Here is a 71,683-nt window from a genome sequence, read left to right as displayed (position 1 = left end):
TATTTAGTCTTCTTTGTTTTGTAGGTTGCGGGAACAAGTCGGAACACTGCAACTCTTTTTGCGTATTTTGTGACTTAAGTTTTCGAGAGAGGAATTTGTGCTACGAATGGTTGATTAATCAAATGTGCTTTGAGCCTTTCAATAAGAGTATGTCTACTTTGAACCCCAAAGAGTTCTGCCAGTGGAATAGCATAAAGAGGTTAGTAGCCACTTGTGTATCGTACAATACAGACCACTGATGTTACAGGTAATTTCATGGATTTTCATTGTGCGCAGTTTTCATTCTATTGCAAGTATGAGTGAATGATCGAATTACTTGTATTGAATTACAATGTTCATTACCCACTTGTATTGGATAGGGAAACAATTTAATTTACCGAGCAGGTCATAGCTTTAGTAGAAATTTTAGTAGAAGACATAAAAAGTGCATGCAAAGGAAACAGCTGTAATGTCATATCAGACCAAGTTATTGACCATACTGAAATGTGAATGTCTCTCTGACACATACATGCATGCACACACACACATACACACACACACACACACTCTCTCTCTCTCTCTCTCTGTCTCTCTCTCACACACACACACACACACACACGTCACTGAAGAAAGTTGGGAGCTTAACAACTTTCACACCAAGCCTTTTCCTGAGTGGCAGGACATTATAAAAATACCATGACATACATTAGCAGTTCTACTGTGATCCTTTGCTGTTGTGACAAGTAACCTTGCTGTCTGTTTCTCTGTCCCCTACAGCCCTTATGATAAATTCACCATATGCACAGAGGAGAGAGCTGACTGCCTATTAATCCCCTGGCCCAACAAGCTGGTGGAGAGAATGTTTGTGGAGATCCACTCAAACTATTTCAAGTCCTGTCCTACGCAAGAATTGGATGACCCTCCTCCTAGCATTGTATTCGCCCTGGTTATGACCCCCATCTGTCTCATCCCGGTCATGGTGGTGCTAGTGGTAATGAAGACCAAAAATGGAGATCGTCGCACATAACACCAGATAGCATCCAGTTTGGGCTGTCTTTCTGATTCAATTATGGATGCAACCGTGCCCAAAAATAATAACTTTTACACACCCAAAAAAATCTGCCACCAGCAAGTCAAATACGTTTATGTCATGTACTTTATGTCATATGCTTTTAAGTATCTGAGCCATTAATGGGGTGTGATATGACTTTGTGGTTAAGAAATTGGACTTGTAATTGGTTTTTGTTTATATGGATGTTGTGTGTGTGTGTGTGTGTGTGTGTTGGGTCTGGCAGAAATGTTGATGGTTCTGTTCTATGGCATCTTGTAAGGCTTAAAAGTAGCACAGTAGCACAAAACATGACTTGCTTTGCAGTGTAAAGTTAATGATATATGGAAATAGTGAGTATAATGTAGCCAGAAACATTGTGTTTGTGTTATGATTTCTCACCCATGGGAAACTCCCTTTACTTGACCCTACCTCAAATTTGGGGGTCTAATGAAAAAGCAACCATTTCCTATCTACAATACTTTTGCTATTTGTTAATTATTCTAATTATTAAGCTATAATCTTCATATTTATTGTATTTTTTCTATTTTATTCATTGTAAACATGAGACATTCATTTAAGTAATTCAGTTACCACTGTTTAGAGATTGCACAATTTGGTGTGAATGTTTGCCTAGTTAAACACACCTGTGAAATAGCTTCTGGAATCAGAGAGTAAAGCTAAGGTTGCCACACTCATTAAGGTATACCAGTAGCAACTGCACTGAATAAAAATGGCTACCATAGTTACTTCCATTGGGATTACTGTTGCGACATATAGGGCATAATCAATTATATGTCCCCTTTCTTAACCGCTGTCAGTTGCTATGTGACACTTTTCACATGGTGGTCATGTGGAGGAATCACAATACTTCAGAAACCACCCACAACACTGAAGGGGGCTCTAGTGGCACTTTGATAAGGCACTACAGGGAATAGTGTTTTAAACAAGGAATAGGTTGCCTCATGTATGGCAGTCATAAGGGAACAACATCAAACCGCTTCAGAATATAGCCTTTACCTTGCTGTCAGCTGGTAAACACAGAAAAATCCGCATGCGTTTATCAGGAATCAGCTGAGCTGATGAGGTTAAGCTTCATTAAAGACTAGAGCTGTGGGTCCATTTGCACTCTGTAGTTTTCACACTAGTAAGTATTCACTCCTGTACTTTGCTCTGGAGATAATGTTCATTCATGGCTTGAAATCTGAAGATTTTATGTGGGAATTACTTGGAAATTATTATATTTTTTACAGAAACGAGCGTGGATTGATATTCAGCCACAGAAAAGTAGTTATATTTTTTGACTGGCAGCTTTTGTCTTTGAATGTCTCACTCTTGATGGGAAGGCAGACATGAGGCAGTTGCTTGGATGAAACCGACTGGAAGCTTTGTGAATTACTTCTTCTTTTTTTAATAAGAAAGCAGTATGATGACACAGGGTTCAGAGAGGATCTGTCATAGTTTTGTTGTGGAAGACAATCAGGGTGAGATGCTGGGGACAATAGCAGGAATCATATTTGTCCAAATGACTTTCCTGGCATTGTCCGCACACTGGCTTCCTTCACAGCCAAAAGTGCTGACGTTCCTCTTTCCTTTTGTCAAAGTGCTGGTGGACGCATGCTTGAAAGTTGAATCAGGCATTAGATTTAAGCTTAATTTGGAATGAGACTCTAAGAGACTAAGTGGATATGGTGGACCTAGGACTGTATACAATTAATATTTGTTCTTAACACTGACTTCAAGATTCAAGAATTACATCTTTTCTTCAACACCTCAGCCGTAGCTGGTTAGTTTTAGTGATTGATGAATTCAGAAAACTGTGTTTGGGAAGAAAAAAAACAAAAACAAATCATGGATGTAATAATTATAAGTCAACGTTATGGCCAAATGTTGTTTGAATTCAAGCCCTTATCTTTTAATGACAATGAAGCAAAAACTGAAAATGTAAATCAATAGGCAGTATTATGACATGCTTAAATTTTAGTTATCTTTTAAGTGCTAATGTAACATTACAAAATAAATGAAGCAAAGTGTTTTTCTAAATGCTGTTCATGACATTAATGTTAAAAATACTCAAATGTTCAGTGCCTGGCTTTAATTAATGATGTATTAATATATCATGTATCTTACTGTATGTGAGAAAGTCCAAACTGTATTGAAGTGCCTGTGAAACAGCTTTTATACTTTAATGTATACATAGCTGCTGCTCACCTCCATTGTCAATCCATATGAACATATAAATAAATTCTTCCATTGCTGTACATAAGGAGCACATGTACTTATTTGTCCTGTTGCTTTAAAGGAATAGATGTTTATGCATTTTATGCTCATACATTTGCTTCAGCTAACTGGAAAACATATCTTGAATCTAAAAAAATAAAAGAAAAAATAATATTATCATGTAAACTACTATACCATTTGGTAACACTACTGTTCTGACACTTTGTTTTGTGGAACCATATGGTTGAATTAAGCTGTTAATCAGAAGGTATACCAATTTTACAGTGCTATAAAAACCTATGTTTTGGAAGCTGTGATTTCTGCCAAAGGAGGTGTTACTAAGTACTGACTGACATGATGCCCATGATTTGTTTGCACATGCCACATTTCCAGTTAAATTTCTATTGAGCATAGAAATGCACAGACATGTATTATATGTCAAGCTTGTTCCCTGCAGAGATTGGGTTAACTTCCTTTTGAAGTTTTTTTTTTTTTTAGAAAATCAATAAAACAGAGGGTGGCCAAACTTTTGCACACATGCACATATATACAGATGAAACTTATATATAATGACCACTAAGTTGACAAACTACAAACTACAGCTGTAATGTTGAATTTTTCTTATCATTGATCTAATGGTTTTTTAAAAGATCCCCTTAAACCGAACAAAACTTTTGAGTTTCCATGTTGTTACGGTGTTGTTGTAGTTATAGGATTTATCCTGCAAAAGAAAGTCCTGGGCCCCCTCCCTGTTGGGTTATCTGGAAGCCAGTTGTGGCAAGGCGTTCTCACAGTGTATGTGCATGAGTGCACGTGCGCGTATGTGCGTATCGCACTGGGTGTGGTGATCAAGATGTGGAATGACTTTCCCTCCAGTCCTCGTCTTCGCCAGTCACAGGTCATCTGTTCTGCGTCACCCATTCGTCACGTACACTGGACACACCTCACGGTGCTCGGCCAACCAGCCGAGCACGAGTGTCAACATTCTGCCAAAGCTCAGTCTCAGAATGGGGCTGTACCTACTGCGTGAAGGAAACCTAGACACACCCTTCCTTAAGGCTGCTACCCCTCACCCCTGGGAACAATAATTCAAACTCTTGCCCTACAGCCAGTGTATTCTGCTTAGTCAGTGTCCTTTTTAGTGGGGTTATGTAATTGTGAGCTTCCATAAAATGGCTGAACCTTCAGTTAGAATTCAATGTGATTATTATTATTCGCTATTGGAAGCATACACCTTTATATCCTGAACATCTTTTCCAGAGAAGAGAATATTAGACCAGTATCATGATCAGTAACAAAATCAACAACAACAGCAACCCAAAAAAGGGAGAGGGGGTTGGGGGGAGGGTGGCAACACTAAAGGCATTAGACAGGGATTTACTTTCCCAAACTGAATGTCATTACTATTCTGTAATCTTTGTAAGCTACCCAAGGACAAAAACATCTGCTGGACTGTATGAAAAATAATACAAGAAAATAAGAAATTGACATTACAGACAAGAAGAAAGGAATTCTTTTTTTACATATTATAAATGAACTATTGAAAAATGATGAGAGAGAATCTGTATCACTCAGACTATTACGCAGATGGTGAAATGTATATATGTCTACTTTCTATGTACAGGGCCCTATTTTTATGGTCAAGGTGCATTTTCCAATTGGTAGGCCTAACACGAGATGCTGGCAAATCAATTTTGGTAATTTTGTGTCGCCAGGCTTTAGTGCAAAAGAGTAAAAGAATGTAAAAGAGGATGGTTTAACAGAAATAAATTAACTGTGGGTGCTATGGAGGTTTGGCTTCATTATTGCTAAACATATCCCAGAGCAAGATCAATTCCCCAGCTTTGCTCGCTGCAATGAGAGCCTTTTGGAACTGTTCAGCACTGAATACCAGCTCATGTTCCAAGAGGACATGCGTGACACTAATGAGGAGCTCTGGTGTGACTGGCAGTCAGTCATAAGGTCTGTGTCTACTCTATTCGTCTGTGAACTATTCTCTATTGTCTATTGCCAGCATTCAGTTAGATTTGGATTGGCAGATAGGGGCTGGAGTTACTGATCAGTTTTCAGTACGTTTCCCTACCCATTTCCCTTATAATTTACCCTGTTACGGTCTGACCCTAGACCAGGTCATAACAGAATAAATAAGGAGTAGGCCTGATTTTGAATAATAAAGGTGGCATATGAAATTATGGGATGTGTTTTACATTGATGGAGGTGAGGTATTTGACAAAAAACAATGGATCACAATCAATGGATTAGTAAGCTAGCCAATATAGTAACTTTTATGGCCCATAATATCGTCTGGTTACCATGTGTCCTTTCGGAGTCTCCAAATTACGTTTTGGAAACCAGCCTACACATACAGTAGCTCAGAAAAAACAATACAAAATACCAATTTTTGGTTGTATTGTCATCAAATTAGACCCAGGACTTTTCCAGTGTTGCGGCTGTGACATTGTGTTTCAAGCTAACCAGGCACAGCAACAAGCATATGTATCCACTCGCTTAGGTGAGAAAAATCTTCCACTGTGTTTGAGCTTCTGTTATTTTGTTTCAGTAATATTTAGAGAAATTCTTACTCATGAAAAAATCCAGAGGGTCACCTTTCAGAAAAGACCAGGATTATGCCTGTAGTCATAAGGATTCCAAATTAGTAACCATTTCATTTTGGATATGCCAAATCACAGCTTTCTCACAAAATAGTCCCAGACCAAGATCCAAGATCAAAGTCCAAAAACCAAACGACAGCTGAATCTTCCAAAAAGCCAGGTATGAACATATAAAAATACCAGTTGAACTGTAAGACAGAAGTGTCAGATCCTGTGTGCAAACAGCTGATATCCACTGAAGAATGTACACCATAACAGATGTTACTGGCTGATGTTAAGTCCCAAGAACTACTTCCTTCCTCCTGACTTTGACTCTTACTCTCACTTCTCTAGATGTTCTACGGGGGAGAGGGTGGGGGGTTGGTGGGGGGGGGGGGGGGGGGGGGGGGGGAGCATGTCTGTGCTGATTCAGTGAGGTGTGAACTGTGAGGGTGTGGTTGCAGACGGTGACTGTCTTAAGCCTTTTCTAGGGCCAGGATTGTGAGGAAAGGTCTAACCTTAGAAATGACCCAAAGCTGATAGAAACAAGATTTAACTACTGCTCCTGAAAAGTAAAAGCTTTCATCAAAAGTAATGCCGAGGTTTCTGGCAAATGGTTTAATCAGAGGCAAAGCAACCAAGGCGCTCACGAGACTCATCACCACCTAACGTTAATGGAACCATACAGGAGCCCAGACCTCAGGGACTGTTGAAACTTCACTGAAAGTTGGTTAGGGGCCAAGAGAATGCACTTCGGCTTAGTCTGAGTTGAGCTGAAGGAAAGTTTTGAGCCATCCAGTTCTTGATATCAGTCAAACTGTCAAATAAAACACCCTATTAAAAGCACTGGGATTTATAGCCAGATGTGTGTGTCATCAGCATTACAGTGAAAAGAAATTTCATGTCGACGAATGATGTTTCCCAAAAGTAACATAAAAAATAGAGAACAAAATTGGCACCAGAATAGAGCCTTGAGACAGTCCAGAAGTCTTTTTAAGAGCCTTTGAAGAAAAATCTCTGATAGACACTCTTTTATTTCTATTTTAATGGTCTAAGTGCAATCTCTGAGACACCTATCCATTGTTTAAGTTTTACTATACTACTATATTTTAGTTTTACCATATTTACTAATGTGGCATAACCAATGGTGTTGAAAGCAGCACTGAGGTCAAGCAACACCCACACCAAACATTCACCCACATCAGCACTCAACAGGATATCATTTGAGATATAAAGCAGTGCAATGATGCTGACAAAATCCTGACTGAAACTTCTCAACGAGAATTCTGAAAGGTAGGAAATAGTTCTATAATTACTAGTGCTGAGCCATTAGTGTTTCTGAGTTCGGTTTGATTTCGATTTGGTTTCTGGAAATTAATCACAGTTTTCAAATTCAATTATGGTTATTTCTGTGCAAACTGCATTGAGCAGCAGCTTTTTAAATTGCAACTTAAAAACAACTACCACACCATGCTTGGAGAAAAACACCATTTATCCACCAAGTTAAGACAATTCAAATAATCGAACCAACGTTGATCGATTAATTATTCAAACATCGAAAAAGCATTGAAATGTTGGTTAATCACTCAACACAAACAATTATTTAAGATAGAGGGATCAAGGTTAGTCTGTTTAAGAAGGGGTTAATTGCAGGCATGCTTAAAGTAGTCCGGAACACAACCAATGAAAAGTGAGCTATTAATTACAGAGAGCAACACAGGGCTAATAGTGTTCATATCCACAGGGCTAAATTAATGTTTCTATGTGACACCATGTTTATAGGATCTTGCAGAGAAATAGGCCTGAACTGATATAAATTAATTCAAGACAAGTATGATGAGAGGAGAAATGAAACTAGGATAATAAATTGATTATCTACTGATATCAATCTTATTCACAAAAAAAAACCCCAAGAATTTCCCACAGTCCTCAGAAGATGATGCAGAAGCACCTGTCTGTGCAGGAATAGCAAGGCAATGAAAAGTCCATCCATCAATACATCCATCCATTATCTATACCCGCTTAACCTGGGCAGGTTAGGAATTAACAGTATTAATTAAAACGATTAAGCCGGTTGGCAGTATTAAGCTTTGAAAGATGTAGCTCTAGCTTCTTTGACACTTTGGTTGAATAAAGATAAAAGACTTTTCATTCCTGAGTAATGTAGGGGAGAGTGGAGAAATAACAGTTTGGCTGAAAATATTACCAGAGATAGATTAATAATTTTTAATACAAACAGCCTACATCCTCTGGCTGATTACACACCACAATGAAATTTCTTGCGCAACAACTGAGAGTGAAAAGTTACATTTAACTCTATGGATGGGGTAAAAACCAACACAGCGCGAGGTACACTTAATAGTCTTAATAGCTTTAAAAATTAACACAAAGTAAGGCAATTCAATACAATTTGATGTTATATGATACAACCAATTTTTAATCTATTTTTTGATTACATTTCTATGTTTTTCGTGGCCTACCTATATCGGTGAAAATCTATTCTCTGGTTCTCGTCTAATATATTTTCGATCCAAACAGCTGTAGCAGTCAATATTACATGTCAAATGCCACCATGTAGTATATAAGTTAAAGTTCAGTTAAATATATTTACGAATATCAGGTCTGAGTTGAATAAATCCAATCAATTGATTAATCAATAGTTTATTGACAACAGGCTAAGAACCCTGTTAGGTGTAACCCTGCAGGGGTTGGGTGGGTGTGGGGTTTCTGCACTTCTGCTTAGCTAGCAATCCCAGGAACCTAGCGTGCTATATCAAAACTATGCGATCTGTTAGTCACTATAAGACTGTTTACGATTACATACATTTGGATTCCTTGACATACACACACACACACAATACAGTACCCATAAAACACTCCCGCTGTTTGTTGGGGACAAAGAGACGGTAATTATGCATGTTTAAACTGAAATACGTTGTTCAAGCTTGATGCATCTACCTAAAGTCCATGTTACATTTTACCGTGTGTTAGATTTGGCCCTGCTCTCCCCAACTTGATGTTTAGAGGACCTCCATTTTTGTTCAGCCCTTCCCTGTATTGTAATGCTGTGATTTGATTGAGCTGTTACCTGAGAAACAGCCCACACACATGGCCTAGCGCTAGCCTGATGACCAGCTGGGGCAGTTTGCCTGGACTCGGCCGGGGGTGAGGACAATGACGTGGAGCTATCTCAATCACGGTTGATGGCACCACAGTGACTGCCTCGCACTTTGCCAAGAGCTTGGGGTGGTCCTGGATGACCAACTGGACATCAAGGAGCACATCAAGGCAACATCACGGTCCTGCAGATTCCTTATGTACAACATCAGAAGGATTCAACCATACCTTACTCTACCCAGCTGCTCGTCCAGGCTACGGTGACCTCTCGCCTTGATTACAGCAACTCTCTCCTTGCAAGCCTACCAGCTTGTGCCATTCAACCACTACAGATGATTCAGAATGCCGCTGCCCGACTCATCTACAACCTTCCCAAATTCTCCCACGTCACTCCTCTGCTGCAATCGCTCCACTGACTACCGGTCACTGCCAGGATCTGGTTCAAAGCCCTGACCCTTGCCTACACTGCAGCCAACAGGACAGCCTCTATCTACTTGCAGGACATGATTCGATCCTATGTGCCTGCTCGACCACTCCGCTCTGCAGCAGCAGGGCGCCTTGTACCCCCTCCCACCCGACCAAAGAGATCACAGAGCTTCTCCACCCGAGCTCCCCAGTGGTGGAACTAACTCCCCGTTCCTCTTCGAACCTCCCCCTCACTACCCATCTTCCGCCGTGGCCTGAAGACTCATCTCTTCAGACTATACCTGGACTAATTACCACCACACTGTATATTTCACTCTAATCACTCTAAACCGCCCCCCTTCCCCTTTTCATGACACTTGTTACATGTTGCCCCATCCCAGCACTTTTTTTGTATTTGTCCTAATACTGTAGCTTATTTTTCTGCCTAGTTGGCCCTGCAGAGGTTAGGTCTGAATAGTGTTTACTGTGTGAACTAAACTGTGTTCTTGGCTAGAAATAGCTGTACAAAATAAGTATCGTATCTTATTGAACCTGTGTTTAGTAGTTGCCTATGAACATGAAATGCACTTTTTGTACATCGCTTTGGATAAAAGCGTCTGCCAAATAAATGTAATGTAATGTAATGAGCTGTGTTGAGGCCTTTGGGTCGTAGAGAAGCAAGCAGGATTGTCTGAATGACCAGCCGTAGGGGAGACCCGGTCATCCAAGATGTTAAATCTGTTTATCAACTGGAGGTTCTTAGGTGGAGGTGGAGATTGAGGTGGGGGGAAAGAGAGGGGCATTTCTGACCCTGTTTCTCCTTTACAGCTACAGTCCAAGGCTACAATTACGGAGTGGAGCTGACCAGTAATTTACATCCAGAGATAATTTTGGGTCGGTACAAGAAATGTGCATGGAACATTAGAGTCCAGTTCTGCATCAGTCCAAAGAGTCCAAGTGTTCCTGATCTTCCTTTATCTTACAAAGGACAGATATTCTCCTTTCAACTTCAATAATGAAAAGATATCTCATAAGGATGCCTCTTTCTCCCCCATTCGAAAAGCTATTCTTTTCACAAGCCCATAAATGCCTGAAGTGGCCAATCAGAATCAAGCTTTCACAAAGTCATGTAATGATGCAGAAAATTATACTTGGAAAAACGGTCACAATGTTGTAGACAAATGTTTAAAATGTTTTAAAAAGCATCATTTGGAAATTGTAGTGCATTTGTTTTAGTTTTACATTTGATGATGCTAAATGTGCAAAAATTGAGCAGGCCTACAGAATGTGCGACATTTTACAAACAGCACCCCATATGTTTGAGTCTAAACCTGGTCTGGGTTGGTTTAAAATGTAAATGCATTATTGTCCACCAAACTGGCACAGCACCAAATGTTTCTATTGTCATGACCCCTATTGTGGTACCAACGTAGAGTTGGGAAGTTTTGTTCTTTAGAATGAATCAATACGTTCAATTCAGTACATAAAAATGAATCCAACTTTGGAGTTTTCAAGTTATTTTATGGAGGTATTTTTGTAGCCAGTCACAAATCTATAAGTAGTTCCTCGATCTGTAGAATGGATTAACAAATGCACTTATAAATCTAAATTAATGTCAGAATACATGGAAGAACAGTTCCAATCTTTTACAATTGCAGCAAAGACAACTCAGTAATTACAACCTGTCAAATCTGCCATTGCAGACTCTCAAATGCTATGCTATCATTTGGTGCAAAAGTGATTTGTATACTTGTGCCAACTCATTGCAATCAGAGCCTAAGGGCAGGGGTAACAGACATATAGCTGTCGGTCTGCCAGTGTCATTAGCTTTATTTTAGCATATCGTAATCAGTACTTTAACTTTAAAAAATGGTGCGTGAATATGAGAAATGGGTCTATTAGTTTCTATAAGACATAAGACATTTTTTTGGGGAGGGCCCAAAAAAAGAAAAAACTCACAAAGAGTCCATCTTTCTCCAGTTCCAGCCTTAAGGCAATTTCCCACACTGCTGTTGCGCAAGATGAAGGAGTCATGGGTTGACCCCTGCCATCTGGCTACCACATTGGTGCGTGACATCACAAATCAACTGCACATTAATTGAGTGGAAGTTCTTGCACTTCACATAAATGTACTCATTGATTGGCTGCTATGCTGGCATGTAGGAGAACTGGATGTAGCACAGGGACAAGCGTATGATGCTCTGCAGTACCGCAAGCATGATATGAGAGATGGATGAGATATACCCGACTGATCACTAGAATTCTGTAGCCAGGAACCCAAGGACTGACATTGTTGTAGCACGGTTTCACTTGGTTTGCCGCTCCAGATTTGGTCCTAACTGGACACAGAGGTCCATGAGAAATGATTTAAGGAAACCATAGCGACTCATGAGCCACTCTTCCTCTTTAAGTTTGTCAACCAGGGTACACTCGTTTTACAATGAACTTATAAAAGTCTACAGATTAGTGTAAATATTTCTTCAAGATTAACTAATGTGCCAATGATTTCTTATTGTTTGGAGCAAGTTATTCACATTTTGTATTTCCACATAATTCTGTTTGGCTATCACCACTGCTCCACCCAATGCTGCTGCCCCACCAGCTAGTTTTCCTGCTTGTATGAAACAATGAAATCTTGGAAACAGCCCTGCCTGAATCATCCCCATTGTCAACACTTGGAATAAACTGATGCCTCTCCAGCTGTTGAATAAATTGAATAAATTCTCCAGCTATTGAATAAATTCCCATTAATCCCATCAATATGACCATGTTAACTAGAACAGATACATATATTTTTATACATTGATCCATTTTAAAGTTCAATGAGAGCATTTGATGTAGAGCACAGGACAATATTGTGGCTCTTGCACACACTGCTAGACATGTATCCTTCATGGCTATTAAAATATGAAAAAAGAAATCCAATTATGCAACCTTTACTTCTGGTCAAGTACTTTGATTGGCATTCCATGAGTGCTGATATACAGTACAACAGCATGGGAACTCTTTACGGAAACGGATCGCTCTACTTTCTTTTGGCATTCCAATTGATGCACTGTTGGAGGGAAGAAAAAAAACTATTCTTAAAAATGGAATCCTGAAGTAGCTATATTTGTTGATAGAGCCAGTTAAGCAACAAAATCATGATCTGATCTCTCTATCATTAGTTGATATTTTACAGTTTAGCCGAACAGTTAAAAGCCAATAAAAGCAATATCATTACATTACATGAATTTAGCAGATGCTCTTATCCAGAGCGACTTACACAATTTTTTTTTACATAACATAGCATTGATACAGGTAAATATATACTGAAGTACTTTACTCAAGGGTACAACGGTATTGTCCTACCTGGGAACTGAACCCGCAATCTTTAGTATACAAGGTTCCTTATTCATTATACTACACTGCTGCCCCTAGCATGACCTCAATATCACACTTGTGGTCATGCTGTTATACTGTACATCAGCACGAGTGTGATTATTTTCAGCACTCTTGCCCATGGCTGAATCACAGCAGTGATGATATACAGTATAACAGCACTCCCTCTTGTGTAATATTGCTTAAATATCAAAAATTCCATTAAATCTCCTCTAGAAATTGTGCACCATCCTCTCATGCAGCTGCCACTCCTAGAAGTAATATCAACAAATATTTAGTTCAATAAAACTATTCCTCTACCACTATTTCTATTATTGCTAGTTGCCCAGTATTGTTTTCTCCTGCTGTCTGTTGGCTCAACTCTGTCCCCTCTGCTTCATTTACTGCCTGATGTTGTAGTGTCTGTGAGAGCTATCACAACACATCCTGCTTGTCCAAGACCTGGTCCCAGGGCTCCTGTTGCTAATGTTGATTTTCCTTCCATGAATCCCCATATAGCTCCCAACACTGCTGCTCTCAGCAGAGGCTGCCAAATCAAGGTCCCGCATAATTTTTATCGGTCCTGAGGGGTCAGCAGCAAAGTCAGAGTTTCAACTGATAAAGTCGTTTCTGAGGATTAAGTCAGTTATAATAATCAAAGGAAGGTACAGGAATGCCAAGCTATACTTTATAATGCTAGCTTGTCTACATAAGTTGTTTTTATTTAAAGAAATAAGTCCTTCATTGTCCATACAACCAGTTTGTTTCTGCTTTGTTTCTCACATGTACTGCTGCCTACAATAGGTCAATAGGTTTTTTCCAGCAATTATCCCTGTCTACTTTAATGAAGTACTTACCACTAATTAAGCACAGGCAATGCCTGACAGCAATATTTACAAGGGACATCAGTGTTAAATTTGGGACTGCGGACATGTGGCAGTATATTGAAATGTTGTACAGTGAATGTTAGTTTTAGTTTGAAGCAGTGAGAAATACATTAAAAATGAGCTGTTACGTAAGATTTAAATTACACTGAAAAATTGTAATCACAATACAACATAGAGGTTTGCAGTGTAGGTATAATTAAAATGATTTAATGGAGGAGGTGATTGTCATGTACACAGCTAAAATGAAAATTCAAGGGTTTAAATTCAGAGTTAATTTAATTAGGGTCAGATGTTTAAGTCTCTTCTGTCATAGATTAATGATATTCCTATGGAGAGATGTATTTTTTGCATTGGTAGAGTTGGTTGCAATAAACAAGTAGATTGTCTTGTGAGTAAAAATTGAAAATATTTCCTTTGCTTATCCCAAAATTAAACCAGTGAAACTGTCATGCTGTTTCTTGTGCAAATAATTTGTAATTGCCCAGCTACTCTTAAAAATTCAGAGTTAGGTGAATTGGGCAGGTTGTCAGTTTGAGTCTGAACACTTGCTTATGATCCTGAAAAAATACAGAAATTTGTGAACTTGACAGAAATGTGGCTTAGTTTTTATTCAGTCAGAATAGTTCAGTCAGGTAGTTCATGGAAGTAAGGTAGGCCTACAGTGTATCAATGATAACTTTCAAATCCTTTTAGGTGGGCTTTTCTTACAGGACACATAACATATTTAAAATAGAATCTGTCCCCTCTGTTGATTCCTGCCTACCCACAGATATGATGTCAGTTGTTTTGTTTAGTGGATCAGTTGTTAAATTTTAATTTTATGCAAAAAAGTGGTCTTTCGTACGTGCTGCTTAAGTTATCTGACTATCTGGTGAAACTGCCCCGCCATTTATTACATGCTTGTTTAAAAATGCATTTGGGATTATTCACTCTTTCCAGTGAAACGTCTGTACTTAAGAACGCATCTGTTAAATCTTAAATGGCATCCATCCAGCATCCAGCCTCAAAGCTATCTTTTCCCCTTCTCAAAGATTCCCTCTGTGTTGATCTCAGACTTCAATTGATGTTATTTTGTACAACGATCAATTTAACAAAAACTCATGCTAAGAAAATGGCGTGGGTTTTTGTTAAATTGAACGTTGTACAAGATAATTTACTTTTACTTAAAATAACTAAATTACTTTTACTTTTTATTCTGTTTTACAGGCAGTTTTTATGTTTTGATCTATTGAGAGGAAAATGGCTGCTACACTTCACCCAGGTAACTGCTAATCATTGGTGGTGGTTGAGTAAAGTTTCCCCAGTTCACTGTACATTGCAAAAAACCATTGTATGAACAGCACCATGGAGGCAATTTATTATTCATGATTATTATTTTCACATGGGAACTGCTTGTCTGTGTTGTCACACTTCAAACACAATTAATTAATCACAGCTGGTGTGTGGCAGCTGTTTTAACTGCCGTTTTATGGGAGGTGCAGTGAACTGAGAAGGTGGGGGTTGAGAGAGAGAGAGAGAGAGAGAAAAAAATGCTGCTGGTGCCAGAAGGAGGCTGAAAAGTTAAAAGGAAAAAAAAACAGTTTTTCAAAATGCTGCTGTCACAATTGCTTGTTTGTTCTGATATTTTATTCATTTGTTATGGAGGTATTTTTTGTAGTAAAAGTCACAAATATGTAAATGACTTCACAAATATCTAAACGGTTTCACTGATTAGCAAGATAGTACCTAGATAGTAGATAGTACCAGACTACATTGTAGAGCTTTTTGGTGAGGTTGAGTAATAGACACTGACACTTAGCATGTCTCCATACATTTCATTTCATTTTAAATTACATGAAGGTATGTTTAGCAAAAATATGTTTCTCAGTGTGTTTAGACCACCCAGTTCAGAAATGATTCTGGCATGCTCGCCTCAACAAATCTGTGAGCACATCCGTTCTTTTACTTCCTTCTCTCTTTCTCGTAATCTGTTTTCCTGCTTCTCTCTGCTGTAACTGTGGTGGGTGTGAAAGAGAGAAAGAAGATGACGGACTCAGTGATCTACACAGAAGTTAAGTTCAAAAAGTCTGCTGGTGAGGATACTGGGACAGGAGTGGGAAAGGTACACATTAACCGTGCTGACACGCAGACTCAATGTAAGTATGCTGGGATGCTGACAACATATTAGAGAAACTGTCACTTAAAATTAGCTTTGGATGTTTTTTTTTTTTTTTTTTCAAACAAGGGCCATTTGCATACACTGAAGCTTTAAGTGCAATTATTTCCTCATTAAGTTAGATTGAAGTGTTAAGTTAAGTTAATGTGACATTTCTTTGAAGGTGAATGAGTGAGAGAAATATTAAGTCATCATTGGTATACAGGTAATACAAAGTAACATTTACTGTGGAGTGCTTTCATGTTGGCACCGCCTCTTTGTGATATGCTACCCTCCCCAAAATCCATAGGTAACTCCAAACTCATCTGGGTCTTGTGTGGAGCCATCTTCATTCTTTTGACAGCTGTCATCGGAATGGCCATCAAAAGTAAGAACAGTCCCTGTGGGTTATTGGTTCCTGTCTTTTCCCTGGGTGTGGGGCTAACTGAAGGGCGTAACTTACTCATTATATGAAAATAATTTCATACCATAAAGATGGGGATTCCATGATGTGATTGGGATATACTGATGAGTAAGGCTGGGTGTCTGTCATGGAAGTCAATTTTTCGGTAGCTTTGGATGGTAACTGTCACCCATAATATAGCCTACAGTGTCATTGTATAGGCCTATACATTTTAGCAATAGCCTATTGCCAAATTCTTGGAGAAACAAAGTGTGACAATGTATACAGATTCTGGAATGGGCCGAGATGAAGAGTCTCATCCTTGTCAGTTGTTGCAATCAGATGTTACACGGCCCGTCAACAGTGTTGATGCCCAGCGCTCCTTCCCCCATTACAGTAACATCGGTCACAACGGGCGTGCATCAAGGACTCAAACCTTGGAATGTACAGCATATTGTACCAAAACAAACTTCAAAGAAATAAAAACAGGCACATTTGAGCATACTTTACTTCTAACAATGTTCTGTTAAAGACCAAAAAGCATGCCCTTTTTTTTCCATGATAGACCAAATTAAGCAAGTAAATGCATTAATGAAATGTATTTCACTCGTAGGGTGTTACTAGTAGTTTGATTTTTTAAAATAAACATTTCAAGCACTTGTTACTGTTGCTGCAATTTCCAATACAAATTTCAATAGTTTCCCACCGCTGCGCATGAGATCCATTAATTAATTTAATAAATGAACTTTGCCATGACTGCTCCACGCCGTCAGCCAAACCTTTCTGATTGGAACACATTGTGTAAACATACTGGGCCTCATTCAGATTTGATTGCTAACTGTACTTACAACTGTTTCCAAGAACATTTCGGCATTAATCCACTTTTTCATGTCCAAATTTATTCTTGGGTAAAAACAAAATCCATGTGTGTTTGGAACCATACACAAAATATGCAAAGTCATTTCATGTAGTTACAGACCGCATATCAACAACAAATGTTTATCAGTACTATTATTATATTAATATTAAAATATATGAAGATGAAATATGCTGATTTTAACTACATTAACTAATCTGAATAACCTAAAATTTTCATTAGTTTTTCATTTCAATTTCAGTTTAACTTTAGCTAGTTTTTGGTGCATGTTTGGTAGTTTTTGTTTAGCTTCCATTCTTCTTTTATTTCAGATCATACATTTTGTTTTGTTTGTTTGTTTCTTATGTACGATTCGTCTTATGTTTTGTTTTACGAGGATAACCTTTTTAGGAATGTGTGTAATTTGTTTTGTTTATTGATAAACATGATTATTATGATTGATAATGATATAATCCAATCCATGTTGAGTGACTGCTCATATGAGGCACTGAGAGGGACGAATGGCTGATGTTTGCACATGACCCTGAAGGCAGAAACCTTTCTATGGGATTGCTAAGGCAATTCATTTTGCTAATTATCATGAACAGACACGCTCAGCCAATTTATGAACAATTGGCAACATCAAAGGTCTACACGTTTCATGAATCCCACATTGGTTTTTTGCAGGAACTTTTATTCCGAACAAAAGTAAAAAGAATTTAAGAAAGGTTTTGTGAAGAAGGCCCATTGTATTGCTTCAGTCTTTATTGCTGTCTGAGAAAGGCCCTGCTGTGAGAATATAATGGTGAAATGCTTTGCTGTATGTACTTACTTCCAGCTCCAAAGCTCTGCCAAACTAAAAGATTGTTACACACCTAACATTAATCTTCTTCACTGTTTGTTACTTACAAATACACTAAAGTACCAGCATGTTCATTATTATATATGTGATAGCATGTTATCAAATAGCAGGGACCAATACATTATTAACTACTGTAAAATATAGTCTAAAGTCCTGCTGAATAGTTCTATTTTAGTTGTGCCAGAGTTCATCATCACTCCTGAAGGATTCACAGCAGCCATCATCTACTTCTGCTTTCCATTTCCTTTGCTGATCTGTGTGTCAACTGCCTAATGTCTAGTATGTAGATGGGGGGCACCACTCTGTCATGAGGTTCTTGGTTCAATGTTGAGAATGCACCGGAGAAAGCTGGCCACCCTGTATCCATACTGCTGTTCTTAATTAATGATAGTAACATGAAATGCTGAAATAAGCATGTCACATCTAATATGCTAACACACAAAAAAAAAAAAAAAAAAACCAAATGGACAGAACTCTCCTGACCCCTTAAAGGTACATTTGATGTTCAGAATTCTCTGAAGCAATCAATGTGGCATGCTGTAGAACTCTGACAACTGATTTCAGAAACAATAGTCCAGTTAAGAGGATTAGCAATACTGTTAATGCTGTTAATGCAGCTAAAGTCTGCATTTAAAGATGGCAACAGCTACACAGTTTCCTTTGTTTGGTTTATTTCAATTGTATCACCAGCTTCTGTTGAGTAGCTACACAGAGTTAAGCCAGGCTTAGTTAATTAGCCCACACAGTTTCTTCCTTGAGAATATAGAAGGAGTGTGTGGGGCGATGGCATAACTCGGCTCCCTGTTTCTTCCTCAGTGGTCAGACTCCATGGAGAATCGAGTAGATGTGGTCTCCAATTTCAGGGAGGACAACAGAGGCCTGACAGATCCAATACTGAAATCCCACCCACATGTGAGTATTAATATGAACACTGACTCCTCTCTACTTATTTTCTATAATTTTCTATTCTAGAAGAGAGAGTATCCAATGTTGTGTCAAACTTTGACTTGAATGCACCAAGGATCTCTGCCTCTGATAAATTTCTGAGCAAGCTGTTCCATGCATTGGCAACTCTGAGCAATAATCGTTTTTGCAGCCCATTTCTTTTTAGCAAATAATAATAATAATAATAATAATAATAATAATAATAATAAAAACCAGAACCAAAAAAATAGGGTTCCAGCTTCACTGCTTGGACCCTAATAAACGTATTATATTGTTTATTTTGCGTCTTACATACTAACAGCAGCCAAAAATGCTTCACAAGAGATAAACAGATAAGAATCATTATTACAACATGACAGTAGTTAATGAATTACTGTAAGCATAAATGCAAGCCATTTAAGGTAAGACAATAACACATTTCAAATACAGCCAATATGAAAAAAATTGAAGTTACTGCGCTCAGACTTAAATTGGGTATGTAAATGCCAAATAACATAATGAATAAAATAAACAAGAAGGCTCCACACACCGAAAGATGCCTCAAGTGTTATGTTTTAATAGAAGACTACTACAAACGTTTCAGCATTAGCTTTCTTCAGTGTAAAACACAAAGGACAAAAGGAGACCTTCTTGCTGATCGGAGGATTTTTTTTTAACATTAGCTGTAGTTTATTATAATCTGATTCTGGGTAAATTTAGGTTCTTCTTTGTTCTGATATAAATAATAGTACAGTCATTCAGTCATTGCTATTTAGTAAAAAGCTAGCTAAGTTAGTTGATTATATGTCGAGTGATTCCGCACAAGGTATTTCTTTTTTGTGTAATTTATTCAACGCTTTATGTTAGATAGTTAAAAGTGTCTTATTTCCTTCAACTTATGTTTCTGCTGCTAGTTGTCTGGAACCATGTGCACGTTTTTAAGTTGTGGTCTTGGTGTCTCCGTCTCGGCAATGTTACCTGCTAACATTAGCTGTAGTTTATTATAATTTTATTCCAGGCAAATTTTGGTTATATTTTGTTCTGAGATATAAATCAAATATTTCCTAGTACTAGGGTTCCTGCAGTCATTGCTATTTAATAAAAGCTACCTAAGTTAGTTAGTTAGTTGATTATAACCCGAGTGATCCAACATTGGGTAGTCTTCTTTTGTTATTTACTCAATGCTTAACATTAGATAGTTAAAAGTACCTTATTAGGAGTCCAGGCAGCGAAGCTGGTGGAACCCTATTGTATCTGTTAGGATTATTATTATTATTATTATTATTATTATTATTATTAGGGGTCCAAGCAGCGAAGCTGGTGGAACCATATTGTATCTGTTAGGATTATTATTATTATTCTTATTTTTCTCCGCTAAATGTGTCTGGGGCTCAGCAACCATAAGTCCTAGAGCAACCAAATTTGGTAGGTGGGTTCCTATGGTCCCCCACTACTCAGGCACTACAGATCACCTATGTCGTCCAGATGGTGGCGCTATAACAAAGGGTTATGCATAAAAGGCCATAACTCCCACACCATAAGTCAGATCAACACAAAACTGCATCGACCGATGCATCTGAATGTGCTCTACAACTTTGCTATTGGGACCACCTATGTCCACCATATTGTTTGCCTGCCATTTGGACTTTTTAGTTGCGGCGTGGAAGCTTTCGCCACTAAAATGTAGGAGGCTCAGCAACCATAAGTTGTAAACCAACCAAATTTGGTCGGTGATATCCTATGGCCCCCCACTACTTAGGCACTACAAATCACCTATATCGGCCAGATGGTGGCGCTATAACAAAGGTTCATACTTTAAAAGGCCATAACTCGCACACCATAAGTCAGATAAACACAAAACTTAATCGACTGATGCATCTGTATGTGCTCTACAACTTTGCTATTGGGACCACCTATGTCCGCCATATTGTTTGCCCGCCATTTGGACTTTTTTATTAGTTGCGGTGTGGAAGAGCTGTAGCTCCAAATCTAAAGTGTTACAACATCTAGTAAACTCCTTTACGGCAAGCGACTAGAAGACATCCACGGTGACGCAACTAAGTAGTTTTATCAGGGGTGGGTCTGAACTTCATAATGGACAATATTATCGATCTGGTTGTTCATAAAAATATTCTTTCACCACTCAAAAATCACATTCCATCATAGCAACAAGATAAACCCGACAATAGCCCTAAAATATGCCAATATGGCAGTGAAAACGCTGCTCACTGAGTAACGAAATAAACAAGACAACGTTTTAAAAAAATGATACCATGTCATTCTACAGTTTGTGAAATATACACGCATCTGTGATGGTACCTTCAAAAATAGCTGTGCGTAATACCACCCCTGTTGTTCACAATGTTACTATGCTTGATAATAAAAGGTGTGTTTCTTTTTTAATGAGCACTTAATATCAACATAAAGCCCTGCAAACACCAAAACATACTTTGTTTTCCATTTTAGGTCAATGAATGAGATTGTACAGTCATTTGCATATTTCGCAATAGTCATATAAAATCAATACTTGATGTATAAGGGGAGGATGGGGGGAGTCATTTTTTATTTACTGGGCTATTAAGATGGTCAGTAGAAGGTAGCTGAGAGAGAAACTTGGGTAACACTTTCAGTTACAATTCTTTTCTGCAGGTTTATATTGCTGGGGTCAAATTGACCCCAAACATAAAAAGTTGTTAGTTAATTTGAACATAATAGGAGGGTTAAAAATCGCTCCATAGGTGCGCAATTGGGCCAATGCTTGGACCCCTCCCAACGCCACTTGCGGCTTTAATTTATTAAATTTTGAAATTCTGATTTCTGCTGCTAGTTGTCCGGAACCACCTGCACTTTCTTAAGCTGTGGTCTTGGTGCCTTCGTCTCGGCAGTAACTTAGTCTAGACATAGGAAGAGGTGGGGTGATAGTTAGGGGGTAAATATGAGGCCAAAGCTGTGTGAGGGTTACAGGATGATCGCACTTACGATCACTCACCGTTGCTGACTGGTTGAGCACCTCGAGAGAAAGATTCTTGATCTTGAGGGCCAGCTTGCTGGACTCCACAGTTTGCAATTGGGAGTTCCCGGAACTGAGGAGTTTGTCCTTTAAGGAATTGGTGTGCACACCACAGCTGGGAAGAGGGGAGAATCCAGAGCAGGCAGGGAGAGATAGTTGGGTGACAATAGGGCGGACAATAGGGCGCAAGCGCAGAAAAGGGCGTGCACACCACACAGGTGTGGCATCTCCAGAGGTTGTGTCCAACTGATTCCTTGCAGGGATTGGATCTGGCTCTTGACCATAAGAGTGGGAGGACTGACGAGCCACTGGGAGCCCAGATCCTGGAGTTGGTGATAGTGGCAGACTGAATTATTAGTGGGGTAGAAATTATAGACTGTTCGCACAAAAAGGAATCCCGTACGATGTGTTGCCAGCCTGGTGCCCAAGTAGAAGGTGTCTTGGAGCATGCGGACAAGCTACTGGCCAGAGTGGGGAGGGATCCATTGGTCATGGTTCACATAGGAACTAACAACATAGGTAAGGGTACGTTTGAGGTTCTACAGGACAAATTTGTGGAGCTAGCAAAAAGCGATCAGGAGCTGAACCTCCACAGCAGTTCTTTTCTGGAATGCTAGTGGTACCATGTGTAAGCAAAGGGAAGCAAAGTTTTATTTGGAGGTTTAACATGTGGCTATAAACCTGGTGTAGGAGGGGTACAAGTTTATGGAGTACTGGGACTCCTGGGACAGGCGTGACCTGTACACGTGCGACAGGCTGCACCTGACCCCGGAGGGTACTATTGCACTGAGCCAGTATATGCTTAGGGTAGCACAGGATTATTTAAATTAGGGACTTGGCAGTATTAGGCATGATTACTTCATGGGAGGAATAAAAATGGTCAATTTGACCATTGACCAAACATGCTCGATTTGAAAAACACTTGGTAGTAATGGTTGATCAAAGGCTTTCAGGTTCTAGGCACTGTGCTGTAACTGCGCTAGTATAAATCTAAGTAAGTTATACTTATCTTATACAATACATACATTTTTTAGACCACACTTGGGAGTATTGTCTGCAGTTCTGGGGACCGTACTGCAAGATAGATAAACAGGCTCTGGTAAACGGTTCAAAGAAAAGCAATCAAATTGGTTCCTGGTATGAAAGTAAGCTATGCGGAAAGATTTAAGATGCTTAATCTCTTCAAACTTAGTAAAAGGGGATTTAGGGGTGATTCAATTTAATTTCATAAAGAGGATCAACAAAGTGAACTACTAGAGATTCTTCAGGTTGAGTTCTGTTAGTAGAACAAGGGGGCATAAATGGAAATTAGCAGAAGGTAAATTCCGCACAGACATTAGGAAGAATTTTTTTGCACAGAGAGTGGTCAATGTGTGGAATAGCCTGCCAGCTCACGTATAGTAGTAGAGGCAGAAACTCTGGGGATTTTCAAGATTAGCCTTATAAGGTGTTAGATATAATCTAGTCCTGTAGGTAATCAGAGCAATACGTACAATTTAGTCAGGGAAATAGTGAGCATTGTTGGGCTGAAAGTTTTAGGGGCATAAAAGCAGAAGACAACTAGAAATACCGCCGCGCGGTTGTATGCCGCCACCTACCAGTAGCCAGTTTGGATATAAAATGTCATCACTTCATTATTTCATCCTATTAGACATTTGAGTGAAACTTTGTCATAATTAGCGTATGAATTCTTGAGTTATGGCCAAAAACGTGTTTTGTGACCTTTGGCCACCAAAATCTAATCAGTTCATCCTTGAGTCCATTGTGCCAAATTTGATAAAAATTCCCTCAAGGCATTCCTGAGATATTGCGTTCACGAGAATCAGGACGGACGGACGGACAGCCCGAAAACATAATGCCTCCGGCCACGGCTGTGCCATTGCGCAGGCATACAGACCCCTTGGTTGTTATCTTAGTGGCTGGAATTTATCCATTTTGAATGACTGGGTATTTGTGACAGTTGTGTACAAAGAATGTTACTGAGGACAACTTTATCTACTGGGAAACTAAGATGGGTTTCGCAGCACATATATTATGAAAGGATACAGCAATCCCATCCAATTACACTGTTGGACATCATCCATCACCATCAGCTTTGGATCCAGTTGATATTATTTATAATTTTGTTTTGGGAAATGATGCGAATAGTGGCTAAAGCTAACCTGATGATCTGATCTATAGTAGCGTGTTAGCCTACCTTAGCAAGTAAGAGTCTACAAACTGAGATTACTATTTATGGTGACGGCTAAATTGTGCATATATAAATTGTACAAATAGTCTTGCCTATATATATTCTGAATCTCTAGTGATCCTCCACATAGGAGCTGAGTGTTCCAATGCATATCAGTTCATAATGCGCAACCACATTTGATGTCACTTAAATTGACTCCCCACCCTTCAAAAATTCCCAACAAACAATTTGTTTTTCTTGCATATGCATCATATCATGGAAGCTAGTTCTGCACTAACTTTCATTTCATGGTGTTTTTAAAAATGAGTTCAGTTGAAATTAAAATAAACAAAGAGTATTCAATTGAAGTGTTCCTTTTGAAATGGGGAAAATGGTCCTAAAACTCACTGGTGACTAAGAATGACACATTCTTAGGCTGCAGTTATCAGCATGTGCTTACCTTCCTCTTGCCTATCTCGTCCTCAGTGCCTCTGTGTCCAGTCAACTGGGTCACATACAAGGAGCTGTGTTACTTCATTGGCTCCACGAAGATAACCCGGTCATCCGCCCTGGAGTCCTGCTCCAATATCTCTTCTCAGCTGGCTAATACAGAGGATACAGACACACTGGTGAGAACAGACAGAGAGTGTTGGGGACTCCCCCCCCACCCCAAAAAAAAAGGCTCTGATAGAAACCCAGATGGCAGGTATTCCATCCGCAAGGTATGGACTGGTGGGGCATGCCCCATACTACAGCATCGAGAGTTCAGCACTTTTCATGGTTTCCTATATATTTTTTTGTTGTGTATTTTCAAAATAAACCCACCCCCTTCACAAAATATGGGAGACCTCAGGGTTTCAGAATTAATCATTTTCTGCATGTACTAAAATTAGAGGACTAGCTCTTCAATATTTTTGCTGCTCATGAAAATACCTTCTGTTCTGTACTGGGAGGGAAGGGAACAGCGGACACACCTGCAGTGGTGCAGTGGTGCAGTTTACATCATATCATATGGATCAAACATTTTAAAGCAGGTTCATGTGTATAAACGATTATCTGTGCCTCGCAGCAAGCCGAATATGTAGGACAGATGAGGAACGCAAAGCTTTGCTAATACTGTGTGACGGCAGCTGCATGTCAGGCAATCACCTGGCCACAGCAGGTTCTCACCAGGTTACTTTGGTTACCCTTTCATTGATTGGCTGTTACACGTAGATTAGCCTGTAGTGTAGATATGGCTTTAGACGAGTCAGACTTGTTTTAGACTCGTTCTTTCTTCATCAGACAACGTGTGGCAGCAGAACTTCCCGTTTACCAAGTTTCTTCATGGCAGAAGTTGCAGATTTTTGGAGTTGTGCAAAAATACTCACAAATAGCATGTAAAAAAGTGGAACCGTCTCAGGGCGCAAATCACATTCACCCCCATTTTGTGTTTATTGTCCACTTAAAGGTTAGGGTCCAGTAAATGTACTGTCCATTTCAGTGCAATCCTTGATTTATGGTTGGAAGAATGTTGTATCTTTCCTCCATTCTGGGATTTCATTCATGCAGTCACTTAAGATTTAAGTCTGTATATATGTATATATATATATATATATATATATAGACACACACACACACACACACACACACACACACACACAGTACAGGCACAAATTATGGAAACATTTTGCTTTAAGAAGTTTAGTGCTCTTAAAACTTTTATCTATGCCCTTTCTTCTGTTGTTTCTTGAAGCCATTTTTGTCTGTAAAAACTTATTGAAAACGGTTATCTTCTTGACCACGAGTGGTAATGACATTATATGACCATCAGTAATTTGAAATAAAGCATACTAGACTATTGTAATTTTATGTAGAAAAATGTTGGACTAAGAAATACCTCTTTAAGCTGATTATAAAATTTCCAACAGTAAGACACATTACACTGCTAAATTATGTTGGTATGAATAAATAAATATAGGAAAGTATAATGATTATTCCTTGTTTAACACAAATTATAATTATTTCTTCATTTTTATTTTTTGTTGATATTACGTTTATCTTTTTATCTTTTGTTTATATATATATATATATATATATATATATATATATATACAAAGCTGTTCAATAGTCCACTTTATTGCATATTCACGAATGGCAAACAAGTCAATGAGGTGCCTACGCTGTGTTTGGTGTAGTGGAATTGCTGAACTATGGTTAGGAGTCAATGAGTGCTGCCTTGTGTCACTAACATTACTCTTTTACGGTGGCTCTGAAGTGCAAAACACAAAAACAAAAAGAAAATGCAAAAACAAAAACTTTCGGCCCTGAGGTGCAGATGCAACATACAAAACCAAAAAGGAGTGGTCCTGAGGTGCAGATGCAACATACAAAAACAAAAACTAGTAGCCCCAAAGTGCAACAGTGCACTTCGAGGCTACTAGTTTTTGTATGTTTGTGTTTTGCACCTCAGGGCCGCTCCTTTTTGTTTTTGGATTTTATTTTTGTATTTGTGTTTTGCACTTCAGGGCTGCATGTTTGTGTTTTTGTATGTTGCATCTGCACCTCAGGGCCACTCCTTTTTGCTTTTGTATGTTGCATCTGCACCTCAGGGCCGAAAGTTTTTGTTTTTGCGTTTTCTTTTTGTTTTTGTGTTTTGCACTTCAGAGCCACCGTACTCTTTCCTCCCACAGAGGGTTTTACGACAGCACATGGCCGATACAAGCTACTGGATTGGCCTGAACAGGTTAGGAAAAGAGAATGGCACTAGCTGGTTCTGGATGGACGACAGGCGGCTGCAGATGACGTAAGCACCACCTCCCTGATCTGACTGACCTCAGATCTCCCCTGTAAAATGCAGGGATGGAGAAATCTGATTCACAAGGGCCAGCTGGTTTTCGTTGCTCTTTAGGTCAGAGCCGTTATTTGAGCACAGCCTCAATTCTCCCAGTATTCCAGATGTGAATCTGTTGCTAACTGAAAGTCAGCCTATAGCATATGTGGTTTTCGCCCTAAAGCTTTGGAGATAGTCGCCCCGGTGTGAAAAACTGCCAACTCACTCACCAAGCTTTACTATTTCTTTTAATTTTTATTTATTTTTATTTTTTACAGGTCTTTCTTCAGTAATACTGATCATTCCGAGAGATACTGTGCCACAGTGTCCAAGCAAACCATTTATGCAGAAAAATGTGATGAACAGAAGAGTTATATCTGTGAGAAGAAAGCCAGGGCTTAAGCTCGATGGCAATTAGGCTCCTGAAAACAATGCAACATTAGGTTGTTATGTAATATGTATTTTTATTTTATTTCATTCATTTCGTACAATTCGTACTTTGTTTCTTTGATTAAACTGAAGCATTATTTGTACAAAAATGAAATTCCTTGAATGCTTCAACAAGAACAATAAAACCTGCGAGTATCCCCTGCCTAATTTAATTATTTCCCCTCATGATCTGTTTTGCCACCTTTAAGCTGATAACAGGGCCTTTGAGGCTTTGCAGGCATCATTGGAATTTCACTGTCCTGCAGATTTTCACACAAAACCAATGCCCATGTCTCCATCTAGAGGCGTGACTCAGGATAGACAATAAAACCACACTAAGTTAGTGGTGCATCCAACAAAAAACCACAGAAAGACGGTGCGGACTATACAAACATTCCATTTTGGTTCTTAAGAGAAGCAGTGTGCTAACTGCAATGTTAATACAACCAGCAAGAAACCACAAAGAATTCATATTAGGTCCAAAACTTGTAAAAAGTGGCTGGTTGGGATGGAAAACTAGAAAACCCACATACTGTAACAACAGCTCACACATACTACTGAGAAAGGGTCCATTACTTTAGCACTTTTTTCACTATTTGTACAACATATTTTTCCTTAGTCGCAGAAATATGAAAATGTACAGTCCTGTGAAAAAGTATTTGCCATCTTCATGATTTCCTTTATTATTGCATACTTGTCACACTGAATGGTTTCAGATCTTCAGAAAAAATGTAATATTAGACAAAGCACATTTAAAAAATAATTTATTTAATTCAAATAAGTTGTAAAACACCCATATTACCTATGTGAAAAAAGTAATTTCCCCCTTAAACTTAATTGGTTGAACCACGTTTTGCAGCAATAACTGCAACCAAACACTTCCTATAAGTTGATATTAGTCTTTTATATCACTGTGGAAGAATTTTAGTCCACTCTTTGCAGAACTGCTTTAATTCTGACAAATTGGTAGGGTTTTGAGCATGGACTGCTTATTTCAGGTCCTGCCACAGGATCTCTAATGAGTTCAAGTCAGGACTTTGAGTAGGCCACTCCAAAACTTTGAATTTTGTTTCTTTTCAGCCATTCAGATGTTGACTTGCTTTGGTGTTCTGGATCATTGTCTTGCTGCATAACCAAAATACGCTTCAGGTTCAGCTGATGACCAGGCATTTTGTTTAAGAATTTTCTGGTGCAGGGCAGAATTCATGGTTCCTTCCATAATGACAAGTCATCCAGGTCCAGAGGCAGCAAAGCATCCCTGTACCATCACACTATAACCACCATATTTGACTGTTTTTATGTTCTTATTGTGAAATTCTGTATTTGCTTTATGCCAGACATAATGTATTTTTTTGCAAATGTGAAAGAAGCACTGCTGTTGCTCTTGGTTAACCATGGTTTCCGCCTTGCTACTCTCCCAGAAATTCCATTTTTGTCCAGACCCTTTTTTTAGGGTGGAGTCATGAGCCCTGACCTTAGCTGAGGCTAGATAAGCCTGCATTTCTTTGGATGTTCTTCTGGGATCTTTTGTGACTTCCTGAATGAGTTGTCGCTGCACCCTTGGATAAATTATGGCAGGCCTGCCACTTCTGGAAAGATGCCCCACTGTTCCAAGTGTTCTTCATTTGGAGATTATGGCCCTCACTGTGGTTTGGTGGAGTCTCAGAGCCATAGAAATGGCTTTGTAACCCTTTCTAGACTGGTATATTTCAACAAGATGAGAAAAAAAAAACTTGTTGAAATATACCAGTCTGGAAAGGGTTACAAAGCCATTTCTATGGCTCTGAGTTCTTTTGATTGTGGCATAGGGAGCTTGTAGAAACATCTGGGAGCTACTTTACTCTGATGGTGAGGTTCAATCAAGCCTGGCTGTGTTTAATGTGCTAAATTTAATTATCAATTAAATTTGGTTAATTGGTTGATTGAGTAACTAAGGGGGCAATTTTTAACGTCGGTGAAACAGTATGGGTTTATATGGGTTCTATGGGTTTGATAAAATTGCATGCAAGTTTATTGTATTATTATTATTTGATTAAATGAAAAAATGAAAATCATTTAAAAAATGTGTTTTGTGTTTACAGTTTTCCTTTGTCTAGTATTACATTTTGCCTAAAGATCTGAAACCATTCAGCATGACAAATATGGAATAATAGAGTAAACCAGGACAGGGGCAAATACTTTTTCACGGCACTATATTTATCTCAATATATGTTTTACTTATATCAGTATATTGCACAATATAAAATTTAACATGCAGGGTAGTGTGGCACAAATCAAATGATATGAAAAGCATTTAGAAACACTGCATTATTTTCTGATTATGAAATAGATTTACTTTTTTTCATTTGCTATAATGAAAAGTGATATATTTATACTCTGATTCCAGGAAATGTTCATATAACACTACAGAGAAAAGTAAAATGGATGAAAGAGCATGATGGCATGATCTTTTGGGCCATAAATGAAACCCACCCTACTCAAGAGAGGAATGCAGTTGGGGTAATATAGGGATACAACCCTCATGCCTTTAAACTGACCCCTACTTTACTCACCACTGCCAACTGAACTAGCATTTTGACAGAGTAATATCCAGCTGTCTGTTTCTTTCTTCTGATCATCTTCAATTGATTTAATCCTTTCACAGTGGCAGCCATTTTAAATGTAAAAACTCAACCAAAAAAAGATGTGAGTAGCCTTTTCTCCATCATTTTGATGATTTGTATACATTTATTTACTTTTATGATGCCATGTTGTATTATTCATTTTCCTTTGCTTAAATGAGTCATACAACTTTAATTTGCCTGGCACCTTTGTGTGCTGCCTTCATGTAACATTTCAATTTTGATCCTTTATGCTATGCAATGTCATGATAAAATTGTTACAAATGGAGAGAATATATACAGTATGTACATGATATGGTCAAATTAGCAAAGACATTCCTCGTTGTGTTTCTTGAAGACATTTCCCTTGGCAGTGTTTATTGGTGGTGGTCAAACTAAGTGATTCTATTTTTAATTAAAGTTTGAAAGATGTGAATAATGATTGTGAACAGCCTAACATATTTGCATACTAAGTCTGTCACAACTCTTTGTCTTCAATTTACTTTAAAAGCAGCATTTTACCTGAACATTAAATGCAGAATTTACTGTATTCTTTAATATTCACCATTCACCATTCATTTTCCTTTGCTTAAATGAGTCATACAACTTTAATTTCCCTGGCATCTTTGTGTGCTGCCTTCATGTAACATTTCAATTTTGATCCTTTATGCTATGCAATGTCATGATGAAATTGTTACAAATGGAGAGAATATATACAGTATGTACATAATATGGTCAAATTAGCAAAGACATTCCTCGTTGTGTTTCTTGAAGACATTTCCCTTGGCAGTGTTTATTGGTGGTGGTCAAACTAAGTGATTCTATTTTTAATTTAAGTTTGAAAGATGTGAATAATGATTGTGAACAGCCTAACATATTTGCATACTAAGTCTATCACAATTATTTGTCTTCAATTTACTTTAAAAGCAACATTTTACCTGAACATTAAATGCAGAATTTACTGTATTCTTTAATATTCACCATTATTGTAGTGCATTTGTATTTACAGAATATTTACAGATATAAGAATTATTCATACTATAAAGCACAATTTTCATTTTCTCTGCAACTTTCAGTTTATCTTACTGTAATCTGTCTCCCAAAATGCAATTCCATTGTTTTTTTCCTGCAAGAAAGCAAAAACCACACATTTTCTCTTGAAAGTGTGGCAGTGGGATACATAAATTACATTCTTCATCCTGTGCAAAAGTTAGTGAAGTGATGAAGTGGTAATTGCAGTGTAGAAGGTTTAATGATCATGGCAACTGCACAAAATAGACATGTAAGTGACAATAAAAATGTTGATTTTTGTGAATGAAGTTGGTCTTCAGGAACAGCGCTGGTTTAATTTAGAAAATAATTTATTTGGGGCTCCTTAATGACTAGTTTCTGAAAGGCCCAGGTAAAAGCTCAGCAAAATCATTAACAGTCTAAGACCAGGTGTCCATTGCTACAAGACATATTATAAGCCATCCTCAGTTTGAACCATGCAAAATAGTGACTGATTTGCAGACAAATTCATTGAAAAAGTGCACATGTTTCAGGAGCAATGATACTTGTGTGGTATAGCACAACATTGAGTTATCTGCAATTCCACATTGGTGGTAAACCCAGTGAAAAAGAGAGAAAAGCTCTCAATTTAGTCAAATAAAATGAAACAGCGGGGCATACAACAGCAATTATTCAATTATAAATGAATTTCACAATATTACACAAGATGGAAGCTACCTCAGATTATATTTACCTGGATGTTTTAACTTGCTTTGATGATTACATAACAGACCAGGGTCAAATACAAATATGTATTTGTACTTGTGCTTAAAAATGTAGATACATACATATTTGCAGTATTTTCAAATACATATTTGCTTAATTTTAAATTGTTTTCATGGAAAACCAAATACTTCCCCAAATAGTATTTTAAAAATACATTCCTTTAAGTAAATACTTTCCTGGGAAACCAAATTCTTTTTCAAATAGTATTTAGATTCTTTTAAAAATACATTAAAATACAAATACAATTGAAAAATATTTTTAAATATTTCTTATAGACAACAGAAATGACTGAGCCAGCAACAATGTAGGCTTCATACTGAAGGGGCTATCCCAGAGTTCTTTGTGAGTGGCCCTTGGGGTGATGTCACCGAGTTATAATACTGAGGGCACTCCAGGTGAACTACTAGGGGCTATGGGTTGAATTTGGATTATGGGCAAGGGTAGCCTATGCCGGCAATTTTAAACAACCCATGCACTGCCTTTAACAGACAGTAGCCTAAATGTCCATACATGTCTTTGCAAGGGGGGGATGACAAACTCAGACTTCTTGATAAACTACTTGACAGTTTATTTGTACCCATGCAATCATTTTAAACTGAGTGGTCTTTTACTGTATTTTGTTTACTTTTTTTTCTATTGTCAGAGCATTCAACAGCCATATGTGCAGTTCCATCTATTAAATAAGGTTAGACACTGATAAATAGATTCCAGCTGTGCATATTCACTACCAATTAACAATGGAAATCGGTACAATTGGACTGGGGCGATCAGCAGTCACTAGATGCGTTCTCATCAAAATACTGTCCCCTAATTAGACAAAATGCTCAACTTTCAGATCTGACAGGTTCTTGCATGTCCAGTGCAGTGTCTTTCAACAGCTTGGTGCACATGTTGCACCACTGGCCTTATGTTGTCAAAGTATTTTCAAATACTTCCATTAAATCAAACACTTTGTATTTGGAAATTCAGTATTTTAAATGTTTTTTAAGACATATTTGAAAGTAATTGTGAATACATGCAAAGGATCAAATAATTTCTAAATAAATATTTAAAAGTAAATAAAATAATTTAAATATGTATTTGACCCAGGTCTATTACATAATCAATCAATACTTCAATAAATCTGTATTTATAATGATTGGTGCCTTTCAACATGTGTAAATAAATAAAACATAATAAAATGCTGCTCAGTTCCTAACAAAAGCTTCAGGAACTACATGAACTGTACTGGTAAGTATCTTGCCACCCTTAAAACACTATTGTGGCTGTGTCATTCTCATCTAATTCCAAAACAGGAAGGATTTACTCTATAGTGTCAGCACATTGACTCTGAGCAGTATGTAGGATATGAAAGCCGTCTGGAGTTTCAGGTACATGTGATACTGTAACTACGTAAAACAAAAGATCCAAGAACTCATGAACAAGGTATCCTTTATTTATATTAAAACAAGCATCAGGAACAGACTTATGGGATGAACCATGAACCTGTCCAACCAGGTCCTGGTTCCTCATATATTTTCCATCTCTTTTGAAATCAGAGAAATCACGACAAAGATCCAGCCGCATACGAACCACAGAAAATATGGTGCGAAGATACTTAGTGTCATGGATTCAAAATCCACAATCAGTAATGGACACCTCAACTGACCCTTCAAGACCTGTGCAACAAGAGGGTGAGTAGACAGAAAAAAGACATCCAGTTGTTAAAATAATTCCCTACTGTTTCATAAAGAAACATTACTGGCTTAAATTCAATCAAGAATGTCAATGTAGACACTGATTTATTGCGGAAACTGTGGACAGTCAATTTAATTTTGCTGCTGTCCTTTATTTTTTTCAGGAGCCTTAGCCCCCATGGGGCCCAGTGAGACGCCAAAACGTCTTTATTTCTGGGCTATAGTCTTAACTGCTGTCCTCTGCTGTCTGCTTGTCATCACAGCTATAGTGCTGGGGGTCCTCTGTGAGTAAAATCTTTATTTGGCTACATTTCCTTATGTGCCTTGAAAATATCACTGTAAACCTGAGTTAGTTAAGTTTACTTTGGAGGAAACTGATTACCTCAAAAAAAAAATTAAGTTAAATGTAATGGTCTTGCCTACACAGTAATAAATGTGCCCAGTTACCTAAAATATTTAGTTCTCTGTGTATTCATAATTGCGTTGGCTATCCTTATGTCTTTTACTTAAACATTAATCAAATGATATATTTTAAGGAAAGTTAAAATATTTACATTCTGTCAATGTAATGCATTTGAATTATTGCTACTAAAACAAAATTATTATTTCAGCTTAACATCAAAATTACAGAAAGCCTATTAAAACCATTTGTGGAAAGTGATTACCTCAAGTTAATCAACCAGCATTAACTGAACATATTAAAATAACGAGAAAATGGTGCTTTATTAGCCAGACTGTCCACATCCTTAAAATAGGTATGTAGAATACAAAGGCAAAGAACCAACCTTACAGGTACAAAAATTTGCTCTTCAACAAAAAGCATAAAAGTGTGGTCCCATGCTTGTTCCATGAACACATCAAGCCATTTTAGCGATCACCTTGCAAAGACAGAATAACACTGCCATTACTACATTCTCAAAAATAATAATAATAATTTGGTGGCCTAGTAAATGTGACAATAAAAAAGTTACACTGTCTAAAAATGAAAGAATTAATAAAATTAATGAATATCACTGAAGTGGTTATTTGAGTTGGCCATACTTAAATAAATGGCTATAAGTCCAACAAGTAATTTTGTCTGAAATTTACTTACTGATACTTACTAATTCACTTAAATAATATACATTTTGTAAATAAGTAAGTTCATTTAATGAAAGGAAAGGAACAGCTGACGGTTAGTAGCCTACCGAAAATGAAAACAGGCGAACTGCAGTTCATATGTTAGCACATTATTTTATTTTAATTGAATGTCGTTTTCAAGTTTAAAAAGTAGGCTTTTAAAAAAATACTCATGATGAGGCATATTTTTAAAGACATTTTGGAGTCGATAGCTTACCATAGGCCATCAATTACTAGCTTATCACTGCGAATAGTCTGAATATAGAACTGAATATTGAAATTAATAATGAACAATTGAATTTACTCACTAAATCAGCACGCTTAACAACACAACCACCATAATAGGGATAATAGTAAGTTAATGAGGACAGCTGCGGCCTCCGACTCCACCAAAATCTGCAGCATAATCAAACAGGTGAGAAGCACAAACAAATCTTTGTCAAGTTTTGTTCTATTATTGTGGGTTTTTTCACCCTGTGCTAATCAATACTAAACCAGTGTCATTACACAGGATGCCAAGTCACACTTGTGAGTTAATACGGTTGCATAAAACAAAGAAATAGCTATTGATAATTAAACCACTCACTTTATGGTACTTAATTGTTGTGTTGTACTAACAATTTTAAGGGTTTTAATTATAATGCTATAAGTGTGCTATATTGATTATAATGCTGTGAGTGCTATACTATTGGGGTTTACAGTGTACTTTAAAGTCTTTGTCTTAGCACCTAGAGTAATGTAGTGAAATTCCCTGATTATTAAAAGAATAATGTATAATTCACCTGGACCTGGTGGGTTGCTGATTCATTAAAACTGCTGCTGCGGGTATAAGAGTGAGCGCCATTGTCTCGGATCAAATCTGGCCTGTGCCAGTGCCAACTGTGGCTGGCAGCCCTACAGGGGCGGCACACAATTGGCTCCTTGTCGCCCAAATGATATATGGGAGGGATTCAGCCGGTCGGGATAGCAGTACTCATTGCTTGAGCAACCTCTTTTGGCCATCCGAGTGCCCATAGCTTGCTCTCCGCACATGCTTATGATTGAGTGTCCTCCACCCACACTCTGTACATTGACAGCAGCCATACCACCTCTGCTCCTGCTGACTGGCTGAAGCTAAGCAAGTGTGGGCTTGGTTAGTACTTGAATGGGAGACCACCAGGGAATACTGAGTTGCTGCTGGAAGTGATGTTGGTGGGCCAGCAGGGGGCAATCTTCCCTCTGGTCAAATAAACCCCAATGCCCCAGTGCAGTGACGGGGACACTGTGCTGTAGGAGATGCCGTCTTTCGGATGAGATGTTAAACTGAGGTCCTGAGTCAATGTGGTCATTAAAGATCCAATGACATTATTCGCAAAGAGTAGGGGGTTTCCGGTGTCCTGGCTAAAATCCCAGATCTGGCTTTCGCAAAAACTTGCCACACCTAATCATCCCCTGATTTAATTTGGCTAAAAAATGTTCTCTCCCTCCAGTGGAGCTGCTCAGTGGCCAACAATAGAGGATTGTGGTTGTACTGGGCAGCTCCCAGGTGTGAATGTGTATGAGTGTGAAGCAGGGCGTTGCTGCAAAAGAGCATCCGTGCTCAGCGAACTTACCCTCGGTAAATAAAGGTTAAATAAAAAAACAGCTTGTGGCAGCAGTGTGTTTTGGAGGATCGCGAGCTGTCTTCGCTTTCCTGAGCTGGCAGCAGGGGGCATATACGAGCGAGACTGTACATAGCTCACAAATTGGGCATTCCAAATTTTGGTGGTTTTGGAAATGTGAATTTAAAAAAAAAATGTAATGTATTCTTTTCATGTTTGACTGGCTATATTGTAACACTTTCATTGACATATTTTCTATTGGCTAGTAACTACATAAGAGATTCCATTCCTGAAAATAAGACTAAATTTGATTCTGTTTAGATGACAAGGAATCAAAGAAAAATTACAACCCAGATCTGGACAGTTTGCTGTCCGCCTACCATAATGTGAGCACCCTCTACCAAAGAGTTTCTGAGGCCAATGCCCAGCTGCAAAGAGAGAACACCGACCTGACCAAAAACAACACTTGGCTACACGCTCAGAACACACACCTCACCAGCAACAACACACAGCTCATGTGGCAAAACGACAACCTCACACTGGAAAACACAGAGCAACGCCGGGAGATCTGGAACCTGACCGACGCCAGTCGTCGACTACGCGACAAAGCCACCAATCTGACCGCATACAGTGAACAGCTGGAGGGGCAGAACCTGAACATGTCTCACACCATCACTCTACTGCAGCAGGAGAACAGAAACCTGACTGAATCCAACACGCGACTGCAGAGCGATAACTGGGACCTGTCTGATGCTAACATACAGCTCGAGCGGGAGAATCACAACTTTTCTGATGCCAACAGCTTCCTGGGGGGCTGTTGTGAGACAGCAAAATGGAATAGCACACTGCTTCTGAAGGAGAACCAGGGCCTGCTGGAAGAGAACACCTGGTTGAAGCACCAGAATCAGAACTTGACCCATCAAAATGCATGGCTGGCAATGCAGGGAGAGGTGCTCATGAGGGCCAATGCCAGGCTAAGTTTGGAGAATGCAAACCTACTGGATGATACACTCAGGCTTTACCAGAACTACCTGTCTCTGGATCAGTACTGCCCTGTTGTGAATGCTGAGACTCAGGGTAAGTGAGCAAAAAGGGCCTACTTTTCACAGACAAATGCCAGTGCTGTATATGCAACTAGGTATTATTTATTTATTTATTTATTTATTTATTTATTTATTTGTTTGTTTGTTTATTTATTTATTTGCGCACTCTATTAAAACAAGGTAACCATAATGTAAGTATCTATTCCAATGAAAGGATTCAAATTCTTTAAACTGGCTTTACTTAACTTAAAAACTTTTCTGTTCTGAACAGCCTTCTTTCCCTATACTTTTATGACTGAGGTTCTACTTTCTACTTCACAAAGCATCCTTTGTAGCTGCCTAACCCAACTGAGACAGACAGCCATGAGGCATATGGAATAGGAGAATATAAACTGATGAAGTGTGATCAATCTGATTTTCTTTGTACAACAGCTTCTGCAAAGAGTTCAATAAATATTGTAAAATAGTAACAAGGTAGTAGGTAAACAAATATGAAAACTGAACAGTAAGCTGAAAAAAGCAGAACAATCGGACTAATACATTTAGAGAACCAGAAGGAATTGTTTTTGAATCAAATGGATTACATTTGCTGAGTAGAGATTGTTGCTTAAAACTACTCTCTTATCACTGAAGCATCATATTCCTGGGGTCCACAGGAAGATTGGACCCCAGGAAGATTAGCTGTGTATTGCTAATGGGGATCCTAAATAACTAAATAAATATTTATCAGGTCTTTGCCTAATGCATTTGTAATTGTCCTGTTCTCTGTCTACAGAACGTCTTTGTAAGAAGTGTACAGGCAACTGGATCATTTTCCAGTCCAAGTGCTACTTCTTTTCTGGTGTCAAAAAAACCTGGCGTGACAGCCGAGCAAAATGCCAATCTGAAGGGGCAGACTTACTCATTGTCAATAGTGTGGAGGAGCAGGTACAGTAAGGGTGCATTTCTGTATACCAACTACTATTTGAGTAAAAGAGGTAGGACTAATCAATGTGTTGAGCATTTGCAAGAACTTTTCATTGTAATTCACAGGTAGGTGCAACAGAGGGACACTGCACTGTGACCTCCTCCAGCCCTGATTCATCCACAGTACTCAAATATTCATTCTCTGAGTGTGGCCATTGAATTAGATTTGAATCATTCTTACACAGCTAATAATAAACAAAGACATTTTAAGTCTGTTTTTTATTACTGTGCCACTGTGGTGGGGCCCATAAACAGTTTAAGGTGCAGGAAGTCTATGAACTGAACTAAATATGATAAATGACTCAGTGACTGACGTGCCAAATCATTTCATGTCCTCGTGCAATCATTATCCTTTCGTCATTAAAATATAAAACCTGCGAGGAATAACTGAAGGGGAAGAACAGCTTCTCATAAACAACTGCCTAGACTTTTCAATGATGACCTATCATTGAGTCTACCAATAAAAAGACATGACCTCCTGTGCCTGGCCTTTGTCTCTTTTACAGAAGTTTGCATTTAGGACAAGCCTTTCTGTCAATCAAGCGGGCACCCGGGTTTGGATCGGACTGACGGACGCACAGACAGAAGGACAGTGGCACTGGGTGGACGGCAGTCCTGTCACTGAGGATTTGCAGTAAGACGAGTCACTTTAAAATACCACAGTCTTTACTGCTGACTGCATGTGACACATTCTGAAGGGCTGTGTGAAAAGAATGATAAAGGGTAAAGTCAGGGAGAAGGAACATTAGAGGATGTTGAGCAAGATGCGGAGGTTTATTTGATACGTTCATGTAAGTCACACTAAATAACTGCATAAATTTACAAATTTTTGCCATCTGCAGCAGCATCAAGTTGTCTGTAGCAAGTAGTGCATAATATATTATACACAGGCCTCCTTGGAAGCAATAGATGTATGAAGATCTGACCCATTATTTGAAATTAGTCATCAAGTGTATAGACTTTAACAAGAGTGAATTTTCACAGCCTCAATACACAAATTTACACAGCATCGATTCATATTTGGGCGTAAAAAAAAAAATCAGCATCCTCGTCAGTTTGCATCAATCTTTAGCACTTGTATGCTTTCATGACAATTAAAACTATAACTTCTGGAATGTATCCACAGGTTCTGGCTTAGTCGGACTAGCGAAGCAGACGAGCCTGATGACTGGAAGGCAACTAACTCTCTGGGTGAAGACTGTGGACATCTAGACACTAGTGTGCACGAACTGAACTCCTGGATGGATGCGCCATGTGAGACAGCCTACAGATCAATCTGTGAAAAGAGTGTTTAAAACATACACAAATTCTGTTCTTGTGCTGATGTAAAGTCCAAATACGCATCAAATAAGTTTAAGAATACATGCAGGCTATTCCTTTCAGTCATGTTCCATTTCTCAATAGTCATTGATCTGTCAATAATCTATGTATTTAGCAGGATTCTACAACAAGCCTATTTTTGATGTAGAATCACAACATTCAATTAACATTTTCTACTTCAAATTTTTCCAAAAATGTAAAAATTTCTATGAATCTCGTCTTTTTGATCTCCTTTCATTTTGAAGGCTGCGCTCACTCAATAGCATGATTTAATACAAAGGCTTTTCCACATACAACATACAATCAAATGCAACATAGCAACTTTTACAACATAATGAACATTAGCCATGAGGTCATGTGGCTCAGTTAAACTCAGTTTATCCTCTTTTTCCTTAATTTCATTGCTGTACCATTTATTTTAATATTCTGCATTGGATCGTGATGGTATGTTGTGGAAACTGCAGTTTCAATAAAGTTTGTTGAAATTTGAGTACAGCTCATGTGTTGACACCATTACATGTAAAGCTACATGTTCTAGCATAGAGGCATAATATTACATACTAAAGAGAAGTCTCATTTTTGTAGTCCATGGTTACTGTGTGTGAAATCCCAACTATAGGCGCCTAAACATACAGCACTGTAATAAGCACATGGCGTGTTAGTATTTTGAGAGGATCAAACTAAAGGCAGTTGACTAAATAACCACTACAGTCCTAGAACATTACACCAGTAGACTAAGAATTAAAATACAAATGGAAATTGCATTACCCACATCAGGGTCCTACAAATTACCCCAGTAGAGTTTAAGAATGAAAAAACAGGAGACCATTACATCAAACACCACCAGACCTATGTTGTAACAATAAAAACATTAAAAAGAGATGCATCTCAGTCATAAAGCCCAACCCAGTCCAAGCAAACCACTCATGGATAAAATTTCATTGGTGCAACTCAGGTACTTGTAGGCAGGAGCAGAATGTTTAAATCTTGGTTAGGGCTGCGACCACTTAACATAGAAGCAGTAAATCCAAAATTAATTAAAAGGGCGTTTCTTACCCCAATTGCATGTTTACCCTACAATAGGAATAAGCAATATGACATACGGTTAAAAATAGTCTTAGGAGATAAGGAAACCAAGTAAGCACATACACAGTCCTCTTCAGGAAACCAATATGTCCTCCCCATGTTGCACCAAAATCCAACTGCTCTCTTGCAGTGAACACACCTGAAATAAATTAAACAATAAGGGCACATTCTCTCTAACCAGTAAACTTGCATGCAGTTTTGTTTTAAAAGTCATGATACCACAATCAATACAAAACAAGTGAGGTAAAATCACATAAGAAAGTAAAGTTTTCACTCAAAAACCAATACAAAATTACACGTAATTATATAATTAAAATGTTGTTTGCTCTGTGCCCATTACGTTGACATTTCACTTATTTTTCTTATACAAGCACTGGTCTGGGTTTATACATAATTTAGATATTTAAAAATAGTTTTTTAAAAACATGACTACCATTATCCACTCAATTCAGACTAAAATTGTTTATCCAGAATATATATTTCCTTTAGAAAAAAAATGAAGCCCCCATTATTTCTCATCTGCAGTGTTGCAAAGTAAAATTAAAATATATTCAAATTGGTTTTCTCCTACTCTCTATAGTGTCACAATGAAACAATGTATTTAGATTTCTCCCGAATATTATTACGAAGAAAACTCAGAAAATGTCTTCACTGAGAAGTATTCACTCCCTTTATTAACCTAAATTGGGCCAGGTGTATTCCATTTTCTTGAGGAAACACACTAAATAATTAACTAGGTGCACCTATGTGACTTGCAATCCAGTGTGTGTTCAGCTGAATGATTGCAGAATAAATATTACTGACTTTGTGAGGTCACACGACTGAGACAGCAGATCAGATCAGTTACGCTGTCATGAAGAGCAAGGAACTGCCTATTGAACTTTGAAATGCCGGTTACAAAACTGACAGGGTTCATTGGCTGAAATGGGAGATACTGCTGGGAGATCAACAACGTCTTCAACACTGCACAGATTTTGCCTCTGGGAGAGTGGCTTGACGGAAGCCATTTCTGAGAAAGACCAACAAGAAGCCGTGGGTCCAGCCCTGAGACCGTCTGGAAAAGAGTCTGAAAAAGAGTCTAATGAGAAAAAAGTTGAGCTCTTTGGCCTGTAAGCAAAGCATTATGTTGTGCGCCGACCATCATCCAGGTAACACCATCCTTGACGTCAAACACGGTGCATCATGCTATAGGGTTCCTTTTCTGCTGGAGGGACAGGAGGAAGCTTGTTTCCATCAAGTGGAAGATAGATTGAGCCAAATATTATACACAAATCCTTTGAGGATCCATCTGAGTCCACAAGTGACCTGCATTTCTGGCAAAGATTCATGTTAAAACAGGACAATGACCCAAAACGCATTACTTAAACTACAAAGAAATGGCTTTAAACGATCAGTATTCAGGAATGGCCCAGCCATAGCCCAGACTTAAAATCCATTGAAAATCTATGGTATGACCTGAATTTCTGTCCGCTGATATGCTCTGTCCAAGAGTTGGGAAAAACTTGCATGAAGAAATGGACAAAAAACTCAAAAATTTAAATGTGTATAGCTCATATATACTAAGGATGACCCAAAGATGTGTTGACTTGGAAAAACTTTGGGGAGTTGATTGAAAAAGTGAACTACAAGAGTATCTTCAGGTTAACTTCAGTAGAATAAGGGGGCATAAATGGAAATTAGCTAAAGGTAAATTCTGCACACATTAGTAAACATTAATGGACAGAGAGTAGTTGCTGTGTGGCCAGGTCATGCAGTGCAGACAGAAACTCTGGGGGTTTTCAAGACCAGGCTAGATATAGTCTTAGACACCATCGAGGTTGTAGTTAGAATGGTGGACACTAGTTGCGCTTTAGTGGTGAATGGCCTGTTCTTGTTGTTATGTTGCATTCTGTTATGCTATCTCCACCCACCCACATACGTCTAAGGGCAGTGCTGGCCCAAGGATTTTGGGGGCCCTAAGCAATCTTGTCGAGCCGGGGGGGAGGACGGGGGGTGCTGTTTGGTGCCTCGACCAGTGGGGGGGGCAATGGCTTCTGTTGAGTGGGGGGGGGGTGCTGTTTTGAATCTGTCGGGGGGGGGGTTTGCATTTAAAAATCCGTCTTACATTACGACATTACATTGTTATGAAATACTCATGGTTGTCATTCCATTTTAAATTACTGCCGATAGTTCTGCTATAGGAGATGAATACCTGGTGGCCACGGGGGCCCTAAGCAGCCACTTCGTTCATTTATGCCTCCGGCCGGCCCTGTCTAAGGGTGAATACCCAGTAAACCAGTTTACTTGCAAAGTAAACATGTGACACCATGGAAAAGAAATGAAAAGTTATCTTCTAAAACTTGCTAATGCATGTGGAGGGGTGGTGTGGTTAGGGCGCCATCTTCAGGCGGAGAGTTTAGTTGGTTTGCAATCACGGCTGTTGCCAATGTTCATGATTGCTAACTCTATCTGCTTCTGTCAGCAGCGAGACTGGGGGCTGGAATGAGACGCACGCGGGAGCTATACAGTGTATTCCCTTCTCCTATCTTGTGTTGTTTGTTTGTACGTACCTATTGGACGCACAATAAAGCCCCTGTGCGTCTGAACTGAGAACTGTGTGGTTTGTTGGGAGAGGAACACCCGGACCCTGCTACAATGCACCTTGCACCACAGCCAGAATCTCGGCATGTACTGTCTCGTACAGATTTCAGTCCTTGTTAGCACTTGTTGGTCATGTACTGTATATCTTCTGATGATTCATCATGTTCAGTCATTGCAGATAATTATCTTTGCACACTGACAGGCTGCAGCTCCCCAAGAAGAAATTCAAACTAATATCAAAGATTGACCAGGCATGGACTCAAAAGTGGAATAATATGTGCTGACATACTTTTGGCTGTTATAGTAAATTGAGCAAAGTGTGTGCTAAACCCCAAAAGGAAGAGAAATATAAAGATCACATAGCTGCAGTTTCACCAATGAACATGACGTGGAAGTTGAGTGTTAGCTTAGTGTTCAGCCTGTTTTTAAATAATGAATCATAACAGCCTAATAGCATGCAAACCATCTTGCTAGCTAACTACATGCATATTGGTAACATTAAAGAAGACTTACATTTTTATGTTAAAGAATTGAAATTTTAGTTACATAAAAATTGTGCAGAATAACAAATTTTTTTTTTTTTTAAAGATAATTGCCAAAATCAGAAACTTAACTTGTGTTTGACTGTTGATTTAAAGTGTGTTTTTTGTGTGTTAATTCCCTGCTTATGAGCTTGCTAGATTGCAGCTTGTTCACAGGCATCACTTCTTACCAGGCTACATTTCACATGTTCAAAACTGACATCCTTGAATGAGCATATACATACACCAGAATGAACATCAAAGTTACCTGCCAGTAATATAGCAACACTTTGTCTACTCTAAGCATTTCAGCTTGTCTGTGTTTATTTAAGATGGAAAACACTACCCACCATAGCTTAAAATTTCATCATATTGCCATTCTTAATTAAGATTACAATTATTCCCACTTGGTAATTCTAAAATGGAACAATTTGTGCTCCAAAGCATTGGACTAAGCTTTAACCCAGTAGAAGTAAAGAAGGACAACTTTACTTCTCCCTGTTCTATTTGAGATGTACGTATGGGGATTTCATCCTCGGGGTGTGTAGTTTTTAAAATATGCAATATCTTCACTCTTTCTTATGACTGCCAACCATAAAATGTTGTAGTCCTGACTTGTTTTGTCTTGTCTGGCTGATGTACAGGAACATAAAACCCACATGTTCACAAAACTTGTGAATGTATGTCGCCTCTGAATTACCTATGAAGAAAGCAGAAATTAAACAGGAGAAAACTTATACAGGAGCCTGTTTCATGAAAAAAAAAAAAAAAAAAACAATACCAGTGCACACAGAAACCAAAAACCCAAGTGAAAGAAAGCACACAAAAAGGTGGATGAAATTAAATAAAAAAAGATCTGCACTTCCCCAAACCAAAAACACTAAAAAGAACTACAGGCTAATAAAAATACAGTCCCCTCCAAAAGTATTGGAACAGCAAGGTCAATTCCTTTATTTTTGCTATACACTGAAGACAATTGAGTTTGAGGTCAAAAGATGTACATGAGATGACAGATCCGAATTTCAGCTTTTATTTCCTGGTATTTTTATCTAGATTTGTTAAACAACTTAGAACATATCACCTTTTGTATCAGACAACCCAATTTTTAGGTGATCAAAAGTATTGGAACATGTGACTAACAGGTGTTTCTTGTTGCCCAGATGTGTCCTGTTAGATTGATTGGTTAAACAATAAATAGTTCTGAATGTCTACTCTTGGTTTTAGCCTTGGGTTTTGCCTGTGAAAACTGCATTTGTGTTATAAAAGATAAACTAACATGAAGACCAGAGAGCTGTCTTTGGGAGAAAAGCAAGCTTTGAAAAGATCGGAAATCGATCAGAGCCATTGCACAAGCATTGGGGATAGCTTGTACGACAACTTGGAATGTCCTGAAAAAGAAAGAAACCGCTGGCATACTGAGCAACAGATAACGAACAGGTCGACCAAGGAAAACAACAGCAGTTGATGACAGAAACATTGTGAAAGCTGTGAAGAAAAGCCTCAAAACATCAGTCAGTGACATCACAAACAATCTCCACAGGACAGGGGTGAAGGTATTTCAATCAACCGTTCGAAGAAGACTTAGAGAGCAGCAATATAGAGGCTATACCACAAGATGCAAACCACTCATCAGTAGTAAGAATCGGAAGATGAGATTACAATTTGCAAAGAAGTACAGAGGTGAACCACAAAAGTTCTGGAACAAAGTTTTATGGACTGATGAGACCAAGATTAACCTCTACCAAAGTGATGGAAAGGCCAAAGTGTGGAGAAAGAAGGGATCTGCTCATGATCCAAAACATATAAGCTCATCTGTGAAGCACGGTGGAGGAAGTGTCATGGCTTGGGCTTGCATGGCTGCTTCTGGAGTGGGCTCACTAATCTTTATCGATGATGTAACTCATGATGGTAGCAGCAGGATGAATTCAGAAGTCTACAAAAACATTCTGTCTGCCAACTTACGGAGAAATGCATCCAAACTAATTGGGAGGAACTTCATCATGCAGCAAGACAATGACCCAAAACACACTGCCAACACAACAAAGGATTTCATTAGGGAGAAAAAGTGGACGTTTTTAGACAACTGAAAGAGGCTGCAGTAAAAGCCTGGAAAAGCATCACAAAAGAAGAATGCAACAGTTTGGTGATGTCAATGGGTCGCAGGCTTGATGCAGTTGTTGCAAGCAAGAGATGTGCTACCAAATAAGTGTTATTTGCTTTCATTTACTTAAATACTCTCTGTTCCAATACTTTTGCTCACCTAAAAATTGGGTGGTCTGATACCAAAGGCGCTATGTTCTAAGTAGTTTAACACATCTAGGTGTAAATACCACAAAATAAAAGCTGAAATTCTGAACTCTTGTCTCATGTTCATCTTTTTATCTCAACCCTAAATGTATTCAGTGTAGTGCAAAAACAAAGAAATTGGCCTTGCTGTTCCAATACTTTTGGAGGGGACTGCACATGATCACAACACAAAATCACAACAGTAAATAAATAAATAAACATCAGATTATTTGTTTCTGGGGCAGTACTTTAATACCAACAACCACTTCCCTCCCAAAAAAAAGAAACTATGGAGTTGATTTTAAAAAAATGCAGTTACTTGCATTTCATTGTGTGACTGAATTTGTTATCGAGACAATTTTTAGAAAAACTTTTTTTGAATACAAGTCTGTGTGCTGGCAAAAAGAATGGTTAATGTGATGCCGAGAAACTAATAAAAAAAATGCATTTCCAAGGGCAATTACAAACTACGAGAACAATATAAGGGGATAATGTTCTGAGGTAACCTGCTAGTTGCGTGGCAGATAATGGTTGGTAATTCCAACCTTCCAGTTCACTGTTCAGTTTTAGTTAGACAATGTATGCATAAAAGACAAGGCCAAGGCCAAAAATCCCAGTCCAATAATAAGAAATTGAACCAGAAATCCTAATCATAAAATAAAAGAAGAAATCAGAAAATCCTCATGACATGGCATCTTCATACTTTGTTACTCAATACTAAACACAATCAGCCCAGTAACTACTCCCCTCTCAAATGACCACCATCACTCCCCAACATGTATTTACATCAGTTTCCACTGATGTTTTGGAAAACAAATGTGTTATCACAAAGTGATTTTTATGTGAAAGTTAAGACCCTGTTTGTGGCGCATGAGTGAGAAACATTATACAGTGATGCCTTATGCATAGTGAATACAGAAACAATGCAGATGTTCTGATGAAACACTATAGGGTTCAATATTTCTATTATATATATATATATGTATATATATATATATCATATTCTCTGATAGAAGCCTATAAAATGAACAGTTAAACAACTAAAATTTCAGCGCAAAGCATTCATGATGCAGCAATCTATGCGAGGCTAAAAATTAATTACTAAAATGCATACAATGCTATGCAGCATCTTATCTTCTGACTTTCATGTGAAAGACAATTTTGGCAATTTTGGCAAAGACAAAGGCAATTTGATTTGTATGTTTTGCTCTGGCACCAGTGATCACTCTTGCTTTAATTTCCTCATCCTGCACAACCTGCAGCACAGTAAATGGAACATGGCTGCCGCTGTGGCAAGTATAGCCAACATTGTGACTATGAGAAAGCTGATCACATCCAGGGAGTGGTAGGTATACCAGGGCAATTTGATAGACTCAGTGCGCAGGTGGGCCGCTCCTTTGTGCCTCATAACAAACTCAATCCAGAAGAAGGCACTGTCCAATGGGGGGAGGGGTTTGTCTCGGTGGAGACTGGAGAGACGCTCCATATTTCTTTGATATGAGGGATCCTGGAGTATATTTTGCAAGGCCTGCAGGAAACTCTGACTGGTAAGCTTAGTCACATCCAGCACTTTAGCTGCCCCTCGAACCTCCAACCTCAACAGATTATCAAACTGGTCAAAAAGCAATGGCATGCCAAGCACTGGTACGCCATGGTAGATAGCCTCATAAATGCCATTAGTACCTCCATGGGCCACAAAGGCCTTGATCTTAGGATGACCCAGAAGGTCATTCTGGGGCATCCACTGCACCAACAGTGTGTTGTTCCCCAGGTTCTGGGGCTGCTCCCCAATGTGCCTCCAGATTACTTTCTGGGGAATCTGGGCAAATGCTGCAGCAATCTCAGATGTAATGTCAGCAGGCAAGCCTTTAATTAGTGTCCCGAGTGACATGATAACTACCCCATGGTCTCCAGAGCTCTGCACAAACTCCTCCAGGTCTGATGGCAGGGCCTTGGCTGGTTTGCACTGGAACCCACCAATATAGACAATATTAGGCATTGTTGGGCGAGGGAACTCAAAGACAAAATCCACCCTCATAAGCCAAATGTCGATAGACTGGAGGAGATGGTAAAATTTGGTATCTGGTCCAAAGTACTGAATACACAGTCTGTTGTAATGCGGACTAACTACAAATGTATCAATGCAGATGTTGAGGAAGTAGTGGAACATATTTTTTACTCTTTGAGTGAAGGTCATTTTGTCTGGGACTGCACACCCAGAAGTAGGAACATATGAGACTGGGGAGGGTGCGACTACAAAATGTCCCTCCCCACTGGTAATCCAGCGAACATTGAAGACCACGGGGAGCTGCAGCTGGTGTGCAACCAGGACACCCCCTGGCAGACCTGGGTCCATAAGAACCAGGTCAAACTGGGTATCCTGGAGGCTCTGCATGAGCTGTTGGTTCTTGAACATCTCCACTACAAGCTGACTAGCTTGCCTGTGAATCTCTGACAGTCCAGTGAGCATCTCCCAATAGAAGGAGATGAATGTCAGGATGGATGCCCCACCCCGCTGGATCTCCAGAATTTTGCTGAGAAAAGACACAAAGAAGTCCTCGTCCTCGATGTTAATGACCTCTGGAAGAGGTATAGTGATAGAGGTGTAGTGGGGAGACTTCTCCTTGACATACCAGCTGCTAGCAGACCGTACTACAGTGATGTTGTGGTTCCTGGCATGGAGTCCCTCAATTAAGAGATTCATATTCACCCAGTGACTTCCATCCACTGGGAACACCAGGATCTTCCCTGCATAGGAACCCAGGGCATTAGCAAGGACAGAGAGGATAAGGGCCACAAATGTGCCCCCTGGAATGCTTCTCATGGCTTCCCTCTGTATGAAAGATAACAACATATACCTAAACCACTTCTCCCTGTTAGACATAAACTGAAAGCTAAAACATTTCACTGAATGTTGCAGATGGATTTCATAATAAAATCATATAATAAACTTCATACACATTTTATACAAATGGCTATTAAAGCTTAAAATGCCCCACTCTTGAAGAGTTACATTTACAATGACTGCTGAATGAGTAGCTACCATCCTTTTAAGAGTAGCCATCATAAGTTATCCTTTTGAGCAGAAGAAAATCAAGCAAAGGGAGTGGAATACTATGTGACCACTTTCATCTTAAGAATAGTTATCTGCAGAATGTATCAGGCTACATGAATACGTAAGGTGTTGAGCCAGTAGAGGCCCTGATTTTTAAGAATTATTTCTTTACTATGAAGAAAGCATACCATTAAATTTGTTACTGTAAAAAGTCAGAGGTAGTTCCAGTAGCAAGCCTTAGCTTCAGCTTATATTATTACATTTTCCATATTAGAGAACTTACATCAAATGTTCTTAAGTTCGGAAACTGCTAGCACAAACGGAGCTGTGATGAAACCTTATGGAAGGCTAATGGCAGAAAGTAAAGCAATGGGCAGATTTTTGCGGTCTAAAGTACAGGAGTGTACGTTTCCCCAGAGAGCCATAAATATGTCATGTGACCACTCTAGCAAGGAAACAAACTTCCTGTTCATAAAGGTCTGAGGGGGGAAAAACAACCTTGCACAACAGAGTATCTACCACACAACTTCCTACAGGTCTGAATTTTGCACTAAATAGATTAACATTGCCATCATTACATAATGTGCATGTATACTATTACTACTATTGTTTAAAAAGTCAAATAAAAAAACTGTACCTTGAGTCGCCAGATTCACAATAGTTGTGCTTTTAGCCCCTTTAGCTTAGCAGACCCAGCCACTTTCGCTGAACAGGATTTGCTCTCCAAGCCTGAGCAATCATTGTGGAATGTGAGGGAGATTACACAGAGGGAAAAAAACTGGCACTTCAAAATGGACAACAGATGTGAGCAAGGCAAGCCATTAGCCTGCGACTGCCTCCACACCAACGCCAACGTCCACCCACAGTTACACCCCTTTCTTTTCCCTCCACCCAAAAACAAAACAAACATTTCCTCACTCGGGGCCCACGAGAAATACAGATGGTCATTTTTGTAAGAGAGGACAGGATTAAAGGCAAAGCTGAAAAAACCTGATGCTGGAGGAGTTGAGGAGTGAATGATTACTCTTACCACAATAAAGAAATTAAATATGAACTTCTCTTCCTTCCCCCATGACTGAGAAATGCATACTCTTCCGAATGTGGAAAAAGTGCATATATGAGAAATATCAAATGAAGATGAAGACCACAAACTTACTCATGCTTTCATTTAAGGAGTACTCTCTGTTGGGAAAAATATTTTTTATATATCCTTAAACATGCAGTATCCTGATGCCGAAAGATAACTCTGTTTTCCATAATCAATGTAGCAGGGCACATGGTTGCAGTCAATGGCGCAGCATATGGAGACACTGGGAGTGGCTAATAAATGTTGGTGTTTTCGTGACTGGAGGCAAGGAGTGCACGGCTCAAAGAGTGCAGCGTGATGACAATGGGCCAGATTATGATGAATATATTATCAGCGGGTGTGTCACTGAATTCACTCATAACCAATCAAATGACTTCTTTTCATTCCCTTTAAGACCAGGGTGCAAAGCAACCTGGAATACTACCAATTTCTGTGGTTTACTACTGCCATCCAGACATTGATTTGTATTGCTATCGCTAAAAAATGTACTGTATACTGCCCCTCTAATAATGCCTGTTTCTCAAGGTAAGGTCTAAAATCGCAAGTTGAACTTGTACCAAGTGTGCTTAATCAGTTCACATTGGTCTATACATAATAATATTGCGTGCAGCTGCAGTCCATATTTTTTTTAAGTAAAATCCAGCCATTTATTTTTTGAGACGAGAATGTTGATAATCATAATGAGATGTGCAAAGCATAGCCTAAACTACTATTTACAGTTTTGTAGCTTACAGTGAGCAGTCTATATCTTCTCTATGAGATTAAATGCAGTATTTTAACATGTTTTTATCCCGTTATGTTACGCCATAACAGTGAATGCCAGACCAACATGGTACAATGTGATGCCAGTTGAAGCAAAACATTACAGATTGTCCAAAAGAAAAATAGCCACTTTACCAACACACCTGCTTCGTTTGCCATATAGGAGCTAGCTAGCTAGAGCAGACATCAATGTAATTGAGTTAGAGATATATTTGTTGCCTTATCAATAACTAGCTGGGTATACGAGAGTGAATATATATGCCAAGTTTATGCCCACCTTACGCAAGTGCTGTACATTATGTGCATTGTTGACACCGCAAATATAACAGGGGCAGGACACAACCATCTTGGTACTTTCCTCCTGTGTCACTAGGTAATTGGCATCACAGATTAGCTGAATGTTAATGGGGTGGACCCTCTTTCAATTTACACAGGTGAGTGCTTGAGTAGAAGGAGCACGCTACTGTACATGTCTGCAATTGACGGTACCGAAAACCCTGGGAAATCGGCGTTTACTCCGACATTCTAGTTTAGTTCTGAACTGGCGATCAGACGATAAAGGAAAAACAGTGCAGTCATTGGCATGTTGGACTAGACTTGAACAAACTGCATGAATAGCTGAACTGACATCACTCTGGCTTACAATAGCCACCAAACTCATAGTATTCAGGAATAAATCAGTGGTCAGAAAGGCAAGGACCACTGTTACAGTACGTTGAGTGCAACTGGGAGCACGCAGGAACCTGTTGTGTTGCCCTTGATGTCATCTGAAACTATCCCACAGACCCCCTGCAGCACTGCATGGAATAGATCCAGCTTTTTCTGGTAGTCTTTCTCTGACCTGACAGAGAAGGTATGTCAATACTTAAAAATCCAGGTTTTATATGTTCTGCACCTGTGGTGAGCAATAATGTACTCCATTATGCCTACAAATTGAAATAAACAATAGTCTCCATTATTTCTACAAATTGAAATAAAGAAGAGTCATCCAAATAGACGTATGACCAAAGAAATCACAGAAATATAATAGATCTTTTTCTGTCTCACCAAACAGGCTAATCCTCTCCTACTTGATTTATCAAATCTTCCTTGAATCATCTCTGCAAATAGCCTCCTTAATTCACAGGACCGTCATGCACAAATCAATGAACCATAGTGACTTTTACATTAGACCTGATAATGATACATATGCAGGCATAAACAGCCTGCTTAGTCAATTTTTAAGCATTTTATGAGGATGACTTTTTGGAAATATTCAAGTAAGTGTTGTTCTTGGTGCCTCATGGCGCACACATTCATCTTAACTACAAGCACATAATTAAAATCAAAAGATTGTTCTAGTTCAAGTTGCGTTTATTCTCATTCCTCTTAATTCAGATGGGTGTAAGAAAAAGAACGGAAAACAGTACTCTCACAACCACAGTTCAGCATAAAAACAGCCATAAACTCTTAAAAACAGAAATAAATACAGGAACACATTTTTCTTTTTAAAGAAAATGAACAATAAATGCAAAGTTTTTCCTGCTTGTGACTTTTTGACAAAGTCAAATTGGACAGCATATGATCTACCAAAACCGTTGATCGGTTTTCAATGGGCTCTGATCGTGCACGCATTGCATGGGAAAGCTGTGAAATTTGCCCTATGCCGAGCTACAATTTACACTGTAGACCTTGTTTGAGCAGGCTGGTGACGAGGGTGCAAATCGTAGACTAAGTGGACTGGAAAATTGCAATGACCTGCACCAGAATTGTAGTCCGCTGCTCAATCTTGACTGACACGCCCCCAGCAGCCACTCTCCTCCCATTTTGGTGCACAACAAGTCAGGAAGTTACCAAATGACTCAGGCACATCAGAATCAGAATCAGAATCAGAATCAGAATCAGAATCGTATTTTATTGCCAAGTACATTTACACATACAAGGAATTTGCTTTGGTCAACACACCGAGGCAGCCATCTGCGGCGCCAACTTATTAGATGAGAAATGAGAGAACAGGAGGAAGGAGGAGGAAAAAAACAGTCCTTTCGATGAAACGAGAGGGCACTCGTTTCATTGAAATGAAGAAAAACCTCAGCACATAGCAACATCATAAAAACATTACAAACATTACAAACATTACAACAAAACTCGAAGACTTGCACATGTGGTAGGGGGTAGGGTGTCGGGGAGGGGAAGTGTCTCAGCACAGACACTGGGGGGAGCGCGCAGCCGCTCAGGCGCATCGCATCAACCCTCAGCAGACTGCACTGTAACGGGGGAGGGAGGGGGGGTGGGAGCCAAGAAGGCGTTGAGTAGGAGGTGGTGTGTGTGTTATCTTCATGTGCATGTGTGTGTAAGTCCATGGACTTCATCTCCACCACAGTCTCAACATTGTCTCTGCCGTCTGATACTGATGACGAGGACACGGCCGTTGCCGTGGAGACGACCTCGAAGAGTCCTGATCCAGAGACAAAGTTCCATAGGAACAGGGAGGTGGGGGCAGGGCCGAGCATCTGTCTGCATAACAATCCAGGAGAGTGGAGAGATATCAGCCTTCCAAGGCCGATGTGGGGGAGCCAATGAGGATAAGGATTGTTTTGGGTTCAGGCAGACTTCTGCATTTTTCGTCTACCTTTAGTCCTGTGGTTCTCTCAGCGTTGTTCCAATCATCCGAATTAGTGGCCCATTTCAGTGAGCCGAACCGACAACTTCTCCAAGTTGGTATCCGTCATGCGAATTTGCGATCCAATCACATCCAGTTTGCGATTGAGCTCGCAAATCGCTTGAGTCTGAGTGTTGACAGCCCTGCCCGTTCCCTCAATGGCGGGCAGCTTCCCAAGTAGTGCTGCCACCGCCTTTGGCATTTTGCGATAAATCAGGATGCTGCCAGCTCCAAACAGCAGAAAGCCTGTTATCATAATTCCAATCAAGTAAACGTCTTCAACATCCTCAACGGAAAGGATCGACAGGCACACGACCCTCCACTCCTTCCAGGAGTCCATCGTGTATCCGGCTGCAAACGTTCCGTCAGGGCAAGAGGGCTCTCCCTGACCCGTTCTTCTCGTCGAGAAAATACTATCAATTGCGTTGAGAGACCAGTTGATCAGATCCATGCTTTTAGGTTTCGGAGAGAAATGCAGAGAGAGGCTCCGGATAGTTCAGACAGACACAGCACAAGACAAGAGAGCAGCAAGCAGGGGCAGATAAGGGCAGGGAGGGAGCAGAGGAAAAAGCGTCCGCCTTCGTTGAGAGCAGGAAGAGAAAAAAGCAGTGGCCAGAAAATAGAGCCCAATGCACAGAGAAAGATCCAGTACAGATTGTTTTATCTTTATGAGCTGATGTCAAACGTTTTTAGGATTAAAATTTTAGCATTAAATGGAATGCACAATGAAACATTGTGTTCCACTCCGCAATCATCTGAACCCTGGACTGTAGCCCATGGGTCAAAAGGCGGTCGAAAGCGCCCCTCCTTTTCCCCTCCACCAAACTTTATCCAGCTGAGCAACACGTTTCTTGTTCTGGATGAGACAGGGACTTCCACTATGGCCATCCCGTCATCTCCACCTGCGATGCCGGCCGTGCCGGCACGGAGTCCGAGCAGCTCAGTTTTGGCTGTTGTTGTGAATCCCCGGTCGCAGATTTCACGTCGCACCTTGGTCTATTGGTCAGTCCCGGCTCCGCCCGGCCCGGACCCCTCTCTGGCTGTGGCACCTCCCGTCACCGATGCATCTTCCCCACCTGTGGCTGGCATTGATCGGGCGGCTCGTCGCTCCACCACGGGAGGGAAGGATGGGCGGTCTCCTCGCCCTTGTCTGCCTGTGCGGACCCTACAGCCTGGTTTGCCGAACTCAGCGCAGACGGAGGTTACTGTATGTCCACTGCCCTGTTCAGGCAGCCCATGCGCACCATCTCCTTGTCCCCTTTTCCCCCCCACTACATTAATTATTGGAGATTCCATAACCAGGAACATTCGCTTCCTAAATGTAATGGCACGCTGTTTCCCTGGAGCAACGGTCCCTGATATCCTGGATAAACTCCAGTATCTATTGCCCTCACACCCGACCTCTATTAAAAGAATAATAGTTCATGTGGGGACAAATAACACGACCCATCAGGAGTCTGAGCGCACCAAAAACGATTTATTTTAACCTCCTTTTTAACGTTTTAAAGAACTGTGGAAAGTCTGTTTTTATATCAGGCCCTATCCCCACTCTCGGTCGCGGAGCTGGCCATTTTAGCAGAATCCTCAGCCTTCACACTTGGCTCCAGTCCACCAGCAGGACTCACAACATGGGCTTTATTGACAATTTTAATTGGTTTTGGAATCGTTTCTCATTTTTTAAAAGAGACGGGATCCATCCCAACAAGCGGGGTAGCCAAATGCTATGGGCGAACTTGCAACATGCTGTGCAGTCCTTCTCATGTGACTGACTGTTTACATCCCATTCACCCCCCCCGGATCCTCCCTCTTCCTCTACAGTACAACCTCAACATGCTGTTTCTCATGAGAGCTCCCCCCTCAGGACCCTCTTGTAATTTAAACCCCCATCCGATCACATTCATGACCATACCCCCCGACTGATTCAGCTAGTTACCCCCAGACTCAGCAGGCATGGCCAGCATTCACGGGGTAGCTGCCCATATAACCTGATAAGTATCAGTACTTTCACTGATAAGCCTGTTGTTTCTGCTTCTGTATCTCAAAAGATGAAAATGGCACTTTTTAAAGTTCGGTCACTTAGCAATAAGACTTTTATCATGAATGAGCTTATAACTGAACACAAGCTGGACACTAATGCTTACAGAAACTTGGCTGGCCAATACTAGTCCTTCTGCACTTATTGAGGCATCACCTCCATATTTTAATTTCCATCATACTGTGAGACAAGAGAGGAAAGGAGGTGGTGTAGCAACATTATATTCCGACAAAATTAATTGTAAACAAATTTCAATTGGTGACTTCTCTACTTTCGAGCACCTTGCAATAATTTTAAATTATGATGTTCCTGTTCTCTCACTGTGTATCGTCCTCCAAAATGTAACTCCGGTTTCATGGAGGACTTTGCAGAATTACTGTCCATAATATCCACAGATTTTGATTGTGCTATTATCTCTGGAGATTTTAACTTACACATCGATAATCCATCTGACTCAAAAGCTAAAGATTTTAGCAACCTTTTAGATTCCTTTGATTTTACCCAACATGTCTCTGGATCTACTCATAAACAAGGCCACACACTCTGGACCTAGTCATTACCAAGGGCCTGGGTATTTGTATTGCCTCTATCCTTGACGTAGCTATGTCTGACCATTTCTGCGTACTCTTTGCTGTCATATTGGCTAGTAACCCTGTAAACACAAAGCGTGTAATCAAACAGCGCTACCTAAACTCCAGGGCTGCTGATACTTTTATGTATTGTGTAGGAAACTCACCTCTCCCTGTTTTATCTTCCTCCTGTGATGATTTAGTGAACAATTTTAATTCTAAACTAAGGGAAATGATTGATATTACTGCCCCACTGAAAACGAAGATAGTGTCTGGTAAACAGAATGCTCCGTGGAGGAACGGTGAAATAATAAGACGGCTAAAAAGAGAATGTCGCAGGGCAGAGCGTCAATGGAGAAAAACAAAACTGCAGTTACACTTAGATATCTATAAAGATAAACTCAGTAGCTACAACAGCGAAACGAAATATGCCAGGCAATCCTTTTTCTCCGAAATTATTAACAATCACAAAGACGATGCTAAAATTATTTTTTCTATTATAGATAGCTTGATAAAACCCCCCTCTAAAATTCCTTGTGACCTTTTCTCTACATCAAAATGTGAGGAGTTTGCTGCTTTTTTTTTAGAGATAAGATAACTAACATTAGACTGGGCATCACTCAGACTGGGTCAAATGAAGTCGAATTCCCTTCTACACCATGTGAGGGCAGTATGGAGTATTTTTATATGGTTGATTCTGATTTGCTTGGGAAAGTACTATCCCAGCTCAAATCTTCGACCTGCCCCCTTGACCCCATTCCAACTACTTTTTTAAAACTGTTTTTTAGCTGCCTAGCAGATGAAGTGCAGACTATTATTATTAACTGTTCTCTACAAACTGGTACCTTCCCATATGCACTTAAAACTGCTATGGTAAAGCCACTTTTGAAGAAGAGTAATCTTGATTCTTCAGAAATAAGCAATTATAGGCCCATTTCAAACCTTCCTTTTCTCAGCAAAATCCTTGAAAAGGTGTTTTTTAAGCAACTAAATGACTATCTTAACGCAAATTGTATTTTAGAGAATTTCCTGTCTGGTTTTCGTGCCCACCATAGTACAGAGACAGCACTCGTTAAGGTGGTAAATGACCTAAGAATGAATACTGATTCAAATAAGCTCTCTATTCTCGTGCTCTTGGATTTGAGCGCAGCTTTTGATACTGTTGACCATGAAATTCTAATAGATAGACTTGGCCTCTCGGGTACAGTTTTAAACTGGTGTAAGACATATCTAACCGGGCGCAACTTCTTTACCTCACTAGGTGATCATACCTAGTTGAAAGTTGAGAAAGTTGACATACTGTGTGGTATTCCTCAGGGGTCCATTCTAAGGCCAGTCCTCTTCAACTTGCACATGCTCCCTCTTGGGAATGTCATTAGAAAACATAACATACATTTTCACAGCTACGCAGATGACACACAACTTTATATCTCCATATCACCTGGGGACGTGAGCCCTGTGAACTCCTTGATCAGGTGCATTAATGATATAAATTTGTGGATGTCCCAAAACTTTTTACAATTAAATAAAGAAAAAACAGATACTTGTTATAGGAGCAAAGGCTCAAAGAGAAAAAAATCTCTGTCTATCTAGAATCTCTGTCACTGAAGAGCAAATATCAAGTTACAAACCTGGGAGTAATCATGGATGTCGACCTTAATTTTGAAGTCCATGTTAGAAACGTCACTAAATCAGCTTTTTATCACTTAAAAAACATTACTAAGGTGCGGGGTTTTATTTCACAGTCTGATTCAGAGAAACTAGTACATGCCTTTATTAATAGCAGGCTTGATTATAGTAATGCTCTTTTTTCTGGTCTCCCAAAAAAAACTACTGGTCGATTACAACTCATACAAAATGCAGCAGCACAAGTTCTGACTAGGACCAGGAAGAGAGCACATATTACACCTATTTCAAAATCTTTACATTGGCCTCCTGTCAGTTTTAGAATTGATTTAAAAATTATTTTATTAGTTTACAAATCCCTAAATGGTTCAGCACCTGAGTACATGTCTGACATGCTTCAGAGGTATGAACCCACCAGGTCCCTTAGGTCCTCTGGTACCGGCCTTCTGGTTGTTCCTAAAGTAAGGACTAAAAAGGCTGGGGAGGCAGCTTTTAGCTTCTATGCCCCCAGCCGTTGGAACACCCTGCCAGAGGATCTGAGGAACACAGAAACAGTAGATGGTTTTAAACGGAAATTAAAAACGTACCTCTTTAGTATGGCCTTTACATAGAATGCTCTTATATGCCCCCGATTTTTAAACTTTCAAAATTTTAAATTTTAAATTCTGAATTATATTTCTTTTATTTTGTTTTATTTAGCTCTCTCGGTATAATGTTTCTGGTATCTCTATTTGTACTGTTTTCTATTTTCTCCACTGTAACACTTTGATTACTTCTTTCTTACTTCTATGTACAGCACATTGAGCTGCATCACTTGTATGAAATGTGCTCTATAAATAAAATTTGATTGATTTGATTGATAATGTTTTAAAACTTAATTTTAAGGCATTTCTCAACACATGGACTGATGCATGAACTAATTAATGTGTAAAACAAACAGAAAACCCCGCCCCTACTGACAGTCTGTCCGCACTTCCCACTTTCCAAACAGATGCATTTGCAGATATTTTTGTCAATTGAACTTGCATACACACATTCTTCTCTCTGTACACCCCAATCAAATATCCTTCGAAAGCCTGCAGTTTCCAGATTTTGTACTCAAGAGGTTGTTGTTATGTCTTAATACAATTAAGTGCCTTACAGTCTCAAATCAAATTTGGACTGTGTAGTGCCAACTATGGCAGCACATAATTGGCCAAAAAAAGGTTCCCAGAGTTTTGTTCAGGGTAGCTACTGTTTTTATTCTATGTATCAGTATCAAGTTATTTTTGGGTATTCATGTAATTATATATTGAGGGTGTCTTTACGAGGTTTGTTCTCTGTCATCCTAAATTTTCTGGAAGCCAATTGCATGATTCAGCAGTACAGACTGGGTATTCTTCTCCTGTGTGGGATGATCTTATTCAAAAGAGGAAATGAGACATGTGGTAAGTTACTGAGTCTCTTGACCTAACGTAACATCCTATCGTCCCGCCTTCTTCTTCTTTTGGAGACAAGGGATGTCATGAGCAGGGTTTTGTGCGTCGTTCCTGTGTGCGGCAGTTTTGCGAGCAGACAGCCCTCATCATGGCGGGTCTTCACACGGCCGTATCAGCTGCTTCTCTTTTGGCCCTCGCCACCTGGTGTTGCCACAGCAGAGCTGATGTGGGCGACTTCACTCCCTGCGCTTACTTCCTTTACCATGGCTCGCCCCCCAAAGGGCTACTGGGAGTTCCCATCTGCCAGCGTTACCTGAACCAGTACCGCTTTGCTTCTCTGTACAGCCGGAGAAACCGTGCGCCCTGGTACTCTGCCTATGTGTTCACACGGCCGGCGGGGAAGAGACCTAAAGATGACTGGAAGTATGAGCCACAGGTAGGCACTCTCTGCTATGATTCGGCTCCAAACATGTCAAGGAAATGCTTTCTGACTGCACAGCAATCACATGTAATCTACAAGGGTTTTGCATGCTAGCGGTAGAATTAATTGCAGAACAACTGGAATAAAGGTCTATGTACAATGTAGTGGACTGAAAATGATGAGCTTTTTCAGAGGCAAAACTCAGTCAAAACAGCTACGGTTTGGTGTTAGGATGTTTGGGGAAGATCTGCTCCCTGTAATTCAAGAATCGGCAGTGTTGAGTGGAGCGTTCATGTGGACAGGCATGCTCATTCTGGGAATCAGTCACATACCACAGCTCATCTGTTTATGAGAACCAGTAATTCAGTTAGCCATAAGTCAGCACTGTTTATGTGCAGTGGGTAAATAAAAGAGGAACTGTTACATTTCCAAAACAAAATGAGGACAGACTATTCTGTGCATAAGCAACTTCTCAAAAGTTGGTATATTCAGTATATTCTTAGTGCTGAATTTTGTAATCTGCAAGAATATACACATGAACTGGACATCACGCAGTTACTGACCTGTATTGGTAACATTGTTTTTAAGATATTTTCAGAAATTGGGGCTGTTGAGCAGCTCATAATTTGAAGACAGTGTTCAAGTTTTCAGATGAGCACCGTGGTCTATTACATGGATACTCAAATCCGGACCTTGAATCCAAATTTGGCCAGGTTTTATTTTCCCCCAGGTAATTAACTGAACAATCAGTGCTACTGATTGGCCAAGTGTCTTCACACAGGACTCCCAGGTAAAGGGAGTTCTTTGAGAGGCTGTGATTTGAGAGACGGGTCTATTATCAAAACCGACAGCATGACTGCCACTTGAGTTAGGCATACTCACAGGGTGGTGGCTATTTAGCCATAGCGTTGCTAAGGTGAAGAGTGCGACAGTCAGTGGGACTGCATTCTTATTTCAGCATGAAATCAGTGGGACTGCATTCTTATTTCAGCATGAAATCAGTGAGACTGCATTCTTCATTTCAGCATGAAATCCCACCATCATATACCACTAGATATTCCAAATTGGGAGAAAAAAATACAGCTTAAAATGTATTAATGTGAGATGTATTTTTTTCTTGTAGCTGGCTTATGCCAAAGCAGATGGAAACATGGTCTCCTTCCCACATGGCAAGGTGGATCAGAATATTGTGGAGAGCCAAGCAGTACAGCTGGACTACTTCAACTCTAGCTATACCCATGGCCACCTAAACCCCAGCCTGCACCACCAGGACCCCGAGGACAGGAACTCCACCTTCACCCTCACCAATGTGGTTCCACAGAAGTTTGGCTCAAATAGTGGTCCCTGGGCAAGGATGGAGATGACCGTGAACAAACTCCTGACCAAATACTGCAAGGACAAAGCCTACATTGTGACAGGGACCATGCCCTACCAGACTGAGCACTGGTTAAAGGAGAACCGTGTAGCTATACCAGAGTACCTGTGGTCAGCCTACTGTTGCCCAAACTACACAAAACTTCCTGAAAACCTCACAAATGTCTTTCCAACCTTTGCTGCCATTGGCCGCAATGACTCAAATAGCACAGAGGAGATAGTTCCCATTGACTGGGGGGAAAAGAAAGAGTTCTGGGGGTATGATGTACGAATTATGCCCTTGGACACTCTGGAGATGTACCTACGGGACAGATTTGGGACTTTTGTCAGTGTGTTCTATAATCAGTGTTCAGAACCATGATGCGTATGTTAGTTTCTGGTCAGAGAACTATTTTGTATCCCCTATCTATGTTTTTCTTATAGATTCTGCTTCAGAAATTCAAACTTAAGATAATTTTAAACAAAGTTAATTAATACCTGGGTAAAGAGACACAAATGGAAACTGAAACCCAGTATTGCCTTTCCAAATATCCAAATTCCATTGTACTCAATCCACGGGGGCAGGCAGGATAGTCAATCAGCCTTTATTTATAGAGCACATTTTATGCAAATTTGCAACACAATGTCCTAGTGAAAGCAGTAAATTAATTGACCAGTAAGTGAACAAGAGTCTTATGACTTTTGCAGATATGTTAAGTGATATTTTAGATACTGTAATGTGAAGTGTATTAAAACATTAGATAAACTAAGTTTTAATAACACTAACATGAAACCTTTGCCATCTATATTGCTGGTAATATTCTTAGGGGGAATCCACAAAAGGACTACAGTGGTTCTGCATCTGTTGACCTGTCAAAAGTACCAAAAACAATTATGTATGATTCACAATGTGTACAGTAGATGGAAAAATCCATGCAAATACACCACCAGGAAAATAGCGATGCATATAGTCATGCATACTGAAATTGTCATGCACATAAATTTCAACACCAAATTAATTTATGCAAAATGGGATTCAATACAATACAGTGTGTGACCAGTTCACAAAATTGACCACATATTAGCACTTGCAATAAGCATGGATTTTCAGACTCCCTGTAACATTTGTGGTCCATTTAAAAGCCATGTAAAGTGTAAATGTATTTGAAATATGAGTGAGAGAGAACAGTGCTCCACACCTATATAAACAAGAGATCAGTGTGTTTTAAAATGCCAAACAGCTGAATGTATTTCAACAGAAGAGCAATCCCATTGGCTTACAATAGGTGCACGTGCAGCACATTTCAACAAGGGAGCTACTTTTGTACAGTGAAATGAACATGAATGACCATATGTGAAAGACCATATAAACTGTAAAGAAATTCACGTTAACACTTCCTTATATGTGGAAGGTACTGTAGTCTCTATTAGCAAAATGGAATAGCAAACAAGTCTGGGATAACATAAACAAGGTTTTGAAATAGGACACAAAAATAAGCAGGGATTGGAAATTACAGGATAAAGAAAAACTAACAGAAGAAAAACAACAAATTGCCCCTATTTTTAATAATTATTTTGTAGATTCAGTTCTGGATCTGGCAAAGTATTTGGTTCACGATCTAGACTAGTTGCACTAATTAACAATGATTTTCCTGTTTTAATATTATAAAAGTATTTGTGCACAATGTAATGAATATTCTGGGCCATATGAAAAGTTCTAAGATGTCTTTGAGTGTTTTCTTTAAATACACCCAAATTGGGGACACAACCTCTTCTTTTATTGATTGCTCTATAGGTGTTCTGCAGGGATCAATTATAGGTCCTATTTCATTTAGTCTTTATTTTATTTATCTCCTTTCAGTGTGCTTAGTTGTCACTATTAAACTGTATACTGATGATACAGTGATTTATATACATTCAAACTTGTCTTTAAAAAAAAACAAATAAAAATAGTGATGTGATATTCAATTTAAATAATTTTAAACATCCTCTGTCCTTAACATCTGCAAGTTTGTACATTGTATGATGATTTGTTGACTTTTGGCAACTTCTTATTCTTTTCCGATGTGTATCTGATGTACGAAATTATTAATGATCTTGCACCATCACCTTTAAAATAATGTTAGAGTGCTGAGTTAGAGAGAAGGAGACTAGAGCTGCATTCAGAGACAATCTTTGGCTAATCTGCCTCCTCTATTAAAGCAACCACCAGTGTCATAGTCTTCCAGTCTTCCAGTTTCAACATTTTTTATGACAAGTTTGAAGGTCTGGCTTAAGTTTGCACAATAATGTCTTCACCAGTAGTTACCTTTGTTATGACTTTATTATTAATTCTTAATTTTACTTCCTCTAAATATTTGTGCAACTGTTATTTATTGCATTGCATTGTATTGTATTATTGTTTTGTATTGTATTTTACTCTATTTCCTCCCAGTGACTGCAGGTGTGAATTAGCTTGAAGCTGGTATAATGTATTTTAATTGTACATGGTCCCTGCTAAATAGACATCAAACTAAACGTAAACCGAATAACTGTTAACACATTTCATGTTCAAAGATCCATCTCAGCTCTCATCTACATACTTCATCCTTCATAATGAATATTGTTCTTTTTCATCTAGAATTTCAGACGGGTGTGGACAATGGATATTTAAGGTGTGAGACCGAGGATAATTTTAAGGTGACAGCATTTTTTTCCCATAATGGCTGTATAATGAACTCCAGTTGTTGTATGTGGGCACAATCCAGTAAATGAATCATATTACATACTAGCTGAAAAACGAATGTGCAATTATATTTGCTTTAAGTCGCCTGATTGGTTCAGTTAGGAAAGATACTCACTGTATATGCATTCTGGGCCAAGCCGTAATTGGTTGTATTCCCAGCTATGTCGTTACTTGAGTATGAGCTCCCCACCAGGATAGGGTAGGCTCAGGGCCGTGCACAGATATTTTGGGGGGCAGGGGCTCAATTGAAAAAAAAAGGGCAACCTCCACCTCCCATGCACCATCCTCACTATTTTCATCCTGATATTGCCACACAACACCACGTTCATAATCACACACTATGTTCATAATATGGGCCCTGTTTAGGTCTTCTGAAACATATTTCCTTAAAGTAATACGTCATTCATTTTTGGACCCAATAAACTTATCCAGACATGTTCATGCTCTACAGATAATATCCCCCACAACACTACAACAGCATCTCACACAGACATCACATACAGTTTAGTCTTCAATGTTTTTTACTTTTATTCCAGGAATACAGATAACTAAACACAAAACACTGTCACAAAGCACATGCAATATTATAAACACATGTCCTTAATCTCTCTTTTCTTGGCATTGCACTGCAACCAGCAGATGAGCAAAATTAATTACTTGCATGTTCACCATTAACCGGACCAAAACAGCGGCATAGTATAAAATTTACTGACATGCATAGTGACCTGGAAGCAGTTTTACCTATTTGGTTCACTATGAATACAACTTATATTAAAAAGTAGACCAATGTTCTTTTTTGTCTTTGTTTACATTTTTATAAACTTCTGTTTTTTCAAAATGTTTTTTAAACCGGTTTTTTAAACCGGTTTATTCTATTTTGAGCATCGTAAATGTTGTTGTTTCAACTGTGATGTTGTTTTATGACTGTGTAAAAGGGTACACAGTAGGAAATTCACTGTATTGTTACCTGTTATCTACGGATGTACAGCAGCGTGCATCCATAACAAGTGGGCAACTGTGTCCATCAGGACAAAATAGCAGCCCCCGGTACTGCAGCTGAGGGGTCGCGATTTATGCAAGGCGCTAAAACTGCGGCATATATATATATATATATAGATAGGTTGGTGGTATGTATAAATTGTATTTTATATACAAGACAAATTATAAATGCCACCAACCAGAAGGGCACTCATCAAGTGAGAGGGCAAAAGGGCAGGGGCTCAAGCCCCCCTTGAGGTCTATCTGTGCATGTGCTTGGGTAGGCTTAAGTTAGACAGGCTTCCTTGAGTTACCACTATATAAATGCATCTGGTTATTTACCAGGTGCCTCTGGTCTGTTGATGGACATCAGTTAGAGATACTCTCCTGTCTTATGCTGTGTGTAACTGACATGCAGACAAATGTGTCAGCTGACTGGATGAGTATGGGCAGTAAAGATCATGAAAATGTAGAACTGGCAATTCCAAAAAGTAAGAAAAAAAAAAAAAAAAAAAAAAAAAAAAATTATTTATATATAAATATAAATAATGATGCATTTTTTTTGCCTCAAATTGAGTCACCATATTCTCGACAAGTGGGCTGAAATGATGTGACTCATTGCCTTCACAATCATCAGATCTCAACCCAGTTGAACACCTATGGGAAATTTTGGACACATGGTCAACAGTACTCTTCACAAAATCTCTTCATCAAACACCAAATGAGGGAATACCTTTTGGAAGATTAGTGTTCCATCCCTACAGTAGAGTTCCAGAGGCTTGTAAAATTTATGCCAAGATGCATTGAAGCTGTTCTGGTGGCTTGTGGTTGCCCAACACCATACTTACTTACTGTTTATGTTGGTTTTTCCTTTAATTTGTCACCCTGTATTTGTGATATTTGCCATATTTCTTTAATTCATAAAGTGTATATATCCTTCTCATACGTAGATATATTTTGACTTCCTATTTTCATAAGGGCCAGCTTTGATGCATGTATGTAATTGTGTGAGTAATGTTTATTTGTTAACGATGGGGGTGGGGGAAGTGTCATGAGAGTGTGTTTGTGCTATAAATTGTGTGCTAATATTGTGCCAAATGTGCTAAACTGACCTTTTCCATAAAAATAGTTACTTTGCCCTTTACAGCTTATAGAAACCTGTTTTCGTTTGAAATTAACCACTTAAATAACATTACACATAAAAAATGTGTAAAAAAATACAATCTGTTATTTCTTTGAACTTTGAGATGTAGAAAATGTGTCAGTTTTGTAAAAATGCATCATCTGATTTTGGGTGATTTTGGGCACCGTCAGTAAATTCTAAATTTCTGATATTTTTGTCTGAAGGTTGTGATATTCACAGATTAGATAGCAATCATTTTTAAAAAATGCAGTACTCAGTAAACTTGATTGTTGTATGGAGAAGTTTATTGTAGAAAACCAAAAGTGGTTCAGAAGGTACAGCTCTGCAATATAAGTTCTGTTTGAATTTAAATGCATTTCAGAACAATAGAGAGGGTACCCATGTAAAAGTATGAGCAACTGCATTTTACATTTAATGCAGATTTTTTATAAAAAAAACATTTTTTAAAATATTTTTTATACTTTATAGTATCTCCCTGGTCTTTTAGCACAGGTGTTATTCTGAGCTGGTCTGTGCTTGCCTAACATTGCACTTCAATCTTTAAATCTGACAGATTTGCTTGTAGGCATAGATGTCTTAAACCCATAAATCTAACACTGTCATTTATAAGCTCTTGATGAATTAAAGTATGCGACCATACAAGCCCCTTTCACATGAAAGCCTTGGGACACCTACTCCTGCACACTGTGGCATGCCATGTATGCTTTAACATTACAGTGACCCTTTAGAATGAACTATTCTATCACTTGGAAAAAAAAAAAAACAACTATCTGACAAACAGGGTCTGAAACTTACAGTATATTGGACACCAAAGTACCTTGCAAGTCCATGCCAAATACCAGAGAATCTAAGGTCCCTACAACTTATATATGCTTACTGTGATTGCTGTTGGGGTCCATTCAGTATTGGGTGTGATATTACCTGGTGAATGGTGCAAAGTATATAAAATAGAAAGTGGACTTCATTCCATTTTGATTCCATTGAGGGCAGCTCACTGAATTTGACCATGCTCACCATAATCACTGCACCATTATGTTTGAAAATCTTATTGGCCTTGGGGAAAGACACATAATTTCTCCCATTGTATCCTTCAGCAATAACGAAATGCACCATTACATAAGCTTCAGAGGTGTTCCAGCATGAGCAAGTTAACTGAAGCGATGAGAACCGTGTCTCAATGTCATTTCAATGTCATTCATTCACCTCTCAAAGACTGACAGGATGCTGGGGGGCTGTACTTTTAGCTGAATAGGCATACAGGTTTAGTAGGAAAAGAATGCTTGGGGGAATATAATGTTTCCATGCCCCTTTAATCACTTCTGACTCCTATACAGACTTGTTTAAAGTTACATAACTTGTTACATAATTACATATATAAATGAAATAATATATCTGCAGTTCTGAGTATAAACTGACTGCTATACTTTTTTGGAGGGATATAAAAAATTGCAAATGTTATTTGTGGATTTCTGGTTTTTTGGAATTAGTGTAATGGAACACTAACTGTGAAAGTTTGCAGTTGTTTTTGTCTCTGTCCTCACACATCCAGTCTGCACCAGAATTAATAATGGAACTAATTGTTTTGGTGTGGCAAATATAAGCGGTATATGAGTTTTTAAAGTAGAGGTTAGCAGGCGAAAAGGTCCAGATATTATCAAGATCCTGCCCATTCACTTTCATATCATCTCCGGAAACTAATCCAGTCTCCTTTTCCTAATTAACTCCCAAATAAACATTACTCACACAATTACATACATGCATCAAAGCTGGCCCTTATGAAAATAGGAAGTCAAAATATATCTACGTATGAGAAGGATATATACACTTTATGAATTAAAGAAATATGGCAAATATCACAAATACAGGGTGACAAATTAAAGGAAAAACCAACATAAACAGTAAGTAAGTATGGTGTTGGGCAACCACAAGCCACCAGAACAGCTTCAATGCATCTTGGCAAAAATTTTACAAGCCTCTGGAATGTACTGTAGGGATGGAACACCAATCTTCCAAAAGGTATTCCCTCATTTGGTGTTTGATGAAGAGATTTTGTGAAGAGCACTGTTGACCATGTGTCCAAAATTTCCCATAGGTGTTCAACTGGATTGAGATCTGATAATTGTGAAGGCCATGAGTCACATCATTTCAGCCCACTTGTCGAGAATATGGTGACTCATTTGACCATTTTCGCATTTCTGTAGAGCAGTGCCTATGGTTTTTGCACCACTGAACTCTCAAATGTGCATTTGTCTTTGTAATGTGGGGCTTATGCACTGCAACCCTACTGTCCTATCCCTCTCTACGTAGTTGTCAACGGGCTGTTCTTGCTGACACAGTCTGATCACGTCCTACATTGGCATTCTCAGTCACATGAGGAAGAGTTTCTCTTCTGTGTTTCCTAATGCACTAATGCACAAGCATCATGGTCATCAAATGTGCACATTCGACCACGATTTCTGACCCTCGTTTATTGATGTCTTTCCCATAAATCTAAATGCAGACATCACTTTAGTCGCTGTTGAGCAGTCTTTATGACTGAAGCTCCTGCCATCCATGCCCCGATAATGAACCCTCTTTCAAAATCACTTATATCTTTTCCTCTTGCCATCTTGATCCAAAATTGAGGTCAACTAGGTCTGCTTCGCATTTTTAAACATGCTACAGAGCATGATAGGATGTCAACTGCTTAATTCACTCATCTGTATACTAAGTTATAGATTGCGAAATGGTGTATATACACTTCCACAAACAGCATCACTGAAACATTTTATTGCATGGTTAATTTGAGTTTGATCAGTAATGACCTCATTTGCTTTAAATCATTGCACAAAAATTTACTTGGCTTGGCTTTCCCCAGTTGTCTTACATACACATTTTATTTTCCAAGTTTCAATTCATGCATTTGTTGGAGGATTTGTTCTGTATCTGTTGTTTTACAATTTATTCTCATATGGAGCACTAGTGCATACTCAGGAAGTGTATCCCGAATGATTTTGGTTTGTGTGGAATTTTACATTTTCAATTTTTCAATTTTTCAATTTTTCTTTCATTCTGCCTCATTGTTCTCCTAAGGTGAAGATTTATGGGTTGTGGTATGGATTTAAGACAACTATGCCAAGATTGCAGCCTAGCATGCTAAGCCAGGCCGTGATGAGATAAATCAAGGCAAGCCAAGCCAGGCTAAAAAAAAAAGAAAAGAAAATCAATGTGAGAAACTCCCTTGTACAAATTCTTTCCTACTGCTGTAAAGACCGTCAATAAATAAAACATTTGTTGTCAAGTGCAATTCAAGCTGAGGTCAGCTATGTGAGGTGTGTGCACTGTATGCAACGACAAGACATTTGTACTATTTTGTAGCTGGCAGGAATCAGCCGTATAGCTACAGTCAGTACGCTGAGTGAGAAGTTGAAGAGGAGTGAGAGTGAAGGGCTGCAAGTCCGTGCAGGGGGTGCAGGTTTGTGAAAATGACACAGAACCACAAGGCATACCCCCGACAGCACATTCCACTAAGGGGGCCGATACCCTTTAAGTTTTACTGTACAGCACACACCCACTTGCAGGGAGGAGGAGGGAGCGGGAGTGTATATATAAATATGAGGCAGGGGTCTTAAGGTGTGTGTCTGCATCCTTCAGTGCGTCTGAGCGGCTGACTGTGCCACATATCGGGAGCAATGTCTGTCATCGGCAGTTACAGCGACTTCTCCAGCAGGGGAGGGGGAGGGATCTCCATGGGAGGCTGGGGGTCTTCGGCCGGGTCCTCCCGAATGGGCATGTCGGTGCTGTCTCGCCAGAGCGGGAGCGTCTACGGTGGGGCGGGGGGCAAGGGCACCCGCATATCCTCCTCCATGGGCATGTCCTCCATGGGCATATCCTCCTCCATGGGCAAGCTGGGCTCCTCGGACGGGGGCTTTAGCTTCGGTGGAGGCGGAAGTGGAGGCGGCGGCTTCGGCGGCTTCTCCCTGGAGGCCAGTGGCGGAGGGGGCTCCTTTTCCATCAACGAGAAGCAAACCATGCAGAACCTGAACGACCGCCTGGCCCGGTACCTGGAGCGGGTCCGCACCCTGGAGACCGCCAACGCCAAGCTGGAGGAGCAGATCCGAGCTTGGGGGCTCAGCCGCACCAAAGTCTCCACCCAGGACATGAGCGTCCACCGCACCACCATCAACGACCTTCGTAGTAAGGTACTACATGTTAACCAGACAAGAGGGTCAATGAACGGGGGCATTCAGTAAAACACAACCAGGCATGTGTGCAACAAGCTATAGGGCACACTGTAATCAGCGCACACACACTTCTTTTCACTCATGAAAAAAGTTTATGCCAATAATTGCGTAACTTCTATGTAGAACACGCAACAAGAGAGCTCCCTGCAGCACTTTGTAGTATCTGTTCAGAATGATTGACATGGTTTATTTTGGGCGTGGCAATTCATTAATAATTATGAATGAATCTGTTTGAATTCTCAGATGTAATTCCAACAGACTTGAAATGAAAGTATGAATGCAAATCTTACAGAATCAAGTGCAGTTTACTTGCAGGGCAAAATCTGTGTAAAAGTATCTTGGGGAAATCAGTGTTTTCTATTTTATTTGCTTTAACTTCTTTTACATTAGGAATTACATTCAGATAGACATAGTTTAGCATGCTTCAGTTATATGACTATTTATGAGTTAGAATAGCAACACAATGTCTTGATTATGTTTCTTGCTTTTTTGCTTAGTTCTGCCAAATTTGTATATAATGACTGCGGATAATTATTCACATAATTTAATAACAAATCATGCTCATTCATAACAAATATTCTCAACTGACATGTATCTTCTCCCTTTTTACTAAGCCCATACATTGAGATGCGTATTGAATTACTATTAATTAAAAACTTACCTCCTTAAAACACTACAGAAAACAATAATTCAGTTTTTCCCCTTAATTTAAAGATCCTGGCTGCTGCTGCTGTGAACCTTGAAATAAGTGTTCAGATTGACAACGTCAAACTGGCTGCTGATGACTTCAGAATCAAGTGAGTGTTTTGCCTTCATCTTGGATGCAAATATTGTTGTTACACTATTCACTGAGAGTGAAAGTGTAGATGTAGCTAAGGACATTAACTGATGCCTGACACCATGAAGTAGCACTTAGCAAACATTAGTAAATCATTTACAACTCTGAACTGTGTCTAATTTACAACAGGGTCTGAAAACCATATAAAGGGTGTTAACACATATTAAGCATACACTCACATTCAAACGACTCACAGATTTAACTTATTGTCATGAAACATGGATGTCAACAGGTAGTACCCACAATTTATAACCCATTTTATGGAGAACGATGGCACCTGAAAGTACAAGTATTTGCATTATGTATTGGTTTATGTATTATCGTACTGAAGTAAGAATTCTCAAAAAGCCATTACAGAAATTGTTAAATACATTGAATAGGCCTTGGTAATGGATCTGGTGGACTCTGTGAGTAATTATATACAGTACCTTGGATAATGTAACAGCAAGTCATTTGTTAAAGCATTTGAGAGAGGGTGTTCTTAGTGCTTTGTTAATACATTACTTACTGATTGTTCATGCAGATATGTGTTCACATCAATTAATGTAACCATATTACTGACAAAGCCTGACACATCTTTTGTAGTCTGTGTTATTGACACACTATGAAGTATCAGTAATACTTTATGTACTGGATAGTCTATTCATCATTAAGGCATTAAATCTTGCTAGTGAACTCTTTCATTCAGCCTATTAGCTGCCCATATAAATTAAGTACCTTATTCTCTGTTTATGACTCTAATCAAAATACAATCATGTTATATTTGAAATAGGACAATACACTCTACTTGATGGTGGAAGTTATTAATGATTCCACAGGTTTGAGAATGAGCTGGGTATCCGACAGTGCGTGGAGGCGGACATCATCGGACTCAGGAAAATGATGAGCGACCTGGTCTTGGCCAAACATGACGTACAGCTACAGTTAGATGGGGTGAAGGAAGAAATTGCTTATCTGACCAAGAACCACGAAGAGGTAAGTGAACAATGCAAAGAAGTTTTATTCAGTTTTATTCAAACTTTCATCAAAATGTCTGCAAACAAAAACA

The 71,683-nt window shown here is 39.2% G+C and overlaps 6 protein-coding genes across 9 annotated transcripts in view; 5 read left to right on the top strand and 1 right to left on the bottom strand.

The window, feature by feature from the left end:
- Positions 1 to 3,288, top strand: part of LOC118220839 (receptor activity-modifying protein 2-like) — a 9,141-nt gene extending 5,853 nt beyond the window's left edge. For both annotated transcript variants that reach the window (XM_035405177.1, XM_035405178.1), the window contains exons 4-5: positions 25 to 199; positions 757 to 3,288. In XM_035405177.1, the coding sequence (XP_035261068.1) occupies positions 25 to 199; positions 757 to 1,006 (425 nt within the window). In that variant the 3' untranslated portion in view covers positions 1,007 to 3,288. The remainder of the gene's footprint in view (positions 1 to 24; positions 200 to 756) is intronic.
- Positions 3,289 to 15,575: 12,287 nt separating this feature from the next.
- LOC118216464 (killer cell lectin-like receptor subfamily B member 1B allele A) lies at positions 15,576 to 27,370 on the top strand. The gene is made up of 6 exons (XM_035397633.1): positions 15,576 to 15,742; positions 16,052 to 16,129; positions 18,679 to 18,774; positions 24,453 to 24,595; positions 26,639 to 26,751; positions 27,057 to 27,370. The coding sequence occupies exons 1-6, from the start codon at positions 15,631 to 15,633 to the stop codon at positions 27,178 to 27,180; spliced, it is 666 nt and encodes a 221-aa protein (XP_035253524.1). The 5' UTR covers positions 15,576 to 15,630; the 3' UTR covers positions 27,181 to 27,370.
- A 1,974-nt stretch (positions 27,371 to 29,344) lies between these two features.
- On the top strand, positions 29,345 to 39,777 carry LOC118216448 (C-type lectin domain family 4 member F-like). Of its 2 annotated transcripts, XM_035397623.1 has the most exons (7): positions 29,345 to 29,706; positions 33,122 to 33,256; positions 33,424 to 33,543; positions 36,280 to 37,035; positions 37,777 to 37,928; positions 38,474 to 38,601; positions 39,094 to 39,777. In XM_035397623.1, exons 2-7 carry the CDS (start codon positions 33,166 to 33,168, stop codon positions 39,260 to 39,262), a joined length of 1,416 nt encoding a protein of 471 aa, XP_035253514.1. In that variant the 5' UTR covers positions 29,345 to 29,706; positions 33,122 to 33,165; the 3' UTR covers positions 39,263 to 39,777. The 2 variants fall into 2 exon arrangements, with proteins under 2 accessions (XP_035253514.1, XP_035253506.1); XM_035397615.1 differs by lacking the exon at positions 29,345 to 29,706 and having other exon boundaries at positions 32,647 to 33,256.
- A 6,209-nt stretch (positions 39,778 to 45,986) lies between these two features.
- LOC118219474 (UDP-glucuronosyltransferase 2B20-like) lies at positions 45,987 to 49,597 on the bottom strand. Of its 2 annotated transcripts, none has more exons than XM_035402648.1 (2): positions 49,453 to 49,597; positions 45,987 to 48,593 (listed from the first exon to the last, which is right to left on the bottom strand). In XM_035402648.1, exon 2 carries the CDS (start codon positions 48,582 to 48,584, stop codon positions 46,983 to 46,985), a length of 1,602 nt encoding a protein of 533 aa, XP_035258539.1. In that variant the 5' UTR covers positions 48,585 to 48,593; positions 49,453 to 49,597; the 3' UTR covers positions 45,987 to 46,982. The 2 variants fall into 2 exon arrangements, with proteins under 2 accessions (XP_035258539.1, XP_035258540.1); XM_035402649.1 differs by lacking the exon at positions 49,453 to 49,597 and adding an exon at positions 49,099 to 49,422.
- A 9,432-nt stretch (positions 49,598 to 59,029) lies between these two features.
- LOC118221907 (endonuclease domain-containing 1 protein-like) lies at positions 59,030 to 64,241 on the top strand. The gene is made up of 2 exons (XM_035407336.1): positions 59,030 to 59,389; positions 60,498 to 64,241. Exons 1-2 carry the CDS (start codon positions 59,102 to 59,104, stop codon positions 61,107 to 61,109), a joined length of 900 nt encoding a protein of 299 aa, XP_035263227.1. The 5' UTR covers positions 59,030 to 59,101; the 3' UTR covers positions 61,110 to 64,241.
- Positions 64,242 to 69,190: 4,949 nt separating this feature from the next.
- The window catches only part of LOC118219842 (keratin, type I cytoskeletal 13-like), a 7,649-nt gene continuing 5,156 nt past the window's right edge, over positions 69,191 to 71,683 (top strand). Inside the window, exons 1-3 of the mRNA XM_035403300.1 lie at positions 69,191 to 69,755; positions 70,512 to 70,594; positions 71,454 to 71,610. Coding sequence (XP_035259191.1) covers positions 69,246 to 69,755; positions 70,512 to 70,594; positions 71,454 to 71,610 — 750 coding nt within the window. The 5' untranslated portion in view covers positions 69,191 to 69,245. The remainder of the gene's footprint in view (positions 69,756 to 70,511; positions 70,595 to 71,453; positions 71,611 to 71,683) is intronic.

This window comes from Anguilla anguilla, chromosome 2 (assembly GCF_013347855.1).
Source record: "Anguilla anguilla isolate fAngAng1 chromosome 2, fAngAng1.pri, whole genome shotgun sequence".
NCBI classification, from domain to species: Eukaryota; Metazoa; Chordata; class Actinopteri; order Anguilliformes; family Anguillidae; genus Anguilla; species Anguilla anguilla.
This window is presented reverse-complemented; position numbering and strand designations above follow the sequence as displayed.

Bases quoted from the DNA above. Each gene is read 5' to 3' on its own strand.
- LOC118216464 (XM_035397633.1), top strand. From the start codon at position 15,631: ATGACGGACTCAGTGATCTACACAGAAGTTAAGTTCAAAAAGTCTGCT. The intron at 15,743-16,051 runs GTAAGTATGCTG...CAAAATCCATAG, and splicing joins TGCTGACACGCAGACTCAAT to GTAACTCCAAACTCATCTGG. The intron at 24,596-26,638 runs GTGAGAACAGAC...TTCCTCCCACAG, and splicing joins CAGAGGATACAGACACACTG to AGGGTTTTACGACAGCACAT.
- LOC118216448 (XM_035397623.1), top strand. From the start codon at position 33,166: ATGGTGCGAAGATACTTAGTGTCATGGATTCAAAATCCACAATCAGTA. The intron at 33,257-33,423 runs GTGAGTAGACAG...TATTTTTTTCAG, and splicing joins AAGACCTGTGCAACAAGAGG to GAGCCTTAGCCCCCATGGGG. The intron at 37,929-38,473 runs GTACAGTAAGGG...TCTCTTTTACAG, and splicing joins TCAATAGTGTGGAGGAGCAG to AAGTTTGCATTTAGGACAAG.
- LOC118219474 (XM_035402648.1), bottom strand. From the start codon at position 48,584: ATGAGAAGCATTCCAGGGGGCACATTTGTGGCCCTTATCCTCTCTGTC.
- LOC118221907 (XM_035407336.1), top strand. From the start codon at position 59,102: ATGGCGGGTCTTCACACGGCCGTATCAGCTGCTTCTCTTTTGGCCCTC. The intron at 59,390-60,497 runs GTAGGCACTCTC...TTTTTCTTGTAG, and splicing joins ACTGGAAGTATGAGCCACAG to CTGGCTTATGCCAAAGCAGA.